Source organism: Triplophysa rosa, linkage group LG6 (assembly GCF_024868665.1).
Source record: "Triplophysa rosa linkage group LG6, Trosa_1v2, whole genome shotgun sequence".
Lineage (NCBI taxonomy): Eukaryota > Metazoa > Chordata > Actinopteri > Cypriniformes > Nemacheilidae > Triplophysa > Triplophysa rosa.
Window position 1 is genome coordinate 10322205 of NC_079895.1, and position 60948 is coordinate 10383152.

At 39.1% G+C, this 60948-nt stretch overlaps 2 protein-coding genes across 5 annotated transcripts; one reads left to right on the top strand and one right to left on the bottom strand.

Moving 5' to 3' along the window:
* The first annotated feature begins 10545 nt into the window (after window positions 1-10545).
* On the top strand, window positions 10546-14340 carry klf5b (Kruppel like factor 5b). Its single transcript, XM_057335636.1, has 4 exons — window positions 10546-10764; window positions 11453-12266; window positions 12800-12859; window positions 13100-14340. Exons 2-4 carry the CDS (start codon window positions 11465-11467, stop codon window positions 13276-13278), a joined length of 1041 nt encoding a protein of 346 aa, XP_057191619.1. The 5' UTR covers window positions 10546-10764; window positions 11453-11464; the 3' UTR covers window positions 13279-14340.
* Window positions 14341-16111: 1771 nt separating this feature from the next.
* klf12b (Kruppel like factor 12b) lies at window positions 16112-60632 on the bottom strand. Of its 4 annotated transcripts, none has more exons than XM_057335633.1 (6): window positions 60507-60632; window positions 45136-45218; window positions 39302-39800; window positions 29630-29765; window positions 21259-21416; window positions 16112-21082 (listed from the first exon to the last, which is right to left on the bottom strand). In XM_057335633.1, exons 2-6 carry the CDS (start codon window positions 45199-45201, stop codon window positions 20901-20903), a joined length of 1041 nt encoding a protein of 346 aa, XP_057191616.1. In that variant the 5' UTR covers window positions 45202-45218; window positions 60507-60632; the 3' UTR covers window positions 16112-20900. The 4 variants fall into 4 exon arrangements, with proteins under 4 accessions (XP_057191616.1, XP_057191615.1, XP_057191617.1 ...); XM_057335632.1 differs by lacking the exon at window positions 60507-60632 and adding an exon at window positions 60325-60482; XM_057335634.1 differs by lacking the exon at window positions 60507-60632 and adding an exon at window positions 52398-52447.
* Window positions 60633-60948: the final 316 nt, after the last annotated feature.

Consider the following 60948-nt stretch of genomic DNA (forward strand, 5'->3'; position numbering starts at 1 on the left):
CAAACATTATGCTTTGTTCCTTACACATTCATAAATATCTAAATACTACATCAACAATGTTACAGCAGTAAGTGAATGATCACGTCAGAAAGACTGTACTGGATTTTAACTGTTAACTGCTGCGTGCAGCTGAAGTGCTTCAACCAGAGGAAATGATATATAATTTATCGGCTATAATATATCGGCCTAAATTTTATTATCAGCCGATACCGATAACATTAAAAATGTCCATTTATCGGCCGATACCGATATGGACGATAATTTATCGTGCATCCCTAATTTAAAAAAAAAAGTAGTGTCAAGTGGTTCCACGCAAATATGTGGAGTAGTTTCTACAATTACAAATTTAGTTGTATGAACAAAAGACATTTAAGTAAAGTTGAGTGTGTATTATATACAGACCATCATCTACTGTATGTATATGCATGTATAGTTGACAAATACTGTACATGTGTCCTATATGTGACAGCAAAATATTGAAAACAAACCGTTAATAATATATTATATTATAATATAAAATAGGATAGGATAAGAGAGATTTATCTTCATTGTTAGTTTTTTTCTAGATTTGTGCCGTCACATCATAGGACACATTTACAGTTTATTTGTCAACGACCCACATGCAGAGACTTTCTTCTAAAAAAAACCCCACATTTTGCCAATTTCAGCTACACCTGTCAGTAACTAGTGCATAAAATCCTGCATACAGCCAAACAAAGCTCTTTGACAAACATTTCTGGAAGAATAAAGAACACCAACAAGCTCAATAACATTGAGCAACAATAATAAGATGGCACCAGTTTTACTTAACTTAATCTTAAACCTGCGAAGGGAAAACCACCTTCCTATCAATGCCTATGGTTTTAAAATTAAGTGTTCAACAGGCGCATTGTGTACGGGTGTGCTGTTCAAATGTCCACATATTTTTGGCCATGAGTATTTATTACACTGAATTCAGAACAATCACCTGGGACAATTTCCCATGGTACACTGGATCTATAAGACATCTTTGTAACAAATCTGCTATAAAAACTTAATTAATTTCCCCTTTTCTACTAAGAATGCACAACATGTTTAACTGAACTCCTCTGAAACAGCCCACTGATTGGCAGGTCTGTTTTTCATCGGTTACTGATGCCTTTAATGGTGAAGGTGCCCCTTTGTCCACATTTTATTGACAGGAGCCAGAAGAGGCTTAGCTTTATCATAGTGTTCCACGTCAGTTTCGAAGCTTAACTATGGAGTTAGCTTATTTCACGGTATATAATGCTGCTGGTCAAATAATTAATTATCACAACAATAAAGAGAATAATAATAGGCAAATCTATGTGTGTACTTGAAGCTCAGAGAAGAGTAAAGGGAAGGGAGGGGTGGACAGAGGCTAAGAGAGACAGCTTTGTCATATGATTAGTGGTCTGTTCTGAAGGAATCTGGCCAATGACTAAAGAGGAGGAGGTGTGGACAGATGAATTAATGGCTGGGAATGTAGCGTCTGAAGAGGAACCAGTTACTCTTATGTGCCATATTCTTTTTTATTTACAACCGTGAGAAAGGATTGCTTGTGTTACATATCATGAAGTATGAAATCATTTTACATGCAAAAAATGTAAAGCTCCCCAAAAAGTATTTGAAAAGTTAAGTCACATTGAATGTATGAATATCAGTGCGTTAAAAATGCTACATAATAATAATTCGAAGTCACTACAAAATAAAAGCTGAGAAAAAATTTATTTGAAACTATTTCTACTTCTCTACTGCCATTTCAAAACATAACATCTGTCCAGTACTGAATTTAATCCTGTTTCCCTACATGCTTTATCATACAACTGAAACACAAAATATGAGCCTTTAAGCATTTTCCGGCATTCTAATGTTATTTGTTTGATCAAGTATTTGGACAGATGTTCTCTTGCTTTTTCAGTTACAAACATCCTCCATGAGGCTTACAAATATTTGCCCACGTAGCAGTGGGAAACTTGTTATGCTGCCATAGATAAGCTGTGAATGTTTGAGGAAAACATTGCCCTACAGTTCCCTAATTGCTTCAAGTATACAAGATGTTCAAAGGTCTAAAAACACTGTTTTGAAACAATGTGTTAGTGATAAGATCATAAATTTAGCTCACTGTTTCAACACTCAAATTAGGCACTGTGGAGATTGTTGATTTCTTTAAGAAATTTCGAGTGGGTATTAAGGTGAGGAATTATCTTTAAGACAGTATAATTTCATTGTAGCATTAGTCCTTTAGTCCTTTAAGTACCTCAGGGTTATTTATAATTTGCCTCATTTTGAATTCTTTTTGTATAGGAAAATAGAGGAACAATTGAGGAAATTGTTGCTATTTTTAAACAGTTTGTAGTAGATGTATTGTAGTAAAAAGGGAAGATAAAGTAGAGGAATTATTAGTCTGTTTCTGCGTTTCATAAAAACAAACAATCATGATAGCAGTCTTGTAAAACAAAGTAAGCAATTATTATATATGTTTATATACTGTATGATACTGCAGGTTATATACAGTACCTGGTTAAAGGGATACTCCACTCAAAAAAAGAAATTTCTGTCATACCTAACCCCAAAGTTGTTGCAAACTAGGGATGCACCGAATCTAACATTCTTGGCCGAAGCCGAAGCCGAACATGATGTGAAACACTTGGCCGAAGGCCGAATAATACCGAACACCGAATATGGTTTTTGCATTTCTTCTATTTATTAAGCTATTTTTTCACTATTGCACAAACTGAATAGTCAAAATTTGCTTTTAAAAATTTGTCTTGCTTTTCAATAAAATACAATACAACTTAATATAAAATTGAGCAAAACAAAATACATTAAAACAAAAAATTTAATAGCCTATATTAATTAGGCCTATAACTGACTGGTAAAAGAATGTAATGTAAGTTACTCTGTACCCCTACAACAAAACAGTTCATTAAAAAGTGTCATTCCACATTAGGCCTATAAACTAAAAATACGAATAAACTAAAACTGTTGGATTATTATAGGCTACGTTGCAAAGTGATTTTAAGAAAAAAAAAACATCGAACGCAAGCAATTCTGACTGATGCTGACTGACAACCATTTCAGTTCACGTCTCTCCTCCAAACTCCGCCCACAGAAGCTGACTGTTCTCTGGTGCACTCGTGGCCGGGATGCACAGAACATACTTTGACAAGTTGTTTAGTACAGGGAACTGTGTGCGCGCGACCACTGTATGATGTCAAAGGATGTCGCAAGCGGCGGGGCTACTGTCAGACAGCCCGCTCCCGTCTGAAGTAGCCACAAGTTACCGACCGGTAAAGACGCTTTCATTCGGAAATTTACTTCCGTGCGGCAAGTCCCGTGCTTTGTCTTTCTCTGACACCTTAAAATGCTCCACACACACACTGCCAAAATGTTTGCGGCATTAATAAAGCGCACGTCTCTCTCTCTCTCTCTCTCTCTCTCTCTCTCTCTCTCTCTCTCTGTGCTGGTTGCTAGTTGATCGTTTCTCGAGTCAATAAAATTATTCGGCCATTTCACATATTCGGCCGAATACCGAACATGCGTTTTTTGCTATTTTCGGCCGAATATATTCGGTGGCCGAACATTCGGTGCATCCCTATTGCAAACCTATATACATTTCTTTATCCTGTTGAACACAAAAAAAGATATTTGGAAAAATGTTATCAACTGACATTTCTGGGACATCACTGACTACCATAGTAGGACAATTTAAAATGGTAGTTAAAGGTTCCCTAGAACTTTTTGCTTTCCTAAATACTTCAAAATATCTAATTTTGTGTTCGTTTTTCCTAGTCAATGATGTCCCAGAAATTTCAGTTGCTAACATTTTTCCAAATATCTTTCTTTGTGTTTATCAGAAAGAAAGAAATGTATACAGGTTTGAAAAAATTAGAGAGTGAGTAAATGATGACAGAATTTTCATTTTTGGGTGGACTATCCCTTTAATAAAATCTCAGAGTTGTTCACAAGACCAGGTTACTTTCAAATATTTTAGACACACTTGAGGTCCTATTACAGTTTGGGACAAAAAGGCAGCTTGTGCTATCAGACGAAAAAACCTTCACATACTCTCTTTCCTAAACAAGGGCCGGGTTGTCAACCCATAAGAACACCTGTAAGACAGAGAAGTTCACCTGAGCCAACCATCTCTGCAGAGTCAACGTGCAATTATTTCAACTGAAGATCCACCACTGTCCAGATCAAACGCTCAGCATTCCTAAGGCAGATTAGCTGAAATTATCTTGTTATTTTGGCTTGCATGGTGAATTGAACTCTATCTGGTCTGTGTTGCGATGAAATCGGAGACAGCTTGAATGGCAGTGGTATGTTTGGAGTTTGGATAATACTTACCTTTTATGAAAGGGCCAATGGCGGTAGGAGATTAATAACAGAACAATGAGTGGCTTTCACTGATATTATCCCTCTGGTCTTCTTGTAAAAGCCTGTTGAGAGGTTAAATTAAATTGCTGTAATAAATGTTTGGTTTCAGCGACGCTGTATCATTGAAAATCAAACAAACACCGACAGGCTTTTGTGCGATGAGGATCAGAGAGGGAAAATGAATAGGCTGCGCGGGGTGGGGGAGCATGTAGGGAAGTATTATGTACAGTTGAAACTGACTTGTTTTCACTTAAACATTAATTAAATTGGAGCAAGAGGAACAGTTATATTGATGAATGTTTTGGAGCTTTGTAATTAAATTAATCCATTTAATTAACAAATTATAGTGAACTTTTCCCTTGAGACAAACATTAGGCTCATGTTCTCACTTACAAACAAGCAAAAATAATGTTGTGGAAATGATCGCAGAGATCAGAAGGAGATGAAACTGTGTCAGATAACACGTAGAGGCAAAGAAGACAAATTGATAAGAGTGTGTATTATCATCTGTTGCTAAATATGACGCACACGGGGAAAACATCATTTAATCAGAACTTTTTCATATCTTAATGGGATGCCTCATTTGCAAATTAAATTTGATAGCATTGTGACAGCTCATTGTTGTTTGACAAATGTATTTACCAATAATAATAATTATTATAATATTTATAATAATAGCGCTAATTAATATTTACTAAATGAAAATGTCCATGCAAATAAAAATGCACACCAAAATACATATAAATGTAATGTAGAACAGAATTAAATCTATACGATGCTATAAACAACAGTGAACCCCTCCTGTTCAGAAAGTGTTAGGTCTTAGATGACGGTCTCTCTATGACAACTAAACAATGCCATCTAGAGGAAGCAGGCTGCAACTACAGCAGGGGGACTTTAAAATTGTTTACATCAGATCTCTACTCTGTTTAGGTGGTGAATCATCAGTAAGCACCCTGCTTCACTACATATTGGGACAACATAATAGAATTACATTTACATTAATTCATATAGCACTAGCAGATGCTAATACCTTATGAGCAATACGTTTAATATTTACTGTTTACTGTTTATTTAGTTCAACTAGTAACAATTTCACTTGCAACTTAAAATGTCATAATGATAAAATGTCACTTAGGATTAAAGCGTCTGCCATATGCATAAATCTTACTTTTACACGTCCTTGCATCACTTAAAGCAAATGTTAATTACAAATGAACGTGTTGTCTACATGTCTACAAATTTGTGCTGCTATAATCTACGATAATCTATGGTGTAATAAAAGTAAATAAACGTTTGTCGTTTCAAAATGTGCCATTTCGAGCTGACAAGAGAAGATAGAGATTAGATATCAATATAAGGGCCACGGTAACCAAGGAAAAAGACCAATCACTACTTACAATAACTGTTCATGTCTAGCACCGACATTATAACTGGAGACAAAACGTTTTGTGTTCGACATAATCATATCATTGAAATCAGTTGTGAAATGTACGTTATTGTGCTTTTCTGCCAGAAAGACCACTGCTTCCTGTTTACGTGTTTATAGGGCGATCTTGCCCCGTCCAATATGGCGGCGTCTGCACATATCTGTTTAAATCTTTGCGATATTACGCCATCAAGACCGTAGCTGACGCTGTTATTTATAACCTACACTACATCGATCCAGGATTCAAGATTGATACCGGAAGCATCAATGCAAACACTATAAACACGGCCCAAGGGAAAGTTTCAAAAATAAAGCTAACTCACCACCTGTGAAGTTTTTGATTGATGATGAAGAGTCCGTTGTTTTTAAAAGTTTCATATTCCCATCACATTTGAGTACCTGTCAGAGCTGTTGCAAACGTAGTTTACGCTAATGGCGTAATAAGCGCATAACATCCGGTATGAAAGGAAATAGAATAATGATTCAGCAGAGCCCATCACACTTTAATAAGAGAAACTGCTGCTGCTGGACAAATGGATTCCCATCTCTTCCGAATATTATATAAAAATAATCAAATAAACAGAACAAAGGTTAGCTTACAGTGTAGAACAACCTGTAGGCCTGTAATTAAAACAATATAATGTTAAATCATTTACAGTTGCAAGATATGTTAACAATAAATTATATTTAAAAAATATTACAATTATTTTTTTAGAATCTTTTTAATTTAACTAAACTTTGGTAACTGTGACATTGGATTGCATCCTTTGAGTTTACAAACATACCTGAAAGTGGTGCACAGGCTTTATTCTAAACTATTCATCACACTCATAAACTGATATTTGACTACAATTAATTTGTTTAACTAGCACTGGATCAAATGATAGAGTATTGTGTTGGCAGTGTAAAGGTCATTTGATTCCCAGGTTTGATTCCCAGGGAACACAGAAGGTATACCTTGAATGCTGTAAGTCACTTTGAATATAAGTATATGCCAAATGCGTAATTTTTGCTCTGTATAGCCAGTTATAGAAAACTATTTCTAGCTTGTAATGTAAATTTATTATCCTTCAAGTATTATACCTTATTCTGTCATTTATAGCATTTTAATTTAATATAAGCTTACTAGCATTGACACTGTATTCATGTGTAGACAGAAAAAATAAATATGTTTAATATCCATCAAAATAAAAAAGAATAAAAAGTCTAAAATAGTTTAATAAAAATAACTGTTTAGCTGTTTCAGACCTTCATAAATTGTCTGATTGTGGGAATCCCCAGTAATAGTTTTCACATCATATTTCTTGTTATGTTCAAATTATCATAATTTTGCTTAAACGGGTTCACAATTAATGCTTTTTAAAGAGCTAGACTTGGTAAATTAAAAAGATCAAAGATCCACAAAATTATGATGGCAACACTTTGTTGAGAAATTAGGCAAAATTCACTATATGTGAACATGGCTTTACCCCCAAATGCTCTGCTTGATTCTAGCTCCTAATCTGAAAATAATACATAAAGAAGACTTTATACTCTTTTATGGCAAATAGCTAAACCAAACAGTCTACTGGTGTTTGTAAACAGCTATAATTCCATAATCTATTTGGGTTGGCCTAAATTCAATTTGTCAACCTTAAAACGAGATTCATGATTTACTGAAAACAACAAGTGACCTATTAGTCAGATATGGTGACCCATACCCGAAATGTGACCTCTGCATTTAACCCATCCAGAGAGTAGTGAACACAAGCACAGCAAGTGGTGAACACACGTACACCCAGAGCAGTGGGCAGCTATCACTGCAGCACCCGGGGAGCAAGTAGGGGTAAGGTGCCATGCTCAAGGGCACCTCAGTCGTTACCCGCCGGCCCTGAGAATCAAACCGGCAACCTTCTGGTCACGAGTCCGACTCTCTGACCATTAGGCCACGACTGATACTTTATTATAGAACACTTTAAATACAGTACCGCACTACAAGCTTTTTGATACAAGTAAAGTCTACTAAGATGTTATGGTAAAATGCTTCATAATGTTTATTTAAAAGTTAACACAAGAACAAAACACATGAGGACAAACACTATTAAGAACGGACCTGATATCTTGGCTAAGTGGAGCTGGACTATATGCCTCAGTGGTGCTAACAACTCTCGCAACACTTTGCACATTTCATCTACATTTCACAGAAATCCTTAAGATGCCCAAGTGCACTGGTGTATCTTAAATCACACACTTATCTCTCGCTATCCTTTCTATTACATTTACCTTTATTCATTTAGCAGACGTCTTTTCTCTCTGTGTGCTACACTATAGCCAGATAAACACATAAAACTTGATCTGAATAAAGTCGTCTCTTCATATGTCATCAAGCATTAAATGTCATCTTAACCAGCTCTTTTATAAACCTTTCTAATCCCACTGACAATGTGAGTTTCTTCACACACCACACCCTCTAAAGCTACAACTTTTTAATATTGACTTGCTACTGCAGGATTCATATGCAATCACTGACAAACACAATCCCATTAGAAAAATATGTATTTAATAAATAGCATACATGATATGATATCTTCGTGATCTTCACCTGTAAATGATAAATGATGAGAATGGACTATTTGAAAATTGTGGAAAGAAATGTTCTGTGTCCAAACACATTCTCTGCCTTTTGTAAAATCTGCCATGCATTTGTGAGGCATACTCTGAGTTTTAAATGACATGCGACATGAATTGCTCGCATTCATGCGTGGATGTCCATTTGCCAAAATCAACAGATGCTTGCTGACTGCTGTGATCCTCAAATTCTCCGTTGATCAAAAGATGATGCTTGTCTTTGATGCTCATTCAGTACATAACTATATTTAGTGCACTGCATCTTGATCAAATGTGTCACAAATCAGACAACTGTGTATGACTACACATCAATGCGTTTGAAAAAAATGGGCTATGCATATTGGTTCTTAATGTTACAGACATTTTACATGAAAGTCAGGTCTCTGTACAATGCAACATATCCCACATCGGTACTTCTTAAATAAATCTTTGCATTGCAATCACGATTTAAACCACTGGGAAGAAAACTTTTAAAGTCTAAATAATCAGATGGTGAGTAAAGAATAGCATCAGAGGTCTGACACATTGTTTTAGTTTCATTGGTTTGCTTGGTCTCTGAACAAATCTTGAAACCTGTTTGACATGTGCCTTTGTTTTCCTGAAAAAGCCTGTGTTTGGTTTTCAAAAGCTTCTGTGAATCAAGACAATGTAGGTTCAAATATGAATGATGGGAATGGCCTTTATTTTGACATCACAATTCATTCGCAATGCTACACATACATTTTACTTATAACAACATTGATTTCCTTTCAGAATGAAATGAAGCTGAATTTCAGGCACATGTTTGCTAATAAGTCACATTTTGAAGGATAGAAATAAAAGTTTGGTAACTTTTGGAGACGCTTTAGATTATGGCCCGCATTGTACTGCATAACTAACCAGATTTTACAGTGTAACTAATTGTAACAATAATGTACCTCTACAGTAAATATCTGTAGGTAAAGGGGAACAATATGCAAAGTTTGGGAAATAAAGGGGTAAGAGTGAGGAAAATGAGAAAAATATTTATGAGGAAACTGCATGCCATATAAACATCCAAATCAAACCAGAAATACTTGATTATAGTCTCAAGAGATCAAAATTGATTTTACACATTTTACACGTTAAAATTCAGCAAAATTACTCATAACAACTCCTAATTAAAATAAATGATTTGTGACCAACAATCCTAAAATCAATCAAATAAAAATTAATCCTAAAGTTAAAAAAGAGTTAGTTTTAAAATACTTACAGTATAATTTTTTTATTTCCTGACTTCTTTATTCCCCAAACTTTGCATATTGTTCCCCTTTACCTACAGGTATGTACTGTAGAGGTGCATTACTGTTACAATTAGTTACGCTGTAAAATCTGGTTAGTTGTGCAGTACATTGCGGGCCATAATCTAAGCGTCTCCAAAAGTTTTTCATTGAACTAAAATATGGAACCTGCCACAACCATTCAGAAAGAATCAAGCAAACAAGCCTGTTCCATAATTTGTAAATTTTACATATTCATATATCTGTTTTCATGAATCGAGATCAAACCAAATTTGTATGAAATGACATTCTTCCAAAGTGGGGATCACAGCGTGGCGAGGCATTCCGTTTTTGTGCTATTTTAATCGAAACATTTCTGATATTTGTCCCTGGCAGCAACTTTGCCTACTTCAACACTTCTTCTAGCATGTTGGCATGGAACACGCAATCCACACAGGCAGCTGCAGTGCAGTCAAGCAGTTTTGCATACCAGCACATATGGCCCAAGGGAGAGAGAGAGAGAGAGAGAGAGAGAGAGAGAGAGAGAGGCATAAATATGATTTAACCCATTCCCTGGAATTTCATACTGTATTCAAAGGAATCTCATTTATTATCTACAGGAGAACACATAGTAAGGCTCATCTGACCTGATTACTTAGCAACCAAACACATTTATACTTTATACGATTGAAACATAATACCATTCATTCGACTTGAATATTTTTATGAGTATCACTTTATTTGTATTCCCATGTTTCTCTCTCACACATTAAAGCTACCGAGAACCTGTTTGGTTGAATTATTAAATGTATGATTAAGCCCCGCCCCGTTTTGAGGCATTGAAACGAAGCGGTTGCGTAATTTGTCTTGTCAATCGCTTAAAGCGCTCGAGGTCTCCGGTCGTATGGCGCGTCTTTCTCATTTGCGGCATATTGAATGACGTGATCTCCAGTTGATTTCAGCGGCGGACACGCGTTTACGGGCAACGCTTTGTTGAGCAATCCACGGCTAGAATAATACACTACAGCCATTAAGAGAAGACGATCACAGTGGATTTAATGACACTCCATCAAAGCGTCACAGTCTGGTACAGTGAATCTACATAAGGCATGTGAAATCTTTAACGCCGCTTTCAGCATGTGTGTTTTATTTATGCGATGTGAAACAGATCGCTGCACAGTCTGCGTTTTAATAACCGTGTTCTCCAATACGGGTTTGATGGCTAAATGTGTGTATTTATAGGGACATGTTTTATGTTAGTGTTTAGTGACGATTTGGAGAATATGGTGTTTGGAAATTTTTCCTTCAAAGCTAACAGGACATGCTGGATGAATTGTGCTGAACTCTGCACTGACCTTAATCTGAAAACTCCATAACAGCAGAGCAGCTGTAGGCTCTAAATTCAGATGGAGTATTTCCTAGTTTATGGATGGCACAGAGAGAGAGAGAGAGAGAGAGTTTCCATGGGATTTCCTTCTTGGGTACAAGATAGCAACAAGCCTTTTTATTTAACTATAGTTGTTACCCTAAACTAAACCCAGTTTCGACAGTATATTGTGTTTACATTAATTTCTCAGTGTAAGAATGTGGTTAAAGTGTACATTCAAATGTTAAAGTAAACTGAACAAAAGAAACGAGTCGCATCCTAAACGTTGCATTGTAATTCTCAAGAATTTCTGTATTGTTATGGAAAGCGCAGGCTATCCTCAGATGTGGGTGGATGAACTTGTTTACCTTTAGCTCTCGGCGTTGTTTATGCTGTGATTGAAAATCTAGTTTTGTTTCTGTTGCTCAGATCAAACACGAAATGGATGGATACCTGCCACAACAGTTCCAGACGTTGACAGACCATAAGAAGTTTTGTCAAGACAGTTCCCTAATGATGGACCAAGGCACGCCGTACAGCATAAACATGAATGTTTTCTTACCTGATGTCACCTACCTACGGACTGGCATGTGCAGACCTGTGAGGTCCACGGTGCCACAGATCAAGACGGAACCTCTGCATTCGCCTTTCAACTACTCCGGTTGCCATGGTGCCGTTGCGCCTGCTGTGGCGCACCAAGAGTACACGAACATCTACAACCCGGCTGCGGAAACCGGAAACAACGTTTATATCAAGCACGAGACACCGTCTCTCGAATTCCCTGATGTCCCCTTGTTTCAGCTCTTGAATTCTGAGCTTGACCCCAGTGTGCCTGGACCCCACTCTTGCGCGGATTCCCACAATGTCGTTTGCCCACCGATATCAATGTATAATAACATTCATCCACCACCCGGTCATATTCATACAGAGAGATCGCTTTGTAATATGGGGAATGCCGGATACCCTCTACCTGCCCAGGTGGGCCAGCAGCATCCTCAGAAGAGAGCAGCCTATCTACCGCCCTCCCCTCCGAATTCAGAACCCGGCAGCCCAGACAGGAGGAAAGAACTCATACAGAACCTATCGCCACCTCCATCGTATGCTATCAGCATAGCGTCAAAAATGGCAGGTCTTTCCCCAGGGCCAGCTCCATCTGTCCAAACACAAGTAGGTCCTGCCCAGTATAACCGCAGGAACAATCCCGATCTCGACAAAAGAAGAATACATCACTGTGACGTACCAGGTGAGCCACTTTGAGTTGATGGAACTGCTTGTTTTGTGGGGATAGTTCATCCAAAAATGAAAATGATTCTATTTACTGCTCACCTATATGTCATTCCAAACCTGTATGACTTTCTTTGTTCTGCAGACCACAAAAGAAGATATTTTGAAGAACATTGGTAAAGAAACAATATTGGCCCCCATTGACTTCCATTGTGTAGACACCAAACCACAGAGACATTTCTCAACATATCTTCTTTTGTGTTACACAGGAGAAAGAGTCATATATAGGTTTTAAATGACATGAGGGTGAATAAATGTTGACAGAATTTTCATTTTTGGGTGAACTATCCCTTTAACATAGGATTACGGTATAAACTTAACTTGACATGATGCTAAAAAATGCTATTATTCCGATGATCTGATATCAAGAGACCTTGACATCTGACCTTCCCATATCAGTCAGATTAAGATTATTTTTATGTAACGGCGATAGAAAGACGTTTTAATAGTAACGGTTATGACATCTCCTAATATTGTATTCTCACCCATCAGGCTGTAAGAAGGTCTACACCAAGTCCTCACATTTGAAGGCCCATTTACGGACTCACACAGGTGAGAGTTTTGTTCACAAATATAATATCACATTGCTCTCTAGTACAGTATGTGATTATGCTTAATGTCTTTCCAAGAAGTGTTTCAAACTTGTTCCTATAGTACCCACGTTTTCAATTCGATGTGTCATACCTTAATGTTATAGTGCCGTGCATACCTGTGATTCTTGCGTACGAGACACGTAATGTTTACAGAGATGGTGTCCTCCCTCACACTGTATTGGCATGTGTTTTATTGCAGGCGAAAAGCCATACAAGTGCTCGTGGGAGGGGTGCGACTGGCGTTTAGCCCGTTCCGACGAGCTTACGCGCCACTTCAGGAAGCACACGGGGGCCAAACCTTTCCAGTGCGCCGTATGTAGCCGTTGCTTCTCCCGATCGGACCACCTGGCCCTCCACATGAAAAGACACCAGAACTAGAGGCGCCCGGTCTGGTTGTTCTGACAGTGCTGCGGGAGGGCTATCAGGACCTCTGTTGATGATACTAATTAGGATTTGGGTGTGTTGGTTAATCTTGGGTTTTGGCAGTTCATCAGGTACAACAGGACCAAACCCTGCCGCCGGTACGGCTCCTGTGGTCACAAAACCAGCTAATTGATGAGAACTTTGCTCATCTGCCAGTTGAGACATTCTTTTGTTTATTTGTTTGTCTTCATACTTTGAGGTCATTATTTATGACATATGGCTACTTTAAACGTGCCTTTTTTACCTTGTAGAATTGAGGTGCCACATGATAATGTACAATGTTGGGAATTTTACTCCTCTTAAGTAAACGCTCTCAGTTGGGTCATGAGGTAAATTATACTGTATAACAAATCATTTAAGAACGTTTTGGATTGTAGAACCAAACCCAGAGCGGTAACGGCAACGCGAGCCACAAACGCGAGTTCACAAGCACTTAACTATTAATAAAGCTTCAAAAAAACCTGCGGGAACCACATAGTAATTAGAAAAGTAGCATCAGAACACCAAAGAGTTGGATTCAATCCAAAGTGTTTCGAAGGATGATTTGATAGATAACTGTATAAAAGAGCACAATCTGAAGTTTGATTGAACTCCTTTGTGCCGTCTTCTGTATTTTCCTGAAATGCAATAAGTGGTACAGATGCTGTATTTTTTCTGGCATTACAGGTCAGATATCGATTACTTCCATAGTTCTTTGTTTGTTTTCCTTACTATGCATTTCTTTGGGATAAATGATAGCTTTAAATGTACATTTTCCTCTGACGTGTATTTATTTTGCACAGATTTGTTTCTGGTTTATAAAACGTAACTCGCGCTCACATGAAATGTGCGCCGGTTTACGGGGAAGTGGCTTTAGAAATCTTTGTTGGAACTAATGGCGGCTGCATTATGGCGAACAATCCAGCAGCTGATTGTTTACATTACTTTGTTTGGCTTACGGTGTGTGTTTCATCTGTATGTGTGGCCTCATAAAACCTTTTATTTTCCAGTACGAGGATAAAAATGTTTTCAGCCTTATTTTTGTAGACACTGCGTGACAGAAGGAGCTCATTACAGACGTTGAGCTGATGCTGTTCTTGAAAGAGAAGCAATATAGATTTGAGACATATGGAGTTTGTTTTTGTCCGTGGTAACGTCATGCTACGATTCACAGTGTTTGTTTGTACAGTCGTTTTGGAAGAGAGAAAGAAGGTATAGCTCTAGTCAAGATAAGACATGTATACAAATTGTAACTAGTTCTCCATTTTGTGATAAACACTAAAAAAAGAAGTGTAATTGGTGTAATTAAAAGTTTAAGTTTAAACTACTTAAGATTAATATGTGGTAACACACCCACTAATAGCTCTAATTTCCAGAAATGAGATAAGTACAGGTGAACACATCATTGTGATTAAGAATAAGAGGAATTAAATGATGCACACGGTAAACGTTGGTCTGTCAGGTAAAACTGGAGTGTCCTGTGCCCGGTCACATGTGATGTCCTCAGGCCGGGTCACATCTCATTGATGTAGGTGTGGTGTGTTAAAGTGTAACTGGATTCAGTGAATACGGTTGCTAATGCGAAATGTTCTAACGCCACTGAGATAAAAACTGATTTTGCTAAGTGTTAGCAAGCACTAAAACTGATACTATAATTATCTTGCATGTATGCAGATCGCTCAATGACAGTAGCTTCACAGAATGAATCCACAATGCATTGTTTTTATTGATAGAGTGTATATATTATAGTGAATTAGATCTTAGACAGCAACAGATCATGCTCAAGTCAGTATTTGTTCAGTTTAATCAATTGGGTACTACATACCAACATTATAAATATAAATGCATATGGAAAACTGTTGACAAAATGTCTATAAATGGACGTAATTTACCAAAATTAAAGATTAAATATATAAGGATATTTTCAGTAGTACTATACAAGTGCTGAAAAGTCAATTATAATCATTAGTTAATGTCATGGTTTCGATCTTTGATCTCAAGGAAGTACAAATAACTACTGGATAAAAGCATCTGCCAAGTACTTAAATGCAAATCATTTGGCGATAAAACGTCTCACTTTCTGTGACTCGAGATTTGGCTCGGTAGGGGTTAATATCCCTGAAAGTACAGCAGAGGTTTAACCTGATTCCTTACATTACACCTCATTGAGAACACTGGCTGATCAAACAAAGTGATGCTATGAGATTATTGATGTTTGTCAGGTAGTAAGTTTAGGAATTTGTGTTTCTTTGTGTAACGTAATACTTGTTAAACATGACCAGAATCACCCCAACTGCTTTGTCTCATATGAAGATTGTTATCATGGAGCCCACGCCTTTATGTTTCTTTGAAATGACTTATGTCAATAGGGAACTCATTTATTTTCTTTCATGGAAAGGAACAATAGTTTAATTCACTATTTGACCTGACATTTAGATGATCTTTGCAGATGAGAGTATGTATCAAACAGTAGCTTAGCTGTGATCCTCTTAAGTGACTGCCATTTGCTGAAAGTACTTGTATGCTCGATATGATGCTTCTTATACCCTTAAGGGGAAAAAACACGTTATTCCCAAAGAATCACTTTATTACTGTATGAAAGCAAATTCAATAACAATATTTGTTTTCTGTCATTTTCATCTTACATGTTTTATTTACACTGAATTGTTTATAAAATAGTCCATAGTTCAGTTTTTGGATGTCTATGTACTTGTACATCATCAGCGTGGTATGTTTGAGCCATAAGCCACCATCGTATGGTACACCTGAATGAGCCACTTGACCCCAGGTGGGTGGTTTCTGTTATAAGACCACACCCCTTTTCTACAGCATGAGATGAAATGCGTTTTCTTTTGTATTCTGGTAACCATTTGAAATGTCTATGATGCGCAGTGAGATTGAGTGGAAATAATGATTATGCAGATTCATATTCCATACAAAATGCAATTTTATTAACTTCCATGCCTCCGATTAGATCATCAAACAAGTATAATGTGTAACCTCAATTCACAGCTCAATCTTCTGAAAAATGAAAATACAGAGAATAGCGAAAAGCACAGAATAATTAGACGACTGCTGAAGAACCGAAATAAAACTGAACACACTTTGTAACGATTGGGACGTGACTTCCTCCAATAGGATTGAATGTAAAGGAACTCCCTATGAAGCGTAGCAGGGTAAAATATCACAACTTTACAGTAAAACCAAAAAAATCTCTGAATATTTACAATACACACACTATACATAAATACAAGATCATTACAGAATATCAACAAAACAGAAGCAATGGAGTAAATATACTGATTCCAAAGTAAATACAGAAAGTAAATCAATATTTTACAGAGACTTGAGAGGGAACGATGTTGTTCACAGAGGAATTATTAAGATCTAACACTGTACCACCAGTGTCTTAACATTGAGTTCCTGGGACTGCTCTGTGGAAACTGAAGAATACGTTCACGTGTCTTTGTAAAGTCAGAGGTAAAACAGAGTCCGGTTAAGCAGGAGAGTAATACCATACAAATCTAATGCAGCGTCCATAGGAGACACACACACAGAATGTTCAGCAAACACTGGGAATTCACAGCTTCACCTTCAGAATGGTACAAAAGGCTCAGTGCATTTGGAAAAAAAAAGATTTTTGTGTCGTGTTTGGGTATTCAGGCAACTTGAGGTGCTCTTCTTTGTAGAACACTGTGTGTTTTTAGTACTTGTGCACACACTTCCCGTATGACATAATGTTGATAATACTAGGCACTCATTATTATTGCATAACTTTGACCCTGTTTGCCTTTACAAAATTATGCCAAAAAAATCATGCAAAAATGCCATAGAAGAGGGGTACAAAAAATCATATTTGTAAATTTGTTGGTAATGACTGTTGAATACTGTGCAGGGGAGACTTGTTTCATTGGGTTCACGCTTTAATCACATTTTACAGTCAGTACAAAAACACTGAAATAATGCTAAATGTACTATACGGAGGCATCACTGCCTGAATACTGTGATGTGTATTTGATTTGACTGTTCAAAACAAAAGAAAACGCATGCAACTACTGTGCGTGTGCATTATAGAAGACAGAGCCTTCTGCATTCTCACACACAGCACAGCTGAACACTTTATTATATTAACCCAAAACAGCGTCTCAGAAAAATCTGCATATGTATAAAGATAATCCCTTGTATTTTAAAAAAGCCCTATTTTATGTACAGCCTGTAAAACTGAGCAATCTCTTTTCACTTCCACATATATTACAACATTTTTAAAAGTATTTTTTGTACAGAAAATAGTCATATGCAGATGAAGTGCCTCACATCACACCTCAAATACAAAATATGATAAGATACATTGGAGATTAATGTCATGTCTATTTTAAAATAATTACTTCATAGAAACAAGGTGCTTGTGTTATGTTCAAGCCCATATACAACAGAATACACGCATTTGTACACAAATACATACTGAGGAACATACAACATGGTACTTTGTAGTACTTCAGAATAGAAAGAAACAAATTGGTCGTGTTATATCTCGAATGGACAAATTGATCCAACAGATGTTGCTTTTGATAGATTTCCTTGTACAGCATTTCACTACATTTAACTGAAATGTCCTTTTGTTGATGACAAAAAGGATGCAGATTTAGTCAGCCATGCAAAGGCAGACTGTAAAGTGGCTTTAAAATCTGGTAGCGTCTGGTCATATGAGAAGTGATCGTGGTGGCTTTTCGTAACCACTTAAAAGTGCTTATGGACCATAAGGGCAGAAGAAAGCTTGTGTAAAAAGCGCAAATACAACCAACACACCATTAAACATACAGCGGCTTCATTTCAGTATGTAAAAGTATAAACTGTATTCACAAGTGTGTGGTATTGCTTCTTTGACATATCTTGTTTATGTAGTGTATGTTGTATATATAGATTGAAGATTAGTACAGATTTTAATTACAATGAATATGGCTCAGTAAATCATTTAATCTCTTTAAATCTTTTCAACAAGGAACTCCAACAAAGGAGCATGACTGCATAAAGGACATTGGAAATAAAGAAAATATGAAATACACCAAACAATAACAATTGTGGGGTCTATCAGAGATCACATTGAAACTCACACCACTGACTGCCCTCTACTGGTCACTTTGGGAATTGTCAATTCGGTCTGACGCTTTTACCAAAAGACAGGGGCCTCATTTATAACCGTTGCGTACGCACAAAACATGCCCTGAAAAAAACGTACGCCACTTCCCACGCAAAATATGGGATTTATAAAAACAAACTGGACGGAAAAATTTGCGCACCTGCACGCAAACTCTGACCCATGCGTACGCACATTCTGGAGACAGAGCAGTATGGCGATACCGATGGTGATTTAGTGAACTCAAGTTAGACTGCAGAAAGTCAGTGTGATAAAAACGATTATACGCATTAATGCCTCACACACATTTAATTTGACCTTAAAGATCCACATTATCACGAAGATTAAATCTGCAGAGCTATTTGCGCTTGTATTGAGTGATACTTGTTTCATGCACCTTCTTGTGAAATCCAACTCAAATCTTAAATAAAAATTCAATCTAAATATTTTTATCACCATCTACTATGAGCGCATGAGGAGGAGATGATCCGACTGCATGGATTACAGGAAATACGATAACTGCAGAACACAGTGTAAATAAATACTAAATATATTTTCCTTAAATACTGTGCATAATCATCAAATGTCAAAGTCTGGAATACAGCCATTAAGCTCTCGCACAATCGTTTCTCTTTATGTACAAGTTATCAGACCTAACTATGATCATAACAAAACCGGAATGAAGAAACATTCGTCTTTTACAATTATGTCTTCAAATTTGATCTCAGGTGAAGGACACCGCTGATTAATGAGGTGATTTTAATGAGGTGTTAATGATCAGTCTAAATGCTGTAAACATTTAAATGCTGTAGAGAACTTGTTAGGCTTTAATATAGGCTAATTATAATAATATTAATTATTACAACAATTATTAATTAGTGAATCTCATGTGTGGCCATATGTGATTTCGTTAGGGAGATAAAGGATGGGATCGGGTTTTTTTTGCAGTTTTACATCATTTTTTGTTATTTTTCTATGGCATCTGACAGCGGTTGGACCCGGAAATGGTACCATTATGGTGCGTGACGTCAGGCTTAACAAGCGGATTGGATGCCAGGCTTATTAATATAGGAATCAGCATTCATGAGGTGCTTTGCATTGACTATTTATGGGTAAAAATGGGCATGTACAGGACGGGATATGAGGCTGATTCACGTACGCACACTTGCAGGTGATCTGTGATTTATAAAGCGAATATTGCTTACACGGTTTTACACGGTACGCACGGTTTTATAAATCAGAATATTTTGGGGCGTACGCTATTTAGGGCTTTCGGCAGCACGTACACTTTTAGTAAGGATACTACGCACAGTTTTATAAATGAGACCCCAGTTACAGTCAAACGATTTGCCGATGTTTGTCAAACTTAGAATGACTATTTGCTGAATTTAAAAAGCCAGTTTCTTACATTTGGGCAAAGCTGTTACTGACCATTAACACTTGCATTTGAGATGCTCATAAGCTTCATATTCCAGAATCAATCTTCAAAACACTTCCTCTGCATACTGTATAAAGTTACCACTATAAATAGAAGAGGTATTTGAATTATAGAAAAAAAAGTGGCACTGATATAAATCGTTTGTTTTGTCCATATTTCAAAACCACCTGATGTGAGCACAGAGAAGTGGACCAGGCCAGCTCTCCCTCCAGGAATTCAGAATATTGCTCTTCTGCCGTGCATTACCTGTCTGAGCAGACCCTCATCACCCGGATTGACTAATATTAGCTCTGTTAACATAATACTTTGTTTCATTCAGCAATCAAATTCAACACGAAGTGTATCAAAGCCTTCAGTTTCAAGGGGCAGCTGAAGATAAAATGAGCATATATCAAAATGTTGATATGTTTTTGTATCATTTGTGTCATTCGCTGGTGTGTTGACCTGTAGATGATCATCTCTGTTCTTCTTGCTTCCGAATCACTGGCCTCTCTCATCCATCATCACAACCTCCTGATCTGTCTTCGATCCTCCTGGCTTCTGATTTTCCACAAAAAGGTAAATGCAAAAATTGTGCAACAATACTATTCATGGTCGATCTCTCCATTTGCCCTGTGTGATCCTGGCCAGCACCTGGCCGACGTTCAGACCAGATAAACAAGTACATCCAATCCGTTCGGCATTTCTTCACATTGTAGATTTCTTAAAATAAAAGAACACTAGGATGATTCAGAAAGACAAACCGGAAAACAAACCATTTGTACAAGTGAAGAATTCTTTTAAACAGACATGACGCGCTCAAGCGGCACTTGAGACAAGGACATCCAGGACTCCAAAATTCAAGATGACAGGCTGCCTGTCTTCCTGAATGGACCACGTTGAGCTCCTATCACACTGTTAGCTGTATTTCTCTCTCAGGCAGGGATGGCCATGTCTGTGATGTCCAGCCCAGCTGAACGATATTGGGGGAGACCCAGCTCTCCTTGTGTGTGTGTAAGTAGGTGTGAATGGTTGAAGAGACCCAGATCAGACCAGCATGTGTCTGCGGCGGTGCAGGGCCAGATGGTCAGAGCGCGAGAAGCTTCGGTCGCAGTCCCCGCACTTGAAGGGTTTGACGCCTGTGTGTTTCCGGTAATGCCGAGTTAATTCGTCTGAGCGGGCAAACTTCCACGTGCAGCCGTCCCAGGTGCACTTGTATGGCTTCTCACCTGGTGAAGATAATGGACCATTTATAAGTACATGAAACAGAAGCAACAGTTAATATTAGAGAAATTAATAATTAAAGTTCTGAGAGATGACAAGACTGGTTGACAAGCACGGGATGAAAACATAAGAATGAAGACGTGTCTATACATCTATACATCGCATTTGAGTGTTAACTAACCTGTGTGCGTCCTCCGGTGTGCCTTTAAATGGGAGCTCTTGGTATAAACTTTATTACAGCCTGCGAAATCACATCTGTGGATGCGTCTCTTCTTGGAATCTGGAGATTCAGATGGCTGTGGTCGTCGAATGCTCTCAATACTGAATGGTGACATGGAGCTAAGGAAAACAGGAGAAGTTTAAACCTAATGTATATACATCATGCAAATACTTAGAACTTTGCTCACACATACAGTAAAGTACAGTTGCAGCTCACTGCTGCCACCATGTGGTAACATGACATAAAACTAACATTAGACTGAAACCCATTGGCTAGCAGAGGTGTAAAGTACTTTTACTCAAGTACATTTTTCAAAATGTTACTTCACAACATTAAAAAGCATATACTGTATTATACTTCTTACTCCACTCATTTTTTTTACATGTATTACATAATTTTACAAAATACATGATTTTTTACTTTTAATACTTAATGTATTTTTTTGCATAATGCACATATTTTGGAATTCAAAACAACCTCAAACCGAAGACAATCTCAACCAAACCATCTCTGGTTCTCAAACAAATGCATGAACCAAAACCTGTTGATGAAATGCATGAACCATCCTCATCATTTTATATCAGTCACTGCTGAAGAACAGAATAGCATTCAGATATTTTATTTTAAATCACAGAAAATCTGTAATTAAAAAAAAACTCTGCCTGGTTGTATCATACCATAGCAACAAATAGACATCAATGTCCTTTCGCGAATGTGCAGTACATAATCTGTCACTAGATGACGCTGTAGGACCGATGCATTTTGACGATGCAGCACAAACAGTCAGGAGCCAGAAGCATTAGAACTTTTTCTTACAAAGCACGTCATCATTTTTACAGACAAGTTTGACTTAAATGTGTTTTATTTTAGTCTGTAAATTGTGTGGTTAGCAAATGTAAGAAAGCGTATAATCAAACCAAATCTGACAAAACTCAATTCAATATTAAATTGTATTAAAGGATCAAATGAACAAACCCCACAGTATTAACTTGCGGTCTGTTATGATTACTCTGGGAAAATCATAACTCAAATTGCAGCTGGGCATGCTTTCAAGACAAAAGAATACCTAAAACTGACTCTCATTAAGAGGATTTGTTTTTGTGTGCATGTATCTGAAAGTGAAAGAGTGAAGATGGTTGACGTTTTCATTTTCTTCCATAGGTTAAGACAGAGGAGCGCTTATTAAGGTAGATTATCCTCACTCCCCTTCCCTTCTAAGGTAATAAGAGCTCTGTGTCCCCCGCATTGCCGACTGGCATGGCCGGGCCCAGCACTGAGGGTCGAGGGGGCGGGGCCAGACAACCCCTCCAGTGAACCGTCTCCACCACACGCAGCCCACTTCCTGTTTCTCCCGCCCCTGGGATCACCTGTTGGTGTTGGTATGCTGCCAAACGAAGGCCTAGCGGAAATGAGCCAATGTGTCAGAAATGAGTCCGACTGCCTAGAGCAAACGCAGGGAGTGAAAGAGAGAGAGAGAGAGAGAGGGAGAGACACAGGAGGGGAGAAGTGAAATCGAGAAGTGGATACAAAGAGAAGCAGAGAAAAAGGCAATGAGCCAAAACTGCTTCTTTTTTTCTCTAAGAGATATTACAAGAGAGTGCAGTAGTCAGAGAGAGAGAGAGAGAGAGAGAGAGAGAGAGAGAGAGAGAGAGAGAGAAAGAGAGAGAGAGAGAGAGAGAGAGAGAGAAAGAAAGAGAGAAAGCGCTCATGTGAGCATGAAAGTTGGTGGTGGTGAGATAAAACAGGGAGGGGAAGGAGCGCTCGGAGGGAGTCGGGGGGCGTGAAGGGAGTGACAGGATTTACAATGGAAAGACTTTCAGTGGCGAGCTCTCACAGGATGTTTACAGTCTGATATATTTCGAGGGGGGCGTCACTCTTATAAATAACAATACAGTAGTCTGAGTCATGGAATATGACACTGAATAAACAGATTCACTTGACAGGTACAGATACTTTGTCTCTTTAGCGTGATGGAGGATCTGTCTCCTTGTGTCACGACCAATTTACGAACCGTCAGACTGACGGCTCATTATATTGTGAAAATATCGGATTTCAGCAAAAATAAACTCTGCATGATTCCTCGTATGAAAAAGACATGAAGTGTGGATGGTTTATTTCTCAAACCATTACTGATTGAGGGTCTGTTTCAGTGTGATAGTAGATTACCAGACATTTATGAAGAGCGATTGCAGATTATTGTTGAATCTATGTGAGCTGCTGGGAAAAGACTTTAAAGTCCCAGTGAAATAAAAAATTACAATTCTTATTTTTTCATGAAATATTGCAGCGTTTATAGTAAATAGCTTATCAATGTGGGTCATTTTCTTTTTAAAATTCATGTACCCTCATAATCTTCAATTAAAATCTGAAAATGCCCTTCCACCTTGAAATGACGATCCATCTCAAATGACGTAAATTAGACAGCTTGGGCGGAGCATCCATTAAATCCTCCCCTTCAACTGTCAGTCTGCTAATAGTTTCATTTCAAAATGCAACAGCTGTTTTTTATATCCAATCAATTCGCTGTAAAAAACGCAAGCCACGCCCACTAATTTTATTCTTTGAAATTCACTCCGAAATGCGTCAGAATACGCAAGTAAAAAAGATCGCAACTTCCGGTTCACAGGGACTTTAAAAAATTAAACCCTTTAGTATTTCGGGCTATACTGTATATATTTTATACAGTTACATATTTTCCCTCTATTTTTATGGTTGAAGTTTTAGTTGAACTGTAGATTTCATCAATTTTGAGCACCTCCTCACACAGAGCTGGGGATTTTTTTTACCGTCATCCTGTTTTAGTGCTTTTGTGTGTGGAAACAGATCTGAAATGTGTTTCAAATAAGAAGCTCTTGCTCCTTTTGTCTCTGCACTCATCTCAAAGTATTTCTGCTTGTGGTTCTCTCTGGTACACACTCATTAGTGAAGCAGGGGCGTTGCTAGACCTAAAGTTACCTTTTCTATCACGTTTGTTCTGAAAACCTGCTGCGTCAAGAAGTGTGCAACACAATGCACTATACAAACTTCCCTGGCTTAAACCACTATTCATACAGTGCAAAAATACTGTGGAAGGTAAACATTTATGTATTTAAAAATATTTAGGTATCTTCAACATACTTAACATGAACTTTATTAACATTGTTGCATGCACTGTATGGAAATAATGAAAGCAGAGATACATTTTTTCTAGCACATCTGCATTCATTATACATTACACAATGATAAGTAAGGGATAATGTACAGGCAGCCGGTTGTTATCGCAGAAATATGCCCCGACAGTGTGATCAGGACCCGACGCGAAGCGGATTTTGTGATAACAGCCGGCTACTTGTACTTTATCCCACTTAATACACGGCTACTTACCACATGAGAAAAAAACTGGACATGAAATGTGAATTTGAAATATTTAATTAGCTCATTTTTACTGAATGCAGACCTTACTTTTGGATTTAAGGTAAGAAACAACGTTCAAATGTCATGAACATTCAATTTGGTTTAATTATTTGTAAATATTATGTCATATATGTGATTAAAAGACATATTTATATTTAATGTTGTGTAATATTAAACTGCACCTGTCAAAATGATTTGCAGCATCCGGGTTACTGGGTGTTATCAGTTTGGAGCGATTGTTATCTGAGAATAACAACCCTAGGAATGTCGCAACTGGCCAATCAGAATCAAGCATTCCAGAGCGCCGTATAATAACAATCGATAATTACATACGTTCAAGAATTTACAATTACAATATTTCAAGAAATCAGTAATTTGATGGCTCCAACTAATGTAAAGAGCATATTTTATCAGGAAAAAAAACAATATTCTCTGGTTTCACGGCCAAGTCCAAACAAAGTTGGTTCAACTGTACTGCATTAAACTGTACTACCTATTATAGCACATTGTTATCTCAGCCATACTTACTGCCAACTTTTTATGTAATGTCCTAAACTAGAGCTAGTGAATTAAATGTTAATTTCATTTCTGAAAGTACAGAACACAAATGTTTTTCTAAGCAACAATGCAATTTTACAGACTTGACAAAGGTTTTCCTGAGACATTTTCCTCTACTGTCTGAGACCTGACTGGCCGGGGATGTACAGTAGTTTGTTTATTAAGTCTTGCCTCCCTCACCATCTCTCCTTTCTGCTTCCCTTTCCCTGCTTCGCACAAACAAATTCTGATGTCCATACAGGGGCCAATAATAATCAAGTAAAAAAAAGATGATCTATAGTTTTGACATGTTTTCATAGCCTACAGTGCCTTAGTAGCGTGTCTGCGTGCGCCGCTGTTGCAAGGAAACACACAGACCCGCGGGCATGTATTTCTGCGTGAACGTAAGGCACAAGTTTGTGTTTCTGCATCTCATCTAGGAATCACAGAGAGAAACAGCAGAGCAGAACTGGATAGAAGGAGATCGAATGAGATTGATATTGCTCCAGTGTAGTGTGGGAAGACCAACCCAATCTCATGGAAATTTGTAACTATTTTACGAGGTTGGCTAATTTGTATGAATTTGTATGTTCTTATTTGTACAATTTTTGTTTGATTTGCTTTTGCACAAGTGATGGTTAGGTATAAGGAAGGGGCTTCAGTATTGCTTTTTCTTGGGGTCTCATTTATAATAATAATAATACATTTTATTTATAGCGCACTTTATATTTACAGAAATCTAAAAGTGCTACAAAATAAGAGGATTCAATCAATTAAAAGCTTGAATAAAAAGATAAGTCTTAAGAACACATTTGAATGCACTCAATGACTGTGGTGCCCTCAGATGGTCAGGGAGAGAATTCCACAGTTTGGGAGCAGCTGAGCAAAAGGCCCGATCGCTCATAGTATGAAGCTTAGTCCTAGTGGGTTTGAGAAGATATGCTGACGCAGAGCGGAGGCTACATGTTGAGCTATGTGCAGTGAGAAGTTCCTTGAGGTAGAGAGGGGCATCGCCATAGATACACTGGTGGGTAAGGAGAGAGACCTTATACTGAATCCTGTATGAGACTGGAAGCCAATGAAGGGATTTAAGGATGGGAGTAATATGGTTGTACTTGCGCACCCTCATTAGGATCCTTGCGGCACAGTTCTGAACATACTGCTGCTTATGAAGGCATTTGCCTGAGATCCCGATGAGGAGTGCATTGCAATAATCTAGTCTGGAGGAAACAAAGGCGTGGATAAGCTTTTCTGCATCTGCAAATGTCAGTGTGGAATTAAGTTTGGAGATATTCCTGAGATCAAAAAAAGAAGTCTTACACAGCTGATTGATATAGGCCTCAAATGTCAGATTACAGTCCATTTTAACACCCAGGTTGGTAACTGTTGTAGAGAATGGAAAATCTTGACCAAAGAAGGCAATGCTGGTTACTTTCGATGTCCGGACCTGGTTTGGAGTGCCAGCTAGAATGACGTCCGTCTTGGAGCTATTTAGCTGCAAAAAGTTTTGATTCATCCACGCCTTTATTTCGTCCAATGAAATTCCGTGCCGACCAATGATACGACCAATTGGAAGCATGTAAAGAATAAACAGCATGGGACCAAGCACTGAGCCTTGAGGGACACCACAGGTGACATTATACATCAGGGATTTAGCCTCTCCAATTGCAACATGTTCAGTTCTACCAGTAAGGTAGGATGAAAACCAGTTGTAAGCAGAGTCAGAGAGACCTATGGTGGACGTATCAAACGCTGCAGTCAAATCCAGAAGGATAATGGTGTGCCAGCATCTGCCGCCATCAGTAGGTAATTTGTGACCCTGACCAAGGCTGTTTCCATACTGTGGCCGGGACGAAAACCAGATTGAAATTTCTCAAACAAGTTGTTTTGTTTTAGATGAACCAATAGCTGAGCAGCAACTGCATTTTCCAACACTTTAGAAAGAAATGGAAGGTTCATTTCAATTGAAGGTACTATTTAAACAGCTGTTTATGAGCACTTTTTATTCATATCACACATTTACGCGAAACTTTTATTAACTCACTGTAAACTATGGAGATAAAGGTAAGGATCATGTTTTTTTTATTTTGATTTGATTTTAAAGCAAACCATCAGTCAGCCTATGGCATCTAATAGAGCGTTTGGACCCGGAAACGGTATGACCTTCCATATATGGTTGTGTGTGACGCCAGGCTTAACAAGCGAATAATTATATGTTTTTGTACGATTCACATCGTACAAACTCATTCGAATTAGCCACCTAATTACGAATTGTGAAATCAGTTTGGGGAAGACAATTCCATGAGTTTGGTTATTCAGAGATGAGTTCTTCTGAACCCGGCAAGTGTACCTATGAACAGCAACACTGAGGGAAGAAGACCTAACAAACACTACTCAAATACACAACACAAAAACACAAGAGCTTCTTGCTAAGCAGCTAGCTAGCTACTCAAGCACTGAGCTTTGTTACTACCGCCACTGTAATGCAAATACATGGAGTGTGTTTCTGTGACTGAAAGTGTGTTTGACCGAATAGCCCAGTGATCTCAAGGGGCTACTCTAACAATGTTCAGTCTCCTTTCCTCAGGGATTTCTAGATACTGTGGAGGCCAAAGAACACTTTCAACACACCCAACACATTTATCAGAGGTGTGAAAGCTATAGGTTGTTTTCAGGTATACACTCTCTGAAACCGATATCAACAACTTAACTCTAAACAAATGGCTGCTGATAATAGCACCTGGTCTGTGGAATAGAGTGGCTTTATGCCATCTCTAGCCACGTGGACATTTCAATTAAGTGCAAAGCTGGCAGTTATCGCTCTCTTAAATTGGCTTGTCTGGTGTTAAGGATGGTCTTATAGTGGAGACAGACTCATTTCGGACTCTTTGAGCTGAGGGGGTTATTTTAGCCCTGCTGCTGCTGCAGTGGCCCGGCCAACCTCTGCGTCCACAAATTCACCCCAGGGCAAAATAACAGGATGTTATTTCCAAAGCTGAACACTCCATTTTTTGTCTGTTATAAAAGAATAATTCACCTTCAAAAATAAAAATACTGCCATAATTTTCTCACCTTGTTGGCATTTAAACTTGTATGATTTTCTTTCTTCTGCAAAACACAAAATTAGATGTTTTGAAAAGTGTTGGTAACCAAAACTCATTGGTCCCCATTGACTTCTACTGTATGGACACGAAACCAATGCAAGTCGATGGGGACAACGGTTTTCTGTTACAACATTTTTCAAAATATTTTCTTTTGTGTTCGGCAGATCAAAGAAAGTCATACAGGTTTAAAATGACAAAAGAAACTGTAAATAATGACAGAAATTTGATTTTGAAGGTAAACTATCCCTCTAATATTCTGGCTAGTCTTTCTAAAAGTGCAAAACAGTGACCCAATTTAACAACAATATTCTTCACCAAAGACTTCTTTGATGTGATAAATGCCTATTTGTTCCCATCCGCTAGATCTGCTTACTATCCGTGTTTTTCTTGTGGCTACAATGGACACAGCGTTATCTTATTTTACATGCCAGAATGAACACAGCTGCATGCGTGTCCACTCTTTCTCCCTCTCTGTAAAAAGCCAAAAGCAGCTCTCCCCATAATACAGTTCCTGTAAACCTGGTTAAAGTGTGTTTTGGCATATTAGTGTGCTGGAGGGCAAAGTCCTAGTTCCACTCGTCCCCTGCGTGCTCACAGCAAAGCGAAACATTTACACCGTGTCAGTCCGGCAGCTCTGACATACAAAGGAATCCTGAAATACTTTCCAAACCATTTGCCTAAATAACAAACGGAGGACAGCGCTGGTAGGGGGCTGGCTCACGGAGAAGACCTTAGTCTGGGTGTTTGGGAGAAGACCTTACTTGTTTCTTTTTTATTTTACAGACTGTGGGCTTGAGCGTGCAGAGAGGCTCTTCTGGTTTGGATCATGTCACTGTCTTTAATGGGAAGACTACCTCATCTGAAGGAGGACACATGGTGTTTGTGACGCCAGGAAGAGAAGATGACAGCTAATGTTTCCAGAGACAAAAGAGCTGGTATTTAAATGAACGTACCCTTAAAGAGCCTCCTTGTTTTTTGCAAAAAAGCCTTGTGATAAAAGGTTACATTTGCATTTTTTCATTTGGTCGACACCTTTACCCAAAGCAACTCACAGTGTATTTAAAGTATATTATCATCTCTTATCAGCATGTCCGTGCTCTCTGAATCAAACCCATGACCTTTGTGGTGTTAACACCTTGCTCTCGTCTTGACTTAGTCTAAAAACAAAGTACGATCTTCAACGTCTGTCAATTACAACAATCTCAAAGTTCTCCAAATTAGATTTTCAGTATTATGTGTGTCATATGTACAGTAATGCAGTGCTGTAGGTTCTGAGAGCGTGTGTTGAGAATACTCACTCTTGTACGGCTCGTGCTATAGACAGCGCTGTGGATCCTGTTTCATTAACACTGTCCAAGGTCACGTTTGGCAGGTCGTCATCATCACTGTCGCTTTTGATTTGTCTTGGCGACAGACCATTGGGGCCTGTTTGTGCTGCCGCAGGGGACAAGAAAAGTGTAGGTTAGTAACAAATAGGGCTGTAGTCAAGTCCACCATTGTCGAGTCCAAGACAAGTCCAAGACCAGGACTAGTCGAGACCGAGTCAAGTCCGAGTCCAAAGAGGTTCGAGTCCAAGTCAAGTCCGAGTCCAAAGAGGTTCGAGTCCAAGTCAAGACCGAGTCCAATTGAGACAGTCAAGACAGAGACAGAAAAAAATCATGACTACAAGACCACATACTTAACTATTGATAATTTATGTGATGCAAGAGACAGCATATCTTCTATTCTAAGATAATCATTTTCATTATTGTTTGTAATGATCAAAAAGCAGATAAAATAAGGTCATTTTATTTTTACATATACAGGTGCTGGTCATATAATTAGAATATCATCAAAAAGTTGATTTATTTCACTAATTCCATTCAAAAAGTGAAACTTGTATATTATATTCATTCATTACACACAGACTGATATATTTCAAATGTTTATTTCTTTTAATTTGATGATTATAACTGACAACTAATGAAAATCCCAAATTCAGTATCTCAGAAAATTAGAATATTACTTAAGACCAATACAAAGAAAGGATTTTTAGAAATCTTGGCCAACTGAAAAGTATGAACATGAAAAGTATGAGCATGTACAGCACTCAATACTTAGTTGGGGCTCCTTTTGCCTGAATTACTGCAGCAATGCGGCGTGGCATGGAGTCGATCAGTCTGTGGCACTGCTCAGGTGTTATGAGAGCCCAGGTTGCTCTGATAGTGGCCTTCAGCTCTTCTGCATTGTTGGGTCTGGCATATCGCATCTTCCTCTTCACAATACCCCATAGATTTTCTATGGGGTTAAGGTCAGGCGAGTTTGCTGGCCAATTAAGAACAGGGATACCATGGTCCTTAAACCAGGTACTGGTAGCTTTGGCACTGTGTGCAGGTGCCAAGTCCTGTTGGAAAATGAAATCTGCATCTCCATAAAGTTGGTCAGCAGCAGGAAGCATCAGAAGCGTCTCGCCTGGGCTAAAGACAAAAAGGACTGGACTGCTGCTGAGTGGTCCAAAGTTATGTTCTCTGATGAAAGTAAATTTTGCATTTCCTTTGGAAATCAGGGTCCCAGAGTCTGGAGGAAGAGAGGAGAGGCACAGAATCCACGTTGCTTGAGGTCCAGTGTAAAGTTTCCACAGTCAGTGATGGTTTGGGGTGCCATGTCATCTGCTGGTGTTGGTCCACTGTGTTTTCTGAGGTCCAAGGTCAACGCAGCCGTATACCAGGAAGTTTTAGAGCACTTCATGCTTCCTGCTGCTGACCAACTTTATGGAGATGCAGATTTCATTTCCAACAGGACTTGGCACCTGCACACAGTGCAAAGCTACCAGTACCTGGTTTAAGGACCATGGTATCCCTGTTCTTAATTGGCCAGCAAACTCGCCTGACCTTAACCCCATAGAAAATCTATGGGGTATTGTGAAGAGGAAGATGCGATATGCCAGACCCAACAATGCAGAAGAGCTGAAGGCCACTATCAGAGCAACCTGGCCTCTCATAACACCTGAGCAGTGCCACAGACTGATCGACTCCATGCCACGCCGCATTGCTGCAGTAATTCAGGCAAAAGGAGCCCCAACTAAGTATTGAGTGCTGTACATGCTCATACTTTTCATGTTCATACTTTTCAGTTGGCCAAGATTTCTAAAAATCCTTTCTTTGTATTGGTCTTAAGTAATATTCTAATTTTCTGAGATACTGAATTTGGGATTTTCATTAGTTGTCAGTTATAATCATCAAATTAAAAGAAATAAACATTTGAAATATATCAGTCTGTGTGTAATGAAGAATATAATATACAAGTTTCACTTTTTGAATGGAATTAGTGAAATAAATCAACTTTTTGATGATATTCTAATTATATGACCAGCACCTGTATATAGCACTAAAGTCACAAAGCCGAAGTGTAACTGTTTATTACTTTTTTAAGGAACTTTTTTATCAGCCCTCCTAACAGCAAGGTTGTGCAGCAATGAACACTTTTGTGCGTGTGTGTGCGTGCGTGCGCGCGCCTGCCCGTGCACGTGCGTGTTCGATAGAGGAGCCGCTTGAAAGAGCAGTGGCTCAACGGCTCGTTTATAAGCACGTTTATAAGCACGTCGGTGCCCATCCTTAAATAACATGTTTATCACAATGACAATAAAAATACGATCAATCTTATCTTTAAGCCCTACTTTCCAAACTTTCTAAAATACTCAAATGCAATGCTAACTCTGAAACATGGCATTAACTTACCTCTCTTTGTGATGCCTTTGCAGGTGTCTTACGAAATTGGATGTTGTCCCACATGTTTCGGGGAAAGTTTTGTTGCAAAAAGTTTCCTTTTAAGCGCACTGTCGATACATTTATTATGGTTTGTAAAACCAATCTGTATTATGCGCTGCTCGCTGACATCGCGCCTGATGAATGATTGATGCTGGTTCGCGCCGCGGACGAATCGCTCATTTGAACCGGTTCTTTCTTTTTAGTGAACCGGTCGAACCAGTTCAGCTGAATCGTTCCCGTTTAGCGTCTCCCGTAAACACTTAATATTATCCACAAATTAATTCAGTTATTCACTTTCTGGCGTGCATGACAGTCCCGCGGACTTGAACCAATATACCAGAGTTATTTAGTTACAACAACAGCACACACTGACCTGAACTGCTGTGTGAAAAGAGAGCTTGTGAGCACGCGCAGCTCTCGTTCTAGAGTCGAGAGTCGGCAACAGTTTTCGGATCATTAGTTTTCGGATCACAAGAATATTGCTCTATCAATGTTTTGTTTTGAAGGAGAAAATAAAACATATATCGCTGGACTCGGACGAGACCGACTAGAACATTTTCGAGACCAATGACCAAGTCCGAGACAAGTCCGAGACCATTAAAAAACGTCTCGAGTCCGGACTCGAGTACTACAGCACTAGTAACAAAACTATGATATGCATATGGCCCGGTCATTCTTAAACCTCAATCCGATTTATAAACTCACATAAGCCACATGACTTTAAAGGGGCGATGAATTAAGACCACAATTTTAACCCGAGCTTTTGTTATATAAGAGGGAATCATATTCAAGCGAACATCCTGTAAGTGTCAGACCTGAAAACGCCCTTGTTACTGAAATTACAACTGTTATTGACACCAGGCTCAGCGAACGCCAGGTCCTGGAATGCACCTATCTATGACATTGATAGGTTGAACACCGCCTCCACAGAAAAATATCAACGACTACTTCTCTAGCCCTGCCCACTGGTTCGCGCATGACAGTACTGAAGTAACACAAGCAACAAGCAATGAACAAACATGCCGTTAAATATCGCAAAATATTGTGGCGTCAGTGGCTGGTTGTGGAAGACCACAGTCGCTGCATAACCTTCCTTCGGATTCCGACATTAGTAATGCGTGGTTGAAGTTTATTTTTAAAGAGGTTCCAGCTCACGTGGGTAAAACATTACAGCAGATTCCTTTGTGAACAAGGCAGAGGTTGACGATGGATTTGTGGAGAGACTCAAATTAAAAAGCAGTGCTGTGCTGTCAATATTGGATAGGAATGGCGCAGCAATCTTATGTGAGTGCAACATATTTGTACTATGCGTCACTATTGCTTTGTTAGAGATCGCTACGTCTCTAACCAAATTCACAGAAGGCTCCAACTAAGTTTACTACGCAAACTGCTATCCAATCATAGCAGTGGGCGTTTACTTCCAAGTCTTCATGGCATAACGCCCATTCAAACCGATCGTTTGTCAAGCCGGCCTCACAACCCGGGTAGAAAATAGCCTATTACTTATTGATTTTGAGGTTTTTGAATGTAAAAACCACGCGAATGTCATAAGTAGACCTCATACAACAGTATAAAACAGTAAACAAGCCCAGTTCATCACACCTTTAACAATAATTTATACAGTTTTCAATCAGTGCACAGGAACTAAAAACTTTTCTGTGTCTTAAAGGGACAGTTCATCCAAAAATAAAAATTACAATGGTAGACAAAAGTGCCCCACAGCTGTTTTCTTTCCTACATTGTTCAAAATAACTTCTTATGTGTTCAACAGAACAACAACATTTATAAAGCAATATTTCCTACTATGGTAGTCAATTGTGACCAAGAACTGTTTAGTTACAAGCATTCTTCCAAATATCTTTCTAGGTGTTCATCAGAACAAAGAAATTTATACTGATTTGGAACAACTTGAGGGTGAGTAAATGAAGACAGAATTTTCGTTTTTGGGTGAACTGTCCCTTTAACCAGTCACAACACAACAACAAATTTCTAGCATCATTTTAAACGTGTTCTGTCCACACAGAAAATTACAATGTGCAAAATGACAACCAATCAGAATATAAATGACATTTAATGTGCAGCTTTGTGGAGGAGGATTTTGAACCAATGAGATTTCACTTCAAGCTGAGACGCCCAGTAGATCAAGATGATTGGCAGGGACCAAGTGATTAGCAAAGTACCTTTTTGTGGTCTTAGCTGGTCAGGAGGAAAACTTGCATTAACATACGGTGACACAGGATGTATCTCTTGCTGTATTAGTGTGTGCCGCATGTGATGCCGTGCAAAAAAACGAAATGATCTAAATAACAGATGATTAAACTGTGGTGTGTCTGTTTGTGCTTACGTAAGTATGTACAAAACAGTATGTATGTTTGTCATCTAATATGTTTTTAATAAGTCACACCTTTGTATCAGAATTCCAATACTAAAACACAAATATCTGATTCCTGCATGTCATTTTCTACAGAAAGAGACCAACATTCCTCCTCTTGAGGTTAGCCTGAGCTGAAGGGCTACGGTTCTAATTCACTGCTCTCTCAGCAGTCTTGTCAGTCCTGATCCCTGATCAGAGGTACACATGCTGTCTCCCAGCCAGCCTAGGGCACTTTGTCCTCTGGGTATGTCACCAGCACAGGTGATTAACACTATCACACATTTCTCCACCTATAGACCGTCTAAAGACACCACCGCTATGCTGTCACTTGGCCTTTGTCTGCAGGGTGGTGGACATGGCTGTAGAATAACCCTCCAGTCTAGAACCACTAGCTTGAACATCACATTCGCTGTTTTACCTTAGACCTATTAATTACATTTCTTAAACCATCTTTGATGATATTACGATAGTCCCAATTTACTCTTATTGCTTTAAAAGTAATATAAAAGGCATGTGATGTATAACTTAAAGTGGAGGTAACATGCTATGTCATGCATTCTGACTTCTTTACACTGTTGAACGTGCTGGCTTCTCCTGCTTAACACGGTCAACTTGTTAAAAAACGAGTTGGACGTATGACGTAGTATTTCTGTGCTTGATACACTCCCCCAGCACTCCAACTTGTTTCGGAAACTTTTTTAAAAGTCCGGATCCCTGTTTCGTAACAGGAATCCTATTCCTTTTATTGGGCAATTCTCCTGGAAAAGCACGGCAAAGAAAGAAAAAGCCCGCCCACGCGCCAACCGACGAGCGAGACCCGCTTGCCATCAAGATTGTCTGCGCTGCGTCAAGTTTGCCTGCGCTGCAGCTCGTTACTCTTGCGATAGTGACGTTTAGGTGTGTCTGTTTGTTAACGGTATTTCAGTGATGGATGTTATATAAATTATGGATTTGGAGATCGTTTGAAACTGATAGATGGCGCGGTCCCAGTGCTAAAAGATGCCGGACATGAACTGCATGCGGTAAGTGAAACTAAGTCATATGTCTGTGTTTTGTTGCCAACTGGCGCATACGTGCAAATTTGTGTGCTCGTGATTTAGTTCCGTCCCACTGCCTGCCTTCAGCAGCTCATGTTTTTCCGGAAATAATCGTACAGCTGTATCTCTCTTTTATAAATTTGATCAAACTAAATACTCTTCGAAGATATGACATATGCAATACTACCGTATAGGTACTCAAGATTATTATGAGATTGGCAGAAACTGAGTGTGTTACCAGATCTTTAGGCACAAAAGGTGTTCATTCCTGATGTTTCTATGCCTGGTGCAAGTGCGTTGTAACAATCATTTCAGAGTGCCGGAAACACTCAGCAGAAGTGATAAAGATTTCAATGAAAGATTAACTGCATTCTTTACAAGAGTCTGAAGACTCCACCTCCTCCTCTATTCCGTCCACTCAGGGTTGACACAAATCAGTTACAGCTATGCATGTGGAGTAACCCAAAACAATTCACAATACTAACTTCTGCATACTGTATAGGAATTCCAGAGTACTGGATGTGACATTTGAAGTCACTTGAAATATGAATTCTCAGAGAATGTATTACCAATATATTAAAGCATCTGTTTATTTTTTCCTAAACCCATGATGATAGAGTCCAGACATCAGAAAAATATCAATCAATACACTTTAACTATTTTAAAAAGGGAACAAACATGCATTATGGATGGGACAGAAAAAGGACACACGCTTCTGGCAGACAGCATACTTTTGTATTAAAAAGTATGCTTGTTTGTATTAAAATGCACAAACCAGAAGCAATAATAACCAACAAATGAAGAAGGCATTCGGAAACAAAGTAGAAAACAATGTTACGGATGTGACTTTTCTCAGTTATGGATGTGACAATTCTAAGAGCTGCACTTGACTATAAAAAATCGTTAAAAAACATAAAAATATATCAATATGGTTTACGCTGATTTATTCATGGTAAGGTTGACATTTGCATGGAATTGCTCATTTAAAGCAAACCGTACTAAGGCACACGAGTCAATGTTTAAACAGACCTACAATTCTCTTTCTATGCGTTTTATTAACTTGACAAGGAAAACTGTCAATTCTCGAAAAAATGTTTTTTTTACATTTTTATATACAGTATGTAATACGCATGTGTTGTGAATTACAAATATACTGTACTACTTTCATTTTGCACATAGCAAGACAGACAATCAACATTAATATAACAACCTCTACTATAATCCTTTCATTCGGCCCACAGTTGATCTAGATATATCTAAAAATGTCCATTTAAAGGCTACAGTATGACAAAAGCAGAGTTCACAAGACGTAGTGAAGCAAACCCCATGATTTCGTTCTGCTGTTGTTTCCAGCCATAGCCTGTTTCCATGGTAACCAGAGACAGAGCTATGGAGAAGGGAACGCCCCCTTTCCACCTCCCCCTGGCAACCTGTACGAGAGTGTGCATGTACAAGTGAAAGTGTGCAGTGTCCATTGTGTTTTCAGCTGTCACTGACAAAGACATATCTGTGCAGTTATTTTTTTTACATGTACGTATTTAAACATTGCAGTCTACAGCTGCACTTCAGATTATGGTTATTAACGTACTTGAAGTATGTTAATGCAACATACATTACTCCTATTATTGTAGGAGTAATGTAACAGACCAGCATATATCTCATATCACGCAAGCATATCAAAGTGTGCTACCCTGTGTGGACCCCACCCAGGCCTGACCCCATTTCCTCTGTGCTGCTTCAGTGCTTTCTGGGTGGAGTCCGTGTTGCTATGTGCCGACAGCTCGAGCTGCCACCCATCTTCGATATCCGCCCCACCCCATTATGCAAACCTTGTTTTTCCTCTCTTTCCTCCCCTCCAGCTGAGAGAGACAACCAGTACTTAAATCCCTCTTGCAGGACACCCAGCCCTGCCCAACCATTTGGGACCGACAACCTTCCCAGATAAACAAGAGGTTAGCAACAAACAGTTCCCTTGTGCCTTCGCTTGGGCTGAACACCATTCGATAGCAACACCCAGAGCATCATGGATCAGTGACAGAGCTTTAAAACTTGCCCTACAGGAAACCAACTCTAAACAGCAGCTCCAGCGGTTGAGGGTTTGGGAAGGCACCACGAGATGTGTGCTTCTGATTAGGGCATGTGGCAGGAGCCCGAAACCTGTCTACAACTCTGTCTTGGACTTGAGACCGTACAACAGATCCAAGCTTTAAAGTAGAAAGTGCTTTCATCCCACTGTAAAACACTGCCTGGAGACACTGCACAACAGGATAAAAGTTTTATTGACTTTTTACGTTATATAGTATGCATAACCTAGAGGGTGCACTTCAAATGCTCATTCAGACAGTACGGATGGCCTGACACATAGTGCATATGGCCTAACACTAGTGCACAGGCAGCTGAGGACAATCATCCTCATATCTGCTTGTGATTATGAGTATTGCGGTGCTTTTCTGTGAAGAACGACTAAGTAATGCTGTCTGGTGTCTGAAGCCAGTGTTTTACTAAAACAGATGTGAAGGAACAGACGACTCTGAGCTTTCAAGTCTGTCCATTCCAGATTTTCTCCTGAGATCTCAGTTTCATAAAGATTCAAGTTTTAAATGAATCCCACTTGGAAACCTCCAACCTCTGGGCTATCAACCATAGTCCAATACAAAGCTATAACCAGCAACAAAAATTACCATAATGTTATCTAGCACTGTTTAATTTATTAATCGACAAAATTCCTGAATAAATGTTTGTGTTTATATAGCATATCGTCACTGTCGGGCGGAAACCTCCTATGTCCAAATTTTGTCAATTTCATATTTTTTCACAAATCGATGCTATTGGTCAGTCCCCATGTGGGTCTGTTATTTTTACAAATTATTAACCAATCTAAAGTGTTGAAAATAGATTGAGAGCAAATCTCTTAACTCCAGACTTTGATGAACGCTGCTGGCAGCAGCGACGTCTGTGTCCGTACCATTCTTATCAATGACAGCGTAATCTCGTATCTCCCTGCTCCCAAGTCATAAACCTTATATCTCCGATTAAACATGGTTTTGGGGAAATGTTGTGTTAATGTTGGTACACAACAGTATATGATAGCAATATAAGGTATAATACCAACTTTAACGATACAATGTTTAATAACTAAAAAAAATGCAGTTTTTTTAATTTCCTGAAAAATAATGGTTTTGGAGATGCGAGGATTCCGCCCGACAGCGACGATATGTGTGTGTTGTGTATATTTATATGTATACACAACAAATATTTATATAGGCCTAAATATATATACATTTCTATCTAAATATAATTTGTATTATGTGTGAATATAAATATCGTCGCTGTACTTTCGAAACCTCTGATGTCCAAATTCGCTGTTTTACAGGAAATGGTTAAAACACTGAACTTTTCAACGATTAAATATTGTGTTGTCAAAGTTGACAAGCACTTTTTAATACTTTTTATTGGTTAGATATTTGCAAAACCAACATAAAGGGCACCTAATAATAATGATTTATGACAAATAAATTCAAATCACAAAATTTATTGTGATTAATCGGTTTGACAGCCCTAATATAAACATCACACTATTCGAGTTGATAATATAATAAGAACTTGATTAAAAATAAATAATTTACAGACAAGGATGAGACACGGTATATATTACATGGTTGTGAAAAAATACGTCCTCATAGACAAGTCCCTAAAAATGTATTGCTAGAAATCAAGCTCTTTAAAGGTAAAGGTAATTTCTAATACAGGGTATAACTTTATTACATAAAGCAATTATGGCAATTAACAAGGAATCCAGGAAGAGATCCTCACCTTTACCCTGACACTTGGCCTCATCCAGTAGAGGGAACATGATGGTGGAGTTGAGGCTGGAGGGGGAGCGTACTGCTGTGGTGTACATAAAGGGCAGTGACTGCACCACCACGGGGATACGGTGCACCTGGCTGGGTAGTTTACTGGGGCTTGAGGGGGGGACAGGGTGAATGATGTGCAAAAATTGCTGGCCCCTAATTCTTTGAGAAGATCCCACCAAGGGCCCAGGTGTCAGCATGGAGGTCATTCCCGAGGAGACGGAGGTGATTACAGATGGTGAAGGTGACGATGAAGAAGAGGACGGATAGAAGGCTGAGGTAACGGGTGACGCATTATGTGAAGGAGATGACGTCCGTGCTTTGTTGATGGACAGGTCCACAGGCTCTGTCTGGGTCTGGAACTGGTCAGAAGAGAGCAGGTCTTCTGGAGGTTCCGCCTTCACTTTGCTGATAAGAATTGGCATGGCCTCCATATCAGGATAACTGTGCACTTTGGGTGACTATGAGAAACAAACACAAAACAAAAATGAAAGACTGTATTAGTGCAGAACTACTCTCAGGAGTTGTGGCCCAATTTAAACTTGGAGCAGCCCTGCAGGTTTGTGACACTGAACAAAGAGGATATCGTCACTGTCGGGCGGAAACCTCCTATGTCCAAATTTGGTCAATTTCATATTTTTTCACAAATCGATGCTATTGGTCAGTTCCCATGTGGGTCTGTTATTTTTACAAATTATTAACCAATCTAAAGTGTTGAAAATAGTTTGAGAGCAAATCTCTTAACTCCATTGGACACTTCAACTGTCTGAGAAGTCTCATAACTCCACCTCTTCTTCACTCCGTGGGAGCTTCTCGGCATTATGTCTCCCGATTGAAAGTTTTTTTTAGACAATAACGAGTGAAAATAGTTAGGTTAGATACATTTGAGTAGGCCTGTTTTGTTAAAAATCGATAGCTGTAATGCTTCGGTGCAGAAGGAAGCCTGTGAGCCACGAAGGTAAGTTTGCGAGCAGATTCGGCTAATTTCCGCCTATTAGACAGCCTAGTCAGCTCATCGTTTTTTGTATTACATCACTTATGGTTCTTAAACCTTTAAAATAGAGTTTAGGAAGATGTATGTAACCACAGTCGTTAGCTTTGGTTAAAGATTGAAGCCTTTTCTCTTGTCAAGAGGCTCAACGCAACCGCCGACTTTATTTGCGTGCAGATTAATTTCCGCCTATATTAGACAGCCTGTTTAACGTTTTATTTTGGTATTGCATCACTCATAGCTCTAACATTTAAAATAGAGTTTAGGAAGATGTATGTAACCACAATCATTAGCTTTCATTAGCTCTTAAAGCCTCGTCTCTTGTCAAAAGGCTCAACGCGACCGCAGATTTTGATGAACACTGCTGGCAGCAGCGACGTCTGTGTCCGTACCATTCTTATCAATGACAGCGTAATCTCGTATCTCCCTGCTCCCAAGTTATAAACCTTGTATCTCCGATTAAACATGGTTTTGGGGAAATGTTGTGTTAATGTTGGTACACAACAGTATATGATAGCAATATAAGGTATAATACCAACTTTAACGATACAATGTTTAATAACTCAAAAAATATGCAGTTTTTTTAATTTCCTGAAAAATAATGGTTTTGGAGATGCAAGGATTCCGCACGACAGCGACGATATGTATACAGGGTTGGGATTCTTCTGTTTCTTCTCAATCGGAACAGTGGTTTATATCTACTGGCTACACTTTCTACTCGATCTGTCCTTCACTGCTGCAAAAACACCACGTGGTCCGGATCTCTTGACCTGTTCTGGCTTAGTCACATGCTTTGTATGAGATCATACAAAGCATGTATGCATGATGTATGCATCGTTGCAAAGCAGCTGTACAGAAAACATGATGTAAAACAAACAGTAAAAATAGATTATTTTAATTTAAAATAATAGGGAAAGAAAGCAAAAGAAGGAAAACTGTGCCAAAAAAACGCAATACAGGAATTTTGTAATGGTTTTAATGGAAAAAGCTAATGGTTCATAATGGTATTTTAATGAAAACCATTCTAATTTCTGTAATGGTTTCTATTGGGTTTCTAGGGCTTTTGCAGGGCTGTATGCATAGAAATATGTATTTTGAAAACATGAAAATGATAAAATACAATGTATGTACAGTAAGCAATACAGTACAAGAGACAGTGCTTTTTGTGAATAAAATGCAAAGCGGAAGTGACTTATCCACATGCTAGTGGATGAAGTGTTCCTCACTGCAGTAAAAGCATACAGTATAATGATGACTCCTGAGCAGGCAGCTAATCATGACAGAGCAGCTCTTTAAACCAAAAGAAAAAGTTCTCCGATTGCACCAGCAGATGTGATAAACGGTCTGCTTGAGAATCACAGCTCCACTTTGTTTATATACTCACGTTTCCTTATGTTACCGTAATGTGGGCTAAGTGTGCCTGCGGCGAAGCTTTTTCTCCCATGAGCTCACGGTATTTATAATCCAGATACGTGACTCTATGTGTTACTAACCCATGATTCAGCAGCACACACTACAATAAAACTGTGTCTGAATCCAAAAACAAACAAATGGCGGCCCATTAAATATGCTGACGGGACCCGAAGCGCTCAGGTTAGTTCAATAAGGGGTCAAAGGTCATTGTCACAGGTCAGGAAACATGACCTTAAGGTCATGGACAATACTGAAGTGAATCAGGGTGAAAACAGCAGTATTTTCGGAACAAAAGGGACCCCTTCTGTGCAAGTGTGACAGTGCTGACAACAATGCTTTAATAGCTATTAAGTCACGGTTTTACTGAAACGACTGGTGGGACAATATGGTTTAGAAATATCAGATATTTCTTTTGTTTGCCATTTGGCAGCCTGATATTTTGTATGGAATAGTTCACCCAAAAATGACCCTTAGCCTCAACACAACTCAGACATTCTTCAATATATATTCAATGTTTTCATATGAGTTTGGATTGATATGAAGGTGAGTAACAGATGACACTATTTGTTTTGGGTGTACTGTTCCTTTAAGAAATTTAAAGTAAGGTCATTTTCATCATTCTGTTCAGTGAATTTTGTACATTTAGTGTACAAAAATGCTGCACAGCTGCACAGACGGGGTGGTAATCAAACCCAACAAGTGAATGTCTATTTGCATAGCATGCAATCAGCAACCGTCTAATGAGGGTTGTATGAAAGAAAAGGGAGGTTCCCCTAATGACCAATCAGCATCTCAATTACGTATAAGACACACTATCTAATGGAAAAACCTGCCTCTGTATTACCTACTGTATGAGTTCTCATGTCTTTCCTAGCAAAAGGCACACAAGGCAACAGCAGCAGGGCAACATTTCCTCTGTGATGAACTCTCCTACATTCTTTTGAATTCTGTGATGTACCCTTCAGGGTATGCTTAAGCGGCTTTATATTGCATATGTTTTTTTGTTGGTGTGCATGTATATAGGACATTGTGGGGAGCGGCGCCCGCGGCCGCTGTAGCCTCAGGCTTTGTAGCCCCTTTGAGACTAACCTTCTTCTCAAACAGAGCTCATCTGCTCTCTCAGTTTAGACTTGGATTACTGGTTTCATTGTTTTTATCAAACGCAGTCTTTAAAAACGCAAATAATCAGGAACGACCACTCATGATTATTTTGATGGTATCTACTAGGCTTTACACGTCATTACGATCTAGTGTGTTAAGAAAGGAAACTGTAAACTACGATAAATGTAGCGCACACGAACTCCTTTCACACGGAATAAAAGGTAAACCCACAAACAAATCAAAGGCTTTGTGTTGGCGTGCGAAAACTGGAAACCTATTGTTGCATGCTGATCCCTTTCCTTGTCTGAACATCATTTTCAAATGAAATAAGCAAATGTTTCCAAACCCCAACCGCGCACTTGTTTTGCTTTCAAGGGTGCAGTTTCCACCTTCGCTCTGATGACTACATAGCCTTATTCCTACGTGAGATCTTAAAGCAGGAAGGCAAAAATCCTAATTTATGAAAAATAACTTTTATAATGTGATAGCGGTACATATCACATTAAAATTATTTTCGCTAGAAAAAGGCTGACGAAATGGAAACATTTAGTGGTCAATACTAGTGAAAAACTGTACAATTTTCAATACGATTACAACTGTGTCTATTTTTGTAGCCTTAGTAAGGGCATTAACTAGAGCAAACCATTCTCAGCACGGCTTTGGCAAGTGGCCATGTAAATGTCGGCCATGTCTGAACGATGGTATGCACTTCAAACATGCATTGTGTAGGTTGCTCACTTCCTGCCGCTTGGCAGTATTTCGAAACATATGGATAAATATGTCTTTCAGCCTTTTGCAGGAAGCAAGCAAGGTGTTGTTATGCTCTTCTGACTTGTGAAGTAGATCATAAGAGTGGATGTTCTTGGCTCTCAAAAGGACCTATTTAGTACTAACTCTTTCAAAGAGAAATGGTGCATTCATATCTATGTCTAGTCATACTTGCTCACAGTATGTGTAATGACATTTTTTGGACAATAATTATGTAATTATTAGTGAACAGTTCTCAAAACAGTGCTTACAATGGGTTTGATCAATTTCTCTGTACTTTCATGACACAAAACATCGAGCCAAGTGCTAAACGATAATGCAGGTACAGTATGTTATTTCAATTGTAAATAATGAACAAAGAGGATGCACTCTACTGACTAAATACAGCCAAGGAAAAAGTAAGAGAGCATTCCAAAATTATTTTTTAGTTTTTCTGCACTTACTACTTATAGGTATGTTTAAGTAAAATCAGATTGTCAGTCATTTTTGTTTCATTCTGTGAACTAGTGACGAAATTTCCAAATGAAAATATAGTTTTTAATGTGCATTTATTTGTGCATTTATATGATTGAAAAGGGGAAAATTAGTCAAAATAAAAAACAATGTTGCAGATCTTGAATACTACAAAGAAAACAAATTCATATTCATCACTCTTAAATATAAAAGGTGCTTCACGATGCCATGAGAACCTTTTTCTTGCCTAAATGGTTACATAAAGAACCTTCAACCTCCCAAGAACCTTTCTGTTTCACAAAAGGTTCTTCAGATTATAAAAAGTAAGAAAGAGGTGGTTCTTTAAAGATCGTTTGAATGAACGGTTCTTTATGAAACCAAAAAAGGTTCTTCTATGGCATCAATGATGAAAAGGTGAAGAACCTATTAAGAGTGATGTTTAAACTACACATTAATTAGGTTTTTACATGTACTTTAGTATCAGATCAAAAATGAACATTGATGGAATTAACCTAATTTATTTGCAACTTTTATGCGTCTTTGCATTCTCTCATTGCTTTTGCCATTTCTTAAAATTGAAATTCAACAGACACTGGACTGAAATTACCACAATAAACGTAGAACTTCTGATTAAAGGCAAAACTGGAGTGGTCTCTTAATTTTTCCCAGGCTATATATATCGAATAGTCAATCTGAAGTGTGTTTGCGTAACCGTAGACATTAGTAGACTTAGGCAAGCAACATATGGTGAAATGATAAAAAAAAGAGAAGAGACAGAGAATGTTTCTGAACAGTAGTGGCCCTACATCTGTGCTTTAGCCCTGCCAAAATGGCTGCCCTGGCTGCGGTGGCCCTGACAGCGAGCCCTGGGAGCATTCCTGCTCCAGCTGTGTCTCTCCACAACCCTGCGCTCCATCGGGGCTGTTCCACACAAACACACCATTCCTGCTCAGTGCCTGGGAGTAATTAGGGGGGTATCACAGTGAGGGGGTGGGTGGAAGTTAGGGGGGAAGAAGTGGTACGGTGATGTGGTAGGGTGAAAACTGTATGAAAAACAACTGTTCTCTTACCCCTCGCTCCGATTCCAGAGGTTCTGCTTTGACTCGGACTGAAGGCATTCCGTCTAGCATTAACATCCTGTTTTTGATGGCGTCTGCGAGTCAAGAGAGAGAGAAAAAGAGAAAGGCATGAGAAAGCTGCTGCGTGTGACTCCTCTCACCTTTTCCCTGATCGAGTCGGCTCTGGCATGTTCTGAACAATAGCGCGAGCTGCAACAGAACAGGCAATGATGTCATGATGGTATGCAGTTAGTAAACACTTTAGGTTTAGGACAGAAAGTATACAAACTCATCTGGATTGTATTTCGCCTGGTATTTTACACCTAACGGGCTGCGAAGGCCGAACGAAACAGTATGTTGGCATAACATGAAATCCAGAATAAACAGTAACAATTAAATTAAGAGCCAAAAAAGTAGAATTTGCTTTATGCAGAACTTTATGGTCACAGCTAATCATTTGTGCACATGTACATGTCCCGCAGCGTTTCCGTTACCCGCAGATAGGAAAGAACGTTTAGCATCACCCAGTTGACCCTGCTGCACATCTATGGGGTAGATCTGTTCGAGCAAAGATGCATTTACACGCGCATGTACATACGCACACACAATCAAGGCTCCCTCCGCTGACATCTCTCTTCTTAGATATTCATACAAAAGACACGATTTTCAAACAGAATCCACTTCTCTGTGAAAACCCCCCTCAGGCGTCGGAGTCTCTCAACAAAGGCTACAGTCGCGTTACAGCGCTCCGCTTCAGATCGAGCATCGGAGCGCCAGACGCTCTCGCACACCAAAAAGTGGCCACCTCCTTCAACATCCAAGGATGCGCGAGGAGACGGCTTTAATGAACTGACGGAATCTGATTACAAGTTAATATAGCTCTTACGCCACTGAACGATGGTAAGATGAGATGTTTCAGCACTCCCACTGAGCCAGTTTCTCTTCACCGTCTACTCAATTTACCATGTTGAACACCATAAAGGCACAGTAATAGACACATAAGCATCTTGGGAAATGCAATATTTATGTTGCCTCACGTTTGTTTGGATTTCGCCGGTTGGAAGGGACAAGCTCTTACGGAGAGAAGAATTTCAACACGCTCAAGTTGCCAGAGTTGCAATCTAAAGTAATATGTTCATTGCACTTTTGACTCTTTTGCATTTATTTATTGTACTGAATTGAAAATCAAGATGAACACTTATCAGTATAAGTAAATTATGAAAATGATAGTAAAACATTTATAGTAAAAAAAAAATGGTTAGGGGAAAATGTAGTAAAGGAAAGCAATCAGCTATAGGTTCATTGTCTTAAAGGGACAGTTCACCCCCCCCAAAAAAAATTCACCCTCATATCATTTAAAACCTGTATTTCTTTTGTAAAACACAAAAGACGATATTGTAAGAAATGTTGCAGTGATTTTGTGTCTATTCAATTGAAGTCAATGGGGTCCCGTGTTGTTTGGTTACCAACATTCTTCAACATATCTTCTTTTGCGTTCTGCAGAAGATAGAAAGTCATACAGGTTTGGAATGACAAGAAGGTGAGTAAATGAAAGAAATTCCATCTTTATGTGAAGAAGAGTAAAATAAAAGTGCCCAAAATACAAAAATTAACCTCTGGTTTTCTTAAATGTGTGTAAACACAAGAAGCATCTAAAGTGAAATGTCCGAGCTGGTTGACACTTAGAAAAGGGAACCTCATGAAACAGTCAATCAGAACATGTGATTCTGTCTCAAAGGGAGGTGTCCTGAAGTAACCCATGCACTTATTATTTTAGCAGCAGCACATGAAGGAATGCAAGCAAAGCAAATACACTTTAAACATCTCTATTACACTTCACTCCTGGCATTGGCAGCAGGAAATGAGGCGCAGAGCTCAGCACTTGGACTGAACCCATTCTGGTGAAGGCGAGACAACACTACCCACTATATTAACCTCTATGAATTACCTTTGTCATGCTTATATACCACACATATGTGGTTATGTGCAATACAGTTTCGCTTAATGAAATGAGCATTCTGGCAATTCTTGGAGATGCTGAGCCAGGTGTAGTGAAAAGAATAACAATATCGCCGTGAATTGTAACCCCAGCCTCTTGTCATTGACAGAACAGGCTTCCAAGCTAATCTGTGTGCATTGGATTGATATTGTGATCAGGATGTCCAATGGCTCCAGGTAGTGGTGGGCTGAGATAATGTTGCCATGGCAACCCAGGTTGCAGCTTAGAGGCTTATTGTCCTTCTGGACCGACATTCGAGGTTTCACAGATGACCCGGGCCATTGCTGTTCAACAGCTTGATGTTTTTTTGTCTAAGATGGGGCCAGGGACCTGTCACCATGCTCTTGGGCATCGTGTAAACATATCACTCCAAGACGTTGATCATTAGATCAGATAAATGAACCAGCCTCTCGCCTAACTACCCTTTTCCCTTAAGTGAGCTCTAAATGGGAAATCAATACCAAGAGCAAGGTCTCAGTTGTTTCATTAACCATCAAATGAACAGATTATTAGCATAATTGAGTACAGCACCGCAAGGTTAACATTTAGGCGCGATTTGTCTATCTTAACGGCAATTGATTAACACTTAATCAAGTGGTCGTGACGGTGGAGGGTGTCTCGCCAACTGTATTTAACAGCGCCAAGGTGATACGGGAATAATGATGACTAATTCTCCATCCATCTTCCTTCATCTTCCTCCACCAAATAAATACATCTGGTCAGATTCCACCAAATAAATACTTCTGGTCAGATCTGGGTGATTCTAAACCAGCAGCCTAGTGTCAATGTATTACAATGAAGAATTTTCACACATAAGGACTGGAAAGTAATAATATTGTGTATAGACAATTCATTGTTTTACATCGAAATCTTAGTTAAATTTGATTATTTGTCACATACACAGTTACACAGTTATACTTGTAGTGAAATGTCAGTCTGGTCCATTTTTTCGAAACAAAAAATAGAAAAATGTGCAATAAGTAGAATGTACCAGAAAAGAGGTAATAAAATACAAAATAATAATTATAATAAAATAGGTAAAACTAAGTAAAATAATAAAATATGCACAAATTAAAAAACAACAATTGGAATCTAAATAAAAAATAGCAAAAGAAATCTGTATATAGACAGTAATGTGAATTAAAAAGGGCTTTAAAAAGTAGTGTTTGAATGCAAAAATAGACACCTTTGTTTGACCAGCCTTTGGAGCAGGAGAAATGGAAAGTTGGAGAATCATGTTGGATCTAACTGACAGCACTACAGCCTATACACTGACAAAAATAACTAAGCTTGGGTCTACCGAGGCAAGCCTACCCAACTGGATGAACTAGTGAATGCATTATAGACCTGAAGAGATGGAAAGAGAGCAATCGAGATTAAGATCACCTTTCCATTTCACCAGGGTATTCAAATGAAGCTGCGATCCCAGGTGTGAGCGTTATGAGCATGTGTGCTTGGGAGGTGCAGTAACCGAGTGCTCTGGCATCTCATTGCCATGCACGACTGAAGCCGCCCCCCAAGAGGCTCCCTGAGAAGAATGAGGGCAATTCAACTGGAAACGGGGCAACAGGGAGGGGGCCCGCCTGGGATTCGATTCCGGCCGTGGATGGAGGAGCCAGGGGAGGAGATTGGCTGGCACTCCCATGCCCAGTTGTAGCTTCTGGGTGTCGAGGGAGGCACAGTAAAGGGGGCCTGGAGCGCCGACCAGGCCTAGACGAATGACAAGCGGATCGATGCGAGGTGACAGGCTTGGGTAGAAAAGCCTGACCTTCCTGGACCCCACGCTGACCTTGCCACACAATGAATTAAAGAGCATTCAACTTTCCCCCCGATGCAGAGTACACACCTCATTGTGCAGCTTTCTGCTGCTCCAAGCCTGGTGTTGGATTGATGTGAGGGGCGTTACAGTGCATGGCAGGAACCTCTATTTGAGAGGTTTGTTTAGAATCATAAAAATCTGTAAAATTTTGGTATTTGAAGTTAAAAGCTTAAAGGGATAGTTCTCACAAAATAAAAATGTATTCACCCTCATGTTGTTGTTTTGAGAATTTTTTGTGGTTTTGTGTCCATATAATCTAAATCAACGGGATCCAATGTTGTTTGGTTACCAACATACTTCAAAATATCATCTTTCGTGTTCTCCAAAAAATTAAAGTCACACAGGTTTGGAAAGACATGAAGGTATAATATATGATAAAAGAATTTTCAGTTTTTTGTTAACTAACCTTTTATTGTGGGGTGAGGGGTATAAAATACTCAAAGCTGACAAAACACCAAAAAATTACAAAATAAGAAGATAAAAAATTGCATGTAACATAGCAGGAAAGAAATGAGGAGCAGGATTACATTATAAACCCACTGAGGCATTTCTTATCTGAGATTTTAGATTTTCGCACTGGAGGAGTAGCGCGCTAACAGACGGGTTCCCGCGGTCCTGCCAATGCTATGTTCCCATGTCGAGAGCCCTAAGCAACTGTGGGCATCTGTGGCACAGAGGCTGGTCCTGCTGCCATGGGCCGAAGGGGAAAATGCGGATGGGGATAAGAGGAGGAGGTGGCTGGAAAGGGAGGTTGGGATTTTAGAGCCGGGCCAAATCCAGACAAGCACACTGAACTCAAACACGCCAACAGAGCCTCTCAGTCCCAACCAGAGCGAAAGAACAGCATTTTACGTAACGTCAGACTTTACACTGAGGAGAAGAGCTATTGAGAGATGCTCCCTGCTGAGCTCTTGTAAATAGATTACCTTGCTTTTTGATCTGCAAAAAATACTTGGGAAACCCTTATTGAATGCGAACGTGTGTGACTGCACCACTAGTGCCGCCAAATGGAATTGCAAAATAAATCAATATCCTTACTACACCACACTATTTTGCTATGCTTCTGAAGACCTTGTTGACAAAAATCTTGCCACCACAAGGGCCAGAAATCATAATTCCATGCAGAGCATTCACATGACACAGTGGGAATATGGCTTCTGCTGGCCTCTGTCACACAGAGCTCAGATCAAGAGCACTTCCCTCTTTGGAGCCCCTATAAACAGCAAATATAAGTTATGAGTTGAATATGAGAAGTCCGCGTTCTATCTGTCCGCGTATTATCTGTACATGTATTGTTTGATACAGGGTATGTGCCATCCTAAAAAGGAGGGCTTCTCAACCCAGTTTAGTTCCTCTCAAGGTTTCGTCCTTGTGTTATCTAAACACAAGGGCGTAGAGAGGATCTCGAAAGTGGGACATAAAACTTCTCATAAAACTTATCAGATTGAATACATATGACTAAGTATCAAAGTTTGACAATCTGATACAACTGCTGTATTATTGTCTGCTCACATGCCAACAGATTGTATCAATAGAAGACTTAAGTTGACTGAGTTAAAACTCAAGAGAAGGAATACGCTTTCATCCTTACATGAACTGAACTGCCAGTGAACCTTAAAGGGATAGTTCACCCAAAAATAAAAATTCTGTCATCATTTACTCACCCTCGGGTTGTTTCAAACCTATATCAATATCTTTGTTCTGTTAAACACAAAGAAAGATATTTGTAAGAATGTTAGCAATTTTCAGTTCTGTGACATCATCCCCTAATATATTGTACAAGTATATTTTGTTGTTGTTCTGTTGAACACAAAGTGAGATATTTTGAAGAATTTAGGAACACAAACAGTTCTGGGGCACCTTTGACTACCCTTTAATTTTTCCTACTATGGCAGTGATGTCACTGAATTTTAAATGGCTAACATTCTTCCAAATATCTTTCTCTGTGTTCAGTGTTCATCAGAACAAAGTAATTTATACAGGTATGTAATTACACGAGGGTGAGTAAATGATGATGGATTTTTCATTTTTGCGTGAACTATCACTTTAAAGGAGCATTGTCTAAACATACAGTACATAATACAAAGACGATCACATGCAAGCACACATTTCTGCCCAGCAGATATTAAGGAGTGTAAACCCAACACTGCCCATACTTCGGTGTGGACTCTTTTTTGTTAATCTTTTCTGGCACACCGTGAATGATTTCAGACTTTCCATTTCATAAGGCGCATTTTCCTTGGCAGTCGAGTCTGCCTAAAGACTTTGGCCGCTTTTTTGGACATTTTTGTATTTGAGCCTCAGAGAAATGCGCTCTTTTGGTACCAGCTGAGTTTGTGGATAAGTCACGTGAGCACGCGTTCTCTTCCCCGTGTACTCATACGGCAGCGCCTCACCTCAGGGAGCCCACTTTGCCATTTTCCTCTGGCTAAAAACAGCCACACAACAATGTCTGTCATTCACTCAGGCCTCCGACCAAGCAGATTTTCTGTCTTATAGCGCTCTCGATTTCTCTGAGTGTGACAAATGTACTCTCTCGCTGAGAGATGAACAGGGGAAGTGCCAAAGACATGACCAAAACTGAGATCGTAAGGGAGCGTTTCAGAATAAAGTCTTCTGAAATGACTGAAACGTTTTAGGGCAAAGTCAATTCAAACACAGAATCTAATCCAGTTCACCTAAAAAGGGAAAAACATGCAAATCAAGCCCTAAAGCCCATCAGCTTTTCACTCTTTCCACAGAGAGTGAATGCTGGGGCACGTCCAAGATGGCAGCTGCAAAAAGATTCTAAACTGTACACCAATTTTACCCGATTGCCCCCTTCTGCAGGCCTCACGCACCTGATAGGAAGTGAGAGGGCTTTAATGGGGCGCTGAAGCTTTAGTAAACATAAGGCCAACTTTCCAAAACAGACTGATGGAAGCACCTAGTCCAGCAGATTGCCCTTGGGCTCTGGCTATTTCTGCACAGGGAGATCCTGTGTCAGTGATTCAATGAGGATGAGACAACTAAGTTAGACACAGTTAAAACTTGATACCGCATAAATGTTATTTATTCATTACTCATGAATGGTAAAGTATTTATTGATACCAAAATGCATATTTGTCATTACTCCCTTTAGAATTTAGAAAACAGGATTTAGAAGAAATGGTAGAAATATGCCTGGGAATAAACATTTTATACAAAACAACAAGTATTGTCAAGTCATGTCTCGAATAGATGATATTACGAGGTAAACTATCTTCCAGGTTTATATACCGATTGGTCAATTCTATTGAGGTGAAAGGTCAAAAGTTGCACAAGTGTCACTACAGGCACAGAGTCCACTCACTGTTTAGTTTTAAGGTAAAAAAAACATGCCAAATGGACATTCAGCGGAACCCATGCTACAGGATGGATTACTAAGAAAATACTAAGCAATAACGCAAATGTATTAAGAAAATACGCATCACCTACTCAGTTGAGAAATAACTGCATCCTTTTCCTGGTCCAAATCAGCATGATTGAAATCTCTTCTGTCAAATTTCAAACAGAACAAAATGGTCTTAGTTTAGCAAAATACATCCAAAACAGAGCTTAACTATTTCGTTTGAAGTTCCGGGACGTAGAGCACCTTTTAACAAAGCAAAGGGACTTTTACAGCCAATGCAAGAGCATTGTGGGTTTTCTCATTCACATGGTTTTGTAGCTTCTCGTAAAACTGCCTGGCTTCCTGAGCTTTGGTTCCTCTGTCAAATCTGTCTCTGACCTCTGACTAACTTCCACAATATCACACACGTTACATTTTATACGTATATACGGCTCTGAAATGACTACTGAGCTCAGCAAAGTGTCAAACTATTTTCACTATAATAACTATTTGCACATTGGGTTGAGCTAAGCAATAGTTTTCTTTTCATAAAATAGTCTCAATTTCGCTTCCGAAAAACAACAATGTGAATATAGTAAATATTATTATTATATTATTTTAGTTTGGTTTGTAAAGATTCTAAATGAAAGATGTATTTAATTATACAGGCCTATGTGATGAATATGTCCATTTCAGTTTATTTAATCACACGTTATTTAAAAAATGTTGTCTCTAAATGTTAAATTATATTTAACAGTAAAAGGTATTTATTTCTGTTAAATACCAAATATTGCCAGATCTTCAAAATTCAATTTAATCTTTAATGCATCGCCTGTCCTATAATAAATCTTTTTTTATGCTGTATATAGACTTAAAATCTTAAAATGGTGAGCTGCACAAAAGGTGTGACCCCAGTGACTGTTAGCACCACTCCCCCCTCCCCCTTCTGTCGAAGAGCAGTGCTCTCAGTGGTCCGTGCTTTAAAATAGACCTGACACAAAAACCTCAATTGCTCCGAGAGGTATGGCATGGGTGAATTGGTCACCGCAGAGGGATTTCGCCCGAGAGCAGACATTAATACTGATGATCTGGTCTTGGATCAATAAGGAATGTGCATTTGCTGATATGCTCGCTCTGTTCTGTGTTTTCTCCCTCTAAGCCCTCGGTGCTCACAGGAACTGGAAATCCAACCTCATTTCCAATTCAGAAAACATAACTAATGAACTGCCTGTGACCAGCAATGCCTCACAGCTCTCTCTCTCTCTCTCTCTCTCTCTCTCTCTCTCTGTGTGTGCTTGAAGTATTGTCTACGCTACAGTATTGTGCGCTGTAACAAAAAGATTCATTACTATACGCAACACAGTCAAATCACAGACCTAAAAACCTCCATCACAAAGTGTTTTTCTTGTGATTGGTTATTGTGACTAATGAGCAGGTCTGTAATGTCACATTCAATCACATGTCATTAATCCACTTTTAATGAACCCAGCCCATTGTAATTAGTCTTGTCAGAAACAAGTGATCAATGCTTTGACAATCTTGAATGTCACTAATGTCAATGTTGTTAAACACCCCTTCAGTGTCTCTAAGGGCACATAGCAAAACTCTGACCAGTACAATTAAAAACTCCACCTTTATAAAACAGCCAGGTATTCGGGCAGGGTAAACCAACAATTAATTCCCTGCCTGAGCATTCCCTAATGCGTGAATTTAAAAACCGCTGCTCTTCCAATTAGTAATGCACATCCTGTTTGTCATCCAATGACAATAAAGTGACTGACAGTTAAGAAGAATGCCCTGCCTCTTAAAGACTACGACTGCTAAGGAGACTCTCACAGCTGTCCTCAACATTTAAGTAAATCCATTTGAAGGTGTCCAAAACTAACATTTAAGGGCCATCTGTGTTAATACCGGCTGTGAACTGCAGGGTAGCCCTGTTTGCTGGAAAGGTAAATGTCACGTCCAAAGAAAACACAGATGCACAAACAACACAATACCGTTTCTCACTCAAACTGTGCACTGTCGGATGTTTTGGACACATGATTCACTAAATACTAAGCTGTGTTCACACCAAACGCGATGCATTTGCATTCCTCGCTCTCTATTACTCACGGGAATAGTTCTTAATTTTGCGCGAGTGACGTGAAAAACATTGTGTGACGGGGAGTGTCTTTACGCTTTCGAACGTGTCAAACAGTAAATGTCACTGTATAGATTACTCAGAACAATCGGATAGCATTTTCTTTTGAGAATGCTGTTATGCATTTCAGGTCGAATGAAAATGTGAATGATAGCTATTCAATGATACAAAACTGCTGTCATTTAATATCGAGTTTGAGCGTTTCGTTCATAACATGTCGCTTTGTTGCATGTACGTCACCTGGACACAAGAGCAGTCATGGGATGTATAGCAGTGAAGATTGTACAGTATAGCGAGTCTGAAGTGTGTTTGTGGAGGTGTGTTGTAGGAGGGGTGGGGGTATGTGGGTGGAGGTGGTGGAGTGTATTATCATCAGTACAATAACCCACTCCTCCTGTCTCGGGAGGGCCAGCTGCATCCTCCAGCTTTAATGGTGGATAGATTCTTTAAGATACCTCCCCACAGCCTTTCAATGCTTTGTACACTGACCCCCTCCCCCCCGCACACACACACACGCACACATATACAAACACACACACAAACTTGTCTTCAAGATATATACAATCAGGTGTTCTCACATCACGTGTAAAAAAACGCTCCCTTGCTTGCTTTTTTGGAAAATAAAATCTGAATTCATTCCTAAAGGATTGTTGATACAGGCATCTGTATTAAAGGGATAATTCACTCAAAAATCCTGTCATCATTTACTCACCCTCAAGTTGTTCCAAGCCTGTATACATTTCGTTGTTCTGCTGAACACAAAAAAATTTGGAAGAATGTTTGTCACCAAACAGTTCTGGGGCACTATTGACTACTACAGTAGGAAAATCTCTGCTATGGTAGTCAATGGTGCCCCAGAACTGTTTAGGTTCAAACATTCTATAAAATATCTTATTTTGTGTTGTACATAACAACAAAATGTATGCGGGTTTGGAACAATTTGAGGGTGAGTAAATGATCACGAATTTTTATTTTTAACACGTATATCAATTTTCTCATGCGTTACTGGATGTAGATGGATAGCTGTGGTTTATTCTCAATAAAGCCCTCTTCACCAAACACATTTTTATTATGTACACGCCAAGGAATATATCCTATCAGAAAAAATGGTATTTACTGATTTTTGTTAACAGAATAAAATGTATACTGTTTTTTGTGTAAAGAAGACTGCACCAGTTCCACGTCTTTCATAGCATTGCGTGCTCTATTCGTGTAATCAAATAATTTAAACTGAAATCAATATTTCATGCCCATTTATTAATTTATTTGGTAAGCAGACATTTATTAAGCAGGATGACGTACAGCCAGACAGTAATTTTTGCAAAATAACCCCATTAAGATGAGACCCCTTCGGCGTCCTGATCCCTGATGATTTATTTTTCAATAATCACCCGATGACAGCATTATCCTTGAAAAACAAACCAAGATGTACAATTTAGAAACATACAGGCTAACCACTTCCTGCGGACCCACCTACTGTACAAAGCCTCTGATTGAGCAATGCCATTAATGTCAACCAAGAACACTATCACAACACATGAAGTGAGGGACACATAATCTCACACGCTCTGTTTTTCTCTGCAAATCTATAACCGCCTGTCTTGCCACATTCAGTAAAACAACAACTACAGACCAAAATTTAAACATTAAGTAATACAGGAAGTCCATGTGATGGTATTTTTAAACTGAAATATGACCCATTCCAGCACCCATAACTCTGCTTAATAGAATAAACAGCTGGGTTTATATTCACGCTTCACATGCATTGGCATTGTGCTTTGAGTTTACTTTTCCACGTTTTTCGATAATATCGAGCATTTGCTGCTAGGTACGAGTCTCAGCGAGCCGATGGAGGGATATATGACATGGACCGGGGCAGTCTCTCAAAGCTGAGCCATGCACGCTGTGCTAAACCTTGGCTCATAATTGACTCCACATGTTGTTTGCATAATTCCCCAAACATCCCCCCCCCAAAGCAACTCCACCCCTCAGCTGAAGACCTAGAAGTGGTAACAAAGTTCACGCATATCTCAACATCCTTCAAATCACCCGCCTATCTGTAAAAAGTAACATCACGATATGACACGAGGAAACTTGAATCTAATTCAGCCAATATCACAGACGCGTCTCGAGCAATTTCTCTAAGCAAGGGGGGCGATCAGGGATTGGCCAGCTGATGTTTGGGTTTCAGATCCAATACACAAACCACGCAGGAGAAGAGTGGGTGAACGATGCGACTGTTGGTACGAGGGTACGCCTATGTGGGTGTGAGGTTCTTTCTCTCCCTGTTTGTTTCAACATTTCGCTATAGCTGACAAAATGTTCTGCTGCGTGTCCTCTGGTGTGTTCAACCCTTGACCCTCGTGTCCAGCGCTGGTTTGTTTACTGAAGCTGTGTGCGTTGAGGGGGAGGGATGTTGAACGCTGACACAGGACGCAAGATCTACATCTGCTTCAAGTACAGCTGAACACAAATGATTTATGACAACTGTCACGATCCTTCACCAATAACTCTGTATACTATGTTCTGTAAATCTGTCATGTTCAGCGTTTCAAATCTTCTTCATCACTGTATATGGGATCTGAAATATGTTGTTTTAAAAAGACAGATTTTTTTCTTTTGTTTTGTAATTAGAACGGAATAGCTCTGCTTGATGATAAGAGAAACAGAGCCGACTAGACATGCGCCTTAAAGTGTCTATGTGCTGTTCTCTGCCTGTCGTCATGACAACACCATTGGTGCACCTAGCTACCCTTAACCTGACATGACTTTTAAAAACTTGATGAAGAAAAACAATTAGTCTATAATATAGTTCCTTAAGGCATAATGATACAACCAGGATTTCTTCTACATTGTATTTTTTTTACCAGTAACCTTCCCAATTTCAATACATTTCATCTAAAGAATTAGGGCTGTTCAATGATTCATCGTGATTAATCCCATCCAGAATAAAAATTGTGTTTACATAATATGTCTGTGCACTATGCATATTTATTTTGTTTTTATAAATACATACACATACATGTATATATATATTTAGGAAATTTTGCATGTACAGTATATATAACTTAAACTATATACAAACATTTACTCATTTTTTACATTTTTCTTAAATATATACATGTGTATGTGTATGTGTTTATAAATACAAAATTAATATGCACTGCACAGTGCACAGACATATATTATGTAAACACAAACTTCTATTCTGTATGCGATTAATCACAATTAATCGTGGAACAGCCCTATAAAGAATACAAAATCTGTACATTGTATATATAACACTTATATATTATTCTTTGTAGTTACTAGATGGTGGAATCATGATCCTTCTCTTATTACCAAAGAATCATGACAACTTTCTGAATTGGCAAACATTTCTGAGTCATTATTCTACACCCATGAAACTCACTCACATTCATGAAAACACCATTGTTGTAAATATACTGTATATATTACCATAAATAATGACGATTTTCCCCACTATTTCCTATTTCTGCTGTAATCTATGACAATCAAAAGCACACACCTTGGTCCATCACAGCAATGAGGGCTATCATTAGATCGACTCGCTGTTGAACAGGATCAGTGACAGACCAAACATTAACTCAACACATTCACATTGAACATACTAGGCCAACTCTACAGTGGTTCATCACTAAAATGTGATAAATGGCAACGCTAAACATTAAGAAACAGAGGCAATCATGATTCCCCTTGGTTCAAGCCCTGGACAGATGGGGCCAGTTTGGGATTCAATCCCAGTACCGCTGCCTGGCCTGGAGCTTTCGAAGGTTTCCTAGATAATCCCTTAAAGCGTCCAGTGTAAAGCAAGTTCCATCAATAATTCACTATCCGCCCACCTGTGTGAAGCTCCTCCAAGCAGAAGTGCGCTAACCTTTAATTCCTGATGCACATGGCTAGCAGAGTCCGATCGAGAGAGCGTTTTAATAGAATCCTCCAGCGCAGTGGAAAGTAATGCTGATAAGAAGATATGCTGTCCCTGTGACTATTGGGTCCCATTATTGAGCCCTCTATTTGGCTGCTCTATCTCAGAGCCACGGATAAAATCCTCCAATACTCCTCTGATAGAAGCAATCAAATACCCTGCAAAGTCAATAAATCGAATTAAAGTTTGATTTTATCAGTTTGAGCCCAACACGCTTTGAACATGTATAGTTCATATGAAAGTGAGGTTTCAAAGGCTAACCGAAAAAATGGAGAGTACATTTAATTTTATATTACTAAGCTTATTAATAAATCCATCTGATTTAAAGAGATTTTACATTTTCTTGCGAGTGCCGCTTGTGCAGAACTCGCCACAATTTTAAGGAGTTCTGGGTTGTTGCCAAGGCTTAGGCTGCAGTTGCCAAGGATGTTCTAAATGGTTTGTGAGGCATTGCTGTGGGGTTGCTAAGGTGTTCTAGGTGGTTCATGGGGAAATGCAAAGTGGTTACAAGGATCTTCTGATGTGGTTATTGCCCCCAAAATGATACATGGCCTCTCATTTGAAAGTCGCTTTGGATAAAAGCATCTAGTAATCTATGAAATCCACTAGATATTGATTTATAAAGATTCTGAAATTGTCAATAAGCTGCCCAAATGTGATACAGATATGTGTTACATTTTTTGGTTTTAAAACAAATCCCAAATGCTGAGTATGAGGAATACTAGAGATGTCTGACATACTTATTATCAAATAGTTCAAATGACCAATAGTATCAGCAGCAATGATGATTTGCTTGGTGGTTCTGAACAATACACACACATCAGCTGTGTCCTGTAGCAAAGGTCTCCTGTGTCGCAGTAAGTGTGAGCATTAAATAAGCTCATCTATGGCCGAATAGCCCTGAGCAGCAGTGGCTGCAGCCTCACAGTTTAAAGATGTGACCAACATTAGCACTGGTTAAAGTCACAGATCAGCACACACACACACAAGGATTATCTCCACCCGATACCAAAAAACCCAATTACACACACACCCCCACATTCGCACAAATGCACATCGACCTCCACACCGCTTGTCTGATTGCAACCAGGTCTGTCGTAATTGAAAAGAACAGCCACTGGCCAGCCCACAGCCACATCACAACAGCCCTGGAGCCCGTCACTGACAGCCATCAATACCAATGTCTGTTCCTTGAGGAGCAGATGACATCCACGACACCACCCATGCAACACCCCGGCACACACACAACTCCCACCCACTCGCTGTCCTTCCTCCACTTGAGTCTCTGATTCCTACCCCCGTTTGTCACCACGGTAACTCCACTCACCGGGAAGCCTGTCATCGCTTCGGAGATACACGTGCCATCACCAAACAGACGCTGGAGCACGCGCTCTCCCTCTCTTACGCTCATGTATGCGCGCAAGGTTTTAACCTGATCAAACTTTTGGTGAGAGTGGAACAGTGGCCACCCGGAGACCTGGACCTCGCTTCTCACACAAACAGACTTTTCTGACAATACGTCAATATTTAAACTAGAAAGCCACTTTGCTTATTTAAAGAAAACAGGAAAGGATTATATGCCAGAGAGCATATACCAGACACTTTGTGAACCAAAGTGATGTAACTGCACAACTGAACTCAAAACACTTCAGATCACTATACAGCAGTGCTTCATAGATAATGATAAATACAGTCTAAATAACAGACTAAAAGAACAACACAGATAAGTGCACATAAGAAAAATGACATCATGCTTTTTCGAACGTCTTCGGCAACCTGCAGTGTACGGTTGTAATAGAATGCCGGACAGCATCAGACTTGTCATTTGGTGTAACACTACAGTGACAGCTGAACAAGATGCACAAAGCAGACCCAAACAAGCAATAAAAATCATTCAAACTAAACAACAGCAAGAGAAAATAAAGAGAATAATGTATAGACAGACCTGACCAGAAGCTGCAGAGCGACAGAAACTGTCTTCCTTATACAGTCCTCTCTGTCTCTCTCTCTCTCTCTCTCTCTGTGTGTGTGACTCCCTCCCCTCTCTGCTCCTCTCAGCTGCTCAGGGCAGTTCTCAGGAAATGAATGGGAGCTCACAGAGAACTGTTGTACTTGCAAATGACTTACCACGGTCACATGATCCGCTAAATGTAGGGTGGGCCGGTGGGTGGAGGCTTCGTAAGCAAGAGAAGACAATATACTCTAAGCTTTAACAGCATGCATCGAATTACACGGGGCCCCTTGTGGGAGGTTTCCGACATGTCTCTGAGCCCAGGCAGCGGAGAAACGGTACCTCACCATTTAAAGGGGAAGAGAGAGAGAGAGAGAGAGAGAAAGAGAGAGAGAGAGAGACAGAGAAGAGAGACAGGTAAAGAAAGCCTAAATGAGAGCGCATAGTGTCTTACTCTATATAAACCTTGTTAGAATTGGACAATAAAAAGAAAAGGTAAGGGGGAAAATGTTGAAAATAAATAAATGTTAAATTGGTCAAAAATCTGAAAAAGTAAAAGACATACTGTACATACTGTAGGTAAACATAATTGAAAAAAAAATTATAATGTATAATATG

Excerpts from the sequence above, each read along its gene's own strand:
- klf12b (XM_057335633.1), bottom strand. The coding sequence starts at position 45,201 with ATGTTAATGCTAGACGGAATGCCTTCAGTCCGAGTCAAAGCAGAACCT. Across the intron at positions 39,801-45,135 it reads CTCTGGAATCGGAGCGAGGG|TCACCCAAAGTGCACAGTTA; the intron begins GTAAGAGAACAG and ends TGTTTCTCATAG. Across the intron at positions 21,417-29,629 it reads ATAGCACGAGCCGTACAAGA|CTCCATGTCACCATTCAGTA; the intron begins GTGAGTATTCTC and ends TGTTTTCCTTAG.
- klf5b (XM_057335636.1), top strand. The coding sequence starts at position 11,465 with ATGGATGGATACCTGCCACAACAGTTCCAGACGTTGACAGACCATAAG. Across the intron at positions 12,267-12,799 it reads ACATCACTGTGACGTACCAG|GCTGTAAGAAGGTCTACACC; the intron begins GTGAGCCACTTT and ends CTCACCCATCAG. Across the intron at positions 12,860-13,099 it reads CCATTTACGGACTCACACAG|GCGAAAAGCCATACAAGTGC; the intron begins GTGAGAGTTTTG and ends GTTTTATTGCAG.